Below are 72,089 nucleotides of genomic sequence, written 5' to 3' on the forward strand. Positions count from 1 at the left end.
TAATAACCACAAATTGAACTGTAAATAACAAAGAAATGTCAAAGATAATTATCTTTCCTATAAATATGTTTGAACGTTTTGTGTGCTCGAAGAAAATCCATACAAACTATTAAATTTATAAAAAATATTTTATTTCATTTTAATTTATTAATCTTGGTTCGATAATAATAAGAAATAGATCCCTAACCAGGATTAAGAGTAAAATTTGAATTGTTGTATAATTATCAAATTACCTTATAATTGGTTTAAGAGGGAAATAATTTTAAAAGTAAGGACTTCCTATTTTAAAGGAGACTGGCGTTATCGAACCCGTTATGGACCTTTGTGGAAATTTTTAGAGGTGTTGCTGCTTCAAGCAGTTCAGAAGCTTTCGGCGGCGCAGATCAACGGTCTCCGGAACTATGACATTGCGCTGATTAATTCATAAAACGCCCGCTTCACGGATAAGTGGCGCCACAGTCCAGGCGTTGCCTTCGCGCTCTCCTCAAATCCTCAAACAGCCGCGGCTGAAATATCTGGCGCCGTACACGGATGACGAAACTTCTAACGTTCAAGTACATTTAAACAACAAACAACAATATAACAAGTTAAGAAGATCATTAAAAGGTTCGGAATGCTTGAGAGCAAGTTTGTGTTTTTAAAGAACATCAAATGATCATTCGGTGTTAATGAGATATAGTTTATTTATTCAGCAATGTCTTAGTAATAAAATAATGATCAACAAGAGACGCCCAACCAATACAGACATATCGGATTATTTTACCACGTTGTTTTCGATCAAGCTTAAAGAAGTCGAAATTAGAACAGTGGTAGTGCATGTTTCTCTCCCCGTTTTATTCAGAGTTCAACCCAAAAGTATTCAATTTCCGTTGTTGGCGTAGAATAATGAAACAAGCTCATTCAAAGTATTCCCTACAGACGAATAGAAACGTTTAATTTTTTTTAATTTATAAATAATTAATATTTGTTTCGTGTTCATAAAAGTTTGAACTTGACCCTGACCTTAAGAGTATCCTTGAGCAAACTCTCCAGATCAAATGACTCTTATAGCTTTTCCTGACTTTTTATTTTTTTTAATAAATTTAACAAAATAAATTGTTATAAACGGCAATAAATTTAACCTAACACGCAAATAAGCCACCATGGCTATACTTTTAAAATGAAATTTTTATTTTTTTATTTAATTATTATAATAAAATGAGATCTTTATCCCAACAGACGGAGAGGCTTGATTTTTTTTTAAGCAGTTCAGATTGAGATGGCAATTTTTCCTCTCCAAGAGAAATAGGCAAACATCAGTGTGCGGTTGAGTAGCTCACACAAACATTATTGAAAATTTTTCAATTTAATATGGGTTTTGATAAAACAATAAAAAAATAGTGGAGCACACATTTTGGAGAATAAAAGTTTTATTAATGCTCAAAAAATATTCCTAATTGTTTTAAGCTCTGACCCGTTTGGTTTGCCTTTAGATATACTGTTTTTAATGTTATTTTTTCATTAAGTGTTTTAGACTTATTTGCTATTTTTAAATTGGAAACAATTTTTAATCTTAGAGCCTTTTGATTTACAGATACACCAAATTAATAGAAAACTAATTTTCTATGTAAAAAAGACTCAGTGTTTAATAATATTATAATGCTGAAATACAATTGGTAAACGGATAAAATTAATACTTTAGAAAAGGCATTGAATATAAAGCAACTTTGAAAATTGACAATTTCCTCCCTTAAATACATTGAATTTACATTTGCGGGAAGGCCTTTGATCGAGAGCGCACTGCGTAGAAGCAGGATGAAACATGTGTGTAGTTACTTTAACATAGGTCGTAGGAGGAGTTAAATAAAATAAAACCCCACCTTTTCCACATATTAAATGAAAGGCGGCGCTTCAAGCGAAAACCGTTATTGGGTGTGGCCTTTGCCTGATAGAATGCAGTTTTTGAGAATTTGTTAAAAATTAGAAAACTGACATAATTTTACGCGGAATTTTATCAAACGAGTATCAAATAAATAATATAAATTAAACTTATGAAAATCAGCAAATACGTATGATTTTTTAAAGAAATCCAGAGTTAATTCGCGATCCTAAGCCGTTCACTTTTCCCTCGGTCCTTGGAAGTATAGAATTTACAATACAATAAAAGATCAATCGAATAACATTGAAAATCTGGCCACCAAAAAAGTTCCCGAGTTCGGTCATTTTAATTTAAAGAGAAGAATCAATAGGAACAGCATAAACCATATGTCTCGATACTCTAAAATATGTGGGTGGATAAGTTAAATGAAATAAAACCCTACGTATTCTGCATAAATTAAATGAAAACAGGGTTTGAAAGACCTCACCCCTTTTTGCAAGAACTTTGCCTGCGTTAGAACATAACAGCCTCAGCTGTATCACATGTGGGCTTACGCAGTTTTTCGCATCTCTTTCAGTACGATTTATATTTAGCTTTTAAAGTGTTTTTATTTTATATATTGTAAAATGTTGAAAAATTTACATCCAGTCATGAAGTATCGTGTCTTATTATTTTAAATAAACGAAATTTTAAATATATTTAACAACAACGACTAAAAGTTTAAAAATTAATATTATTTTTTATTGTTATCATGTGCTGTTATAAACGGCTAGTTTGTAAGATTATATCGATTAGTTACTTAAAGTTTGAAATTTCTGATTTCGTAAAAAAGAAGCACGGTTGTTGAAGCAATTTAGATTGATTAATGAAATTCATTGAATTAAATTTAGCACTAATTTGGGGCTAAATTCAGTATCAATTTCGGGGTAACTAAAATGCCCTAACACGCGAAAACAAATCTTCAGACTGATTACAAAACAATTTGATAAAATTCAATTTGATAAATATAACAACTCTTTGGGGTTTTATTAATGTTTTTATAAATATTTGTTAAAACGTTTTAGAGAAAGTAATTTTATTTGGAAAGATTTATCTCATTTTTATGTAAATGATAATAATATTGGAAATATTTATCGACGTGGCACTCTCAGATTTTTGTGGGGGCCTGATGGGGAGTACCCGGGTAATTATCAGATGGGTAAAAGGGGGAGGTGAGTACCACGGTATTTATAACATGGGAAAAAAGGGGAAGAACGGTTATTATCACACGGGGAAAAGGGGGTATGTGGGTACCACGGTAATAATAACATGGGAAAGAAGGGAACAACGGTAATTACAACATGGAGAAAATGGGGAAGTGGGAACCACGGTAATTACAACATGGGGAAAAGGAGGGAACGGTTATTATCACATGGGGAAAAGGGGCTCTTCTAGCCTCATTTTAAATTTTTACCCATTACAGATTCGATTGATTTTATATAAATTTAATAATTTATATTTTGACCAAATTTCTTTTATATTTTCAGATAATGTCCGGTTTTTCTAAACCAAAATTTACGATATCTTCAACATTAACATTTTTAATTGTTATGATAAGTATTGAAGCAAAGAAGTTATTTACAGGTACGTTATACTTAGCTAAAAATTAATGTTGTTTTATTTTTTTTAATTTTTATACTTATTATTTCATGATTTTTTATTCTTATTATATTTAAAAAACATTTTATTCTTATTTGTTTAAATTCTTATACTTATTATTTCATAATCTGTATTCTTATTATTTTTTAAATTTTCTTAATGTGATTATTTTTAATACTAAAAACGGTTAATATGCTATAGTGCATATCGTTTAAAATATTTTTTGGTAAAAAAGTTTTCGTTGTGATTTGTCTTTACTAATGCAATTTAATCTATTTAATTTTCCACTAATTTGGGGCTTAATCATTATTCTTTTTAGATTTTTTTTAAAACTTCAATTTATGAGTAGATTTGTAATAAAAACATATTCCAAAAAAACCAAACGCGGAATAATGATTGTGAAAATTCATTAACTTGATACAAATTATATGTCCAGAGTAAATGTAAGATGAAAACGTTCGCGTTGAAATAAGTTACTGACCGTTTTTCAAGATAATTATAAACCTGGACTAATAACTTTCGTTTTCTTTAATTTTGTTTACCATGTTTGAAAAGACAGTAAATAAACGAAAAATACACATGTTATTTTGAAGCCGTGGTTTGTAGAAACGTATAACAGCTTAGGTTGGAGCATCAATGCATTTTAAATTGTTGTGGTTAACTGATTATAGGTGGCGTCAAAACTGTAAAGTATTTAGTTTTAAGTTTAACCAGGCTTAACCGAAAGTAAATCAACCGAAGCTATCAGACTGCTACACTCACCATGGGCCAAATAATGATAAATCATCATTATTTGGCCCATGCACTCACCATGCTTGAGGCATTTTTAGGGCTCGGAATTCCTCCAACTTTTATCCAATCGATAAGGCCTACTACATCCAAAATGACGATAATTTATTTGAAGAAAAAATAATTCGTTTACTAGTGAATAAATGCATTTCTTTAAAATTTATATTTTTAAACAATTATTTATCTGAATAATATTTCGCTGTTCATAAAGAAAATGTTGTTTATATGTTTTAGGTTTTGTGTTTTTTAAGGAAAAGTTATTCACGGAATAAAGGTCTAAAGCAATTTTTTCTTTTAACGAACTCAATCCTCCAAAAAAGCATATTATGCATAAATATATCCAAATCTTATATAAACAATAGGCGAATTCATTTACGAAAAAATTCACGACTGGATAAATTTAAAACAATTCGAAATTGTTTATTTTATTGATCCCAAGATTCCGTTTTGTTATCGAAAATGTTTAAATGCCCGATCATAGCCCTCTAAGATTTGATGAAACATGCGCGGCGTGGTTCAAGTTGTGATGTAGCGTTTCGCGCGTTTTTACCGCGAATAAGCAGTTAATTACGTCACTGAATATGCGGGTATTTTCTTTTGAATTCCGTATCGTTGTTAGATGTAATCGGATGAATTGGTACGATACCGCGATCCTTGTCCGTCGTTAGTTTGTCTCTCCTGGCGGCGCGTTAAGCCTTGTCGTCAACGTGTGTGGTTCAATCGCTGAATCTCTTCTAAAATTACAGATGTCTTCTGCCGTTTCCTTTAGTGTTGAGATCCCATCTCCGTCGACATTTGTTATATTTGTAAATAACCAAAAGTACTTCGTGAACTGATATTTAATGGGTACTTATTTACATAATACAATTGATATAAATTGGGAAAGATCTAACACGCGAGCGCTCAGTCTCGAGTCCGGAACAAGGATGCCAGCTTGGATTAACAATAGTAGTGCCTACCTGGATATATCACTCTAGCGTTTCGCGTGCATTTTCTAAGTGTTTGTTACGGGGTCTGCCATACAGGAGGCTACGTGTTACGGGAGTTTTGGAAGTTCTCCGCTAATTTCGCCAAAGCGGCGCTGCTGTCGCAAAAGTCATTTGCTGGTCAGGTTTTTTTTTCAAGTGATATATCCAGGTAGGCACTACTATTGTTAATCTAAGATGCCAGCCTCAGATTTCCCGCGCGCGCTTGACCCCCTATCTACCTGAGCGCCACCTAATGGTTTTGCTAGGAAGTGCTCTAGACTATTTAGTGTGAATCATAACAACAACGAAGGAGCAATCTCCTGATGAAATTGATGTACGACTAACCTTTCTATTGTCAAAAGCATGAGGGATAGAGAATGTCCACCTTATGGGCTCCAATGGCCCAACTTGTGAAAGCGACTACGAAGTGTTCAAGCGGAGAATATCTCCTATCATTTGATCTACCACTTTTATATTTATATTTTGGGTGCGATAGCAGCCAATGCCCAATTTATAGACGAGGAAGATTGGTATTGTACGTTCTATTTTGATAGATCCAAACATGCGGATCTACTTCGCAGTGGCGTAGCTAAGGTAAGTGTCACCCAATGCGGAAATTTAGAGTGTCACTCTTGCACATTGAGCGAGTTATGATTTTATTCTGTCGTCAGATGCTTCAAGGGCCAAGAGTGTCACCCCTCTTGGCGCTCTTTGAGGTTAACACCCAGGGCGGTCCGCACCCCCGCACCCCGTAGCGACGCCACTGCTTCCTCGAAGGTCTCGAGCCCCAAATCGCCCTGCAAATGGATTTTCACTCGTAGCGAGTAATGGACAAGCGCTTCTAAAATACCATTAAAAGTTCGCTATGTAGTTAAAATCTGTTACGTACAAAGCTAAGAAACTTTAACTACCTGATTCTCTTTGAGCTAGTGCTCCGCAGATCCGGCTCCTAAGCCGATATCACTTGAGATTTTTCAAAATGCGTATTTTTAGTGTAAATACGTTAATCTGCTTGATTGCGTTGGATTTATTTTAAAAAACATAATTTGCTTAATTATTTATATTTAAGACTAGTATTTTAGACAGAACGTAGTCTAGAATCAGTGAGAAAATCGAACAATAAAATACTTAAATTTTAATTATTAAGGAACTACTAAAATTCGTAAAAGAATATTCATTCTAATTCAGTCCCCGGGGACTCATGTGTGGTCTCAAGAGTGAATACTGGAACTAACATGGCCATGTTAATTTCAGTAAAATCATCTCCTCCTTCAACCTCGCTCTGATTTAGCCACTTTAAACCGTTGTCGCTTGCACACAGAAGCTCAGTAACTCGTCGTATTCCAATCCGTGAAGGTCACACTTAGCGCGCTGGTGTAAGTGGTGATCTGTGGACCGCACGCCGGTGCTCTGCAGCCCTTGTAATGGATGAAAAGTAGATACCGCATGTACTACAGCATCTCTATTTCAGATCACCACGTACACTTGGGCAATAGAGGTCATAGGGCATGCTGATGAAGGTGTGAAAGGGTTGAATGACTTAATTTAACCCAGTTTTATATAAATGTTTCACTGTTTCTTGTAGAAAAAATAACGTGATATTTGCCGAAACCCCTCGTCTCCTCCACGTGAGATTGGGTGAGTTTCAGCTTGATCCCCTCCCTCCCCGAAACGCCTCACGTAATTATTGGACGCTCCCAAAGCTTAGACAGTGTGTCAGAATTTAAAGCCCGGTGTACCTGGTAACAGAGACCACACCACCGGAGGTCTATCATTATAGTGCCCTACGTCAGCGTTCCCCTAGCCCGGACAGGTGACAAATCCAGCAAAGGTAGTAGAACCCTACTACTGATGGTCGCTGCTTAGACGTAAGCCACTCAACCCAGCAGAACGTGCAGCACTGGGTGGACCAATCCCCACTTCGCACACAACAGTGGGAGTAAGAGTGGAATTACCATAAAAGTATTGGAGCCTGCTGCTTTAATTCGGAGCCGGCTCCGGCCTTCACCGGAACTGGAGCCGATAGGGTTTAAGTCGGCCTATAGTATTAAAGATAAGCAGTAAATATAGCCCTAATGAAAATAATCCCATATTTTAAGGTTAAGAAAAATGTAGAATTTTTCAAAATTTCAACTCTCAACATTGAATTAAAAAGCATTATTTCTAATTTTTTTCCTAAAATCACTTAATGCAAACATTGTGAACTAATGTAGAGACATCAATTTGGGAAGGGAATTATATTTTCTCCCAGAATTAAAATTTTTCACATTAAATACACTGGTATTTTGCTCACCCGCTGTATCGCGTACCAAGAATCATGTAATCAGAGCTAAATATTTGATTTTTTTTTGTCACAACTGTCTATTGCTAAACTTTTTAATTAATAATATGAATTTGTGATGGCCTATATTTTTCAAGATTAGCAGTAAATATAGCCCTGGTAATAATAATTCATTTTTAAGATTTAGAAAAATGTAGTTTTTCTCAATTTCATTTCTAAATTTTAAACTTATTGGAAACAAATTGAACCTTAGTTAATTTATTGCACACAATGTGAACCAATTTATAGCTTGAATAAATTCATAAAATCATAGTTTTTAAACCAAGTTTGTTAATGCAAATGAGACTTTGGAAAGTGATACAAAGGCTTAACTGCTGGGTCACGATAATCCAATATTAAATACCAAGCGATCATGTCAAATGATATTTAGTAAATATCTTTTAATGTTTTATAAGCTTATCATTAACTTGATAATATATTTAATACTTATAATTACCATATTCATTAAAATTACAGCACTATCTATTGATTGTTTAAAACCGACCGTGCTAATGCCTATTGCCTAATGGCGCGATACTTTTACCATTACCTATAGTACACATTCGTAGGTACTGCTTTTACTTTCACTTTAGATAATCTCTACCTGTGCAGAGCCACAGCCGACTTCGATTGGTCGCATGTATAGGGAGTTGTTAGTCCACGTGTGCGTGGCATGAAGCCTTAGGGCTTGCCACCACACTCCTAAGCGCATTACAATTGTAACATATAGAATCCCGTTTCGGGGTACAAAAAGTGTTCAATCACTTTCCATATCGACAATAAAATTAATTAATATAACACATCACTTGAGCTATGCTTGAGCTAGGGGAAGAAATGAATTTTTTTATCTATAGATGGATAAATTACGAATAGGCAACTTAATTCGGGTGAAAATATGGTAAATGACAAATTGTAAGACCAAAAATAAGTTTTAGAGGTTTTGCTGTAGTATTTTTAACAACGATATACCCTCTAACAATTTATTTTTAACTGTAATGGGCAAGCATTCTTATTTTAGTGTTTAATAAAACATGATTGTGATTAAGCCTTGGCTCTGTCTGACAACAGTTTGACAAACACTTTTTTGGAACGCGATAATGAGCTTGACACCAACATTTTAATAATTTCGAAGAATCTGACAAAGTGGAAACTGGTCGGCTCATTGCTGCACCTTTTTTCGGGATGAGTGGCTGGCGTCGAGGGTGAGACCATCAATAGTAGCGTACTACTACTCATGCTGGGTTTGTCACCTGACCGGGCTTGTGGACGCTGGCGTAGGGCATTCTGATGAGACCACCGGTAAATAAATTAGTTACTACATGTCTATCGCATTATACTATTTATCTTTTTAAAGTACTTCTCATTTTATTTCCCGCTCCCTTTGTGCACCTCATAATGGAAAACAATCCGCCATTTTTTGCGAACTTTTCGGCGGCTAGCGAGTGCCTTTAACCACTATCAAAATAAACAAAACGCTTTTCTGTAATTTTTGCAATCGAGATGTTTCTGCACACCGATTTGGTGTAATCGCCATTTTGCTATTCTGAAAAACGACTCTGCACCGGGCTTTAAGCTGAAAATTACGTTATTATAAAAAGTAAAAAAATAGGTTTTGGCAATTCGGCTGACATTATGTTAATTATTTATCAATTTTTTGACTATTTACTTCTACCTTTTCTATGTTGATCTGTAAAAATAAGGGTGTAATAATAAAATTGAATAGGCCTTACCTCCATTTCCTCGTGAAAAAGTACAGACCATTAATTACCACCAAAAATTCAAACACTAAGCTTCGGATCCATAAAAGCCGTTTTATCAAAACAACCAAGGATGGGTACATTAAAAAGTTGGGTGGATATTTTAGATCTTATCAAATTTAAAAACTTTCGTCGATACTATAAATTTGGCAATAAAGATTTGGAAATCGGTGGACCAAGAAAATTATGGATTTGTTTGATTTTAACCATAAGGGTAAATAAAACAAGGAATATCTTTTTACCTCTCCGAGGGGACAAAGTCCCCTAGGATGGGTTATACAATCACCGTGTCTGTCTGCCCTGCGAACGCGTTCGCATTTTCCGTGCAAAGGTTAATCAATGTACGCAATGTCTCGAAATCTCTGCGTTCGCAGTTTTTCGTAGTGTTGGCAAAACCACCGTGTGACGGTGAGCGTTAACGGATCATTTTGCGGACGGGTCTGGTTTGGATGGTGTTTTTTCGTTAGCGTTCACCGTCGTGACGGTATTAACTCAGTTTGATTGGGTATTTAGTTATTGTAATGTTTATGCGTAGGTTGTGAATGTTGAGTTCGTGTTATGACGGTTGTGAGTGTTGAGTTTGTTGTGTTTGTGTTATGATGGTTGTGAATGTTGAGTTCGTGTTATGACGGCTGTGGGTGTTGAGCTTGTGGTGTTTGTGTTATGATGGTTGTAGATGTTGAGTCTGTTGTGTTTGTACGGGCGTTTTATCTCCATTTTCTTCTTAATGACTTTGGGACGGACCGAGTGCTGAGTGTTATCCAACCTCTCAACGTCCAATGGCAGAGTTTCCACCAATTGTACACGGTATTCGTCTTAGTATCAATTTACGATTTATTGGCGCTGGCCAGGAATTGAACCCGGGTCTGCCTCGTGCCAGAGATTTACTCTAACCACTCAGCCACCAACGCTTGTTAAGTTACGGTGTTTTTCTAAAAAACAGCTTTGGCGAATGTCATTTACAAAGTTATAACGTTAGGTACTATAATTTATTCTACATCATTTTAAATATTTATAAATTATATTAATATTATATTTAATGAAATATTTATAAATTATATTAATCTTATATTAATTTTATATTCAATTAAATATTTATAAATTATATTTATATTATATTTCATTAAATATCGGATAATTTTAATTTATTTGATCGTGTTTAGGAATCGTTACAATACAGATAGTTTACCGCCGAGCCATTGACTTCCTTTTCGAAACTAAAAGTAAAGAAACCATTATGATAAGGCGGGTTTTTTACCTTTTAATAACGCTTAGAAAAAGGATAATTATTCAAAACTCCCGCTGAAACTATATCAAAGTAATAATATAGCGCTACCGTGTGGAGAACTATCAATCAAACCGGGTAAAAAATATAATATCTTCAATTATTCGAACTTTAGTCAAATCTCGAGGGGTCAAAAAAAACACGAAATAAAGGTATAATGTATAAGGCCGTTGCCGTCAATTTAGAAGATTTAGTCTTTCTTAGTTCTTGGCTTCAGACGAACTACTACAGGACGGGGTCCTGGTGTCGGTCAAAAGTTATGAGGTAACTTTGCGGTTTTAATTAGTATGTTCGGTCTTCGGTCAAGAAAAGAGTTAAATTGTGTTTCGCGTTTGGAACGTGAGTGAATGGACTTCAGTGTATGAACAGTGCGTGTTTAAGTCTGAAAGTGTTAAAGTAATTGTGAACTAACTAAAGTCAGCTGTAAGATAAAATTGATTATTATTATTTTTTGAATTGGAATAACCTAATTATACCCTTGAAATTATCAATTCAACCTGTTAGGGTAATTAAGTAGATTGGAAGTAATTAGTAGCGAACAGCTCTCAGCTGTTAATTAAGACAGAGTTTATAGTTAGGTAGTTTGAATTTAGTTAAAATTATTCAGTATAATTTATAATATTTACTTAAGTGTAAGTGTGTTTGGTTTATGTTTCAATCACGATGAACTAAGACAAATCTAGTCTTAGACACTTAAGTACCAGTTCTGTACAATTACGTAGAAGGGATATATATTAGTTGGGCTATTGATGAAAGTTAAATCAAGAACGTTCCATAGACTGTTCTGAATAAAAATAAATATTTATAATTTTGTATAATTCTGGTTGCCATTTTATTTTCTAATCACTCGCCCACAGCATTACAGTTCTGGCAATCCCGAATCAAATAAATTTTCGATATAACGGCGACGGGAAATTATTCTCGTAAATTTATCGCGTGGCCTTAGGGAATATTCTTTTAACAAAATTTCGATAAACTATCGTTTAATTAAAATCAGCCCCATTCCGTTAAAATTATAAACCAAAAAGCGAACGGTCGTTATAATACCCTCTGTAGATATTTCTTTCATTAAAATTTGCTTCGTATTATACATGTATTCAACTTATAAACGTGTACTGTAAAAAAGGGTTAAATTCAATTGTACAGTGTTCTAGTACGTCTAACTCACTGTTGTAACAACTAACTTATGATATTCTGAATAAATTAAAATTGGTCGTTTCGTCTCAATTATTTTAATTATAATTAAAATTTTATACCGGGCGGGATAGAACTGGGATAACATTTTTAACAAATAACTCTAAATTGCGGAGATATATCTTAAAGAGTTATCTCGAGAAATTAATACCACTGGGGACTATTCTTCCGAGGAGAGGTATATTTTGGCTGGCCAACTTGTTTATTTTTATGATCAAATCAATCTTTTCTAATACATAACGAAACAATTTGGATTAAAACAAAAATTACTTTAGATTCTTATACTATTGCCAAAAACGATCCTGAAAGAAGTACATTGAGCAAATTGAGAGACAATTGGGTGTAAACCACGTTATGGTTCGGCGAATTCTACATGATCATCAATTTCACCCATTTCACCTTTATCAGGTTCTAGCATTTTACGACCCTTGTTTATATGTTATTCCTAACTATTTTGAAACCAAAGAACATGCCCTTTAATTAATAATAATCAGCTAGGCTACTACCCAAGGCACCACCTTAGGCCCAAGTCATCTAGTGACTTTTAATGCCTTAAACAGTTGGCCGGGTTACAATGGGAAGGAGAGTGCGGTGGGAAGATATTGAGACTTGGTCCGAAAGTTAAACTTTTAAATTTGAAAATTAATTATTTTGGACTTACATTGACACTTTCAAAGGTTCGAATATCTCGCATCGTTTGAAACGGAAAATTTTTGAACTTTACTTAAAAAGTGGAAGCTCAAATTAAATTAAACAGGGGGTGGCAAGCCCTTCATGCTACGCGAGCCAACAAATCCCTACACACACTATAAACGTTAACCTCAACAAGTTTTTATTGAAGGGACATCCCTTAATTATTTTATTATCCGTTACACCCCAAGTAGTCAAGGCATTTCGATTTATGGCCGGATAAGGGTCGCACAGGTCGGGTAGGAAATCAAGTCAGACTAAAACGTGCGTCATGAGCGCTAACATTCTTTAAGAAGGGCATTCTTCCACTCAAACCAGGTTTTATAGGGCGCAGTGGTAGTGCTGCGAAGTTTAGCGGAATACCATGCTACGCTCGGGTGGAAAGAGAGGTGTTCCGCATCAGTTTTTCCCAGATGGCGTTGTTCCAGGATGGTGAGAAAATCGTTAATGTTTTGCATAGCTGGATCAAACTTTTACTGAAACATATTTCTGCTTTATAAAGGAACACATTACCCTTAGGTTGTAGGATGTAATGCCCGATGAAGACCACCAATTGAATAGAATCTGTGTTCATGATAGATTTTAAACAAGCTATGTGTTCTTAAGATACAGGAAGATTTTAATTTCTTAAAGGGTTAATTATTATACGACGATGGGAAAGATTAAAGTAAAACAACTCTGTTTTAAGGTTAAATAAAACACTTACAAGGAGACATCCGGAGGCGTTGATCTCTGATTTTGTTTTAAAACTATAGGGTTAAATATATTTTATTTACCTTGAAAGCTCTAATGGCAAATGTTTCAATGGTCGTTCTTTTAGCCATGCCCACCAAAAGTCTTTCACAACTTAAGTTACAAAATTTCCTACGTTCAATAGCGAGCTTAAATTACGGAGAGTAAACCCATACGATTGGACCGAAATATTATCGATTTTACACATTTTATCGATTTTACACAAAAGTTTAGCAAAAGTTTAAATTTTTTTTAAAATGTGAGATATAAGAATCACACATTCTTATGTTAACTATTTTAGATATAGTTAATTCTATTACCGGCAAAAAATACTGCTCTAGACTAGGTGTACATTTAAACGACTTAGCTCTTTCAACATTTATCACATGGCCAAATATCTTTAAACAGAAAAGGCGAAGTCACATAACCGTGGAGGTGCAGAAAAGTTATAAATATGCCAGATGGTACCAAAAAGCAGTGCTCCATGTGCATTTCCATTTGAAAAAAATTCCATTTTGAGCGATGAAAGATGGACATCGGGGAAATTCCAATAATGGTTTACTTAATTGGTGAAAATGTGTCACAAGGGTTATGCCTCCAAGCACCTGAGATTAAACATGAACCCGCTCTCAGATTGGGCTAATTATGTACGAGGAGTGGCGATGGTAACGGCTATAGACAATAGTGAAAAAATTGGTGACAACGGAAAAGTCGTTGAAATAGACGAATCCAAATTTGGTAAAGAAAAATATGGTAGAGGACATAAGGGGAGAGGCAACCGGGAAAAACCAAACACCTATCAATAATTGTGAAAATTTCTTTATTTCTAACAAATAACATGTCCAGAGTAAATGTAAGATGAAATCGTTCTACCTTGAAATAAGTTACTGACCGTTTTTGAGGATAATTATAAACCTGGACTAATAACTATCCTTTTCTTTATTTTGATTTCCATGTTTGAAAAGACAGTAAATAACCAAAAACTACGCAAAATATTTTGAAGCCGTGGTTTGTAGAAACGTATAACAGCTTACGTAAGTGCATCAATGAATTTTTAATTGTTTTGGTTAACTGATTATAGGTGGCGTCAAAAGTATTTGGTTTTAAGTTTGAGCAGGTATAACCAAAAGTAAATTAACCAAAGCTATCAGACTGCTACATTCACCATTCTGGAGTCATTTTCCACATGAAGTTACAAATTGACCGCGAATTTAAAATTTTGCGCGATCTTAATGCCCGGTGCAGCTCTGCACCGGGCATTATTTATACCTGGACTAGGCTATGTAAATGCCAGATAATTAGGTAGAACAACAACTTATATCAAAAAGCAGGACCATTGCTTTAAGTGTGATCAATATAGGATATTTCGCTAGAAATTGCTTTAGACAATTAGCCTACCAATTTTTGTACACTCTTGAAATTGCTGTTTTTTTATTAGTGATGCAAGTTATAATTAGATATATTTTAATTGCTTTCAGCTAAGTTTTTAAATAAATATTTTTCTAAAAACCAAATACGGCTTTTTTTCTAACAGAATTATTTTCGGAAAATGTTGGCTTATAATATTAATTAATTTTTTTATTCGTTATTTTATTGGTGTACCAACCATATTTTAAAAATATAGTTTAAAAATAACAAAACCATTAAACTGTGTAATAAATACAACCAATTTAATAAATAATAAGAGTAAGAAAACTATATAATCAGAAGAAACTAATTTTCATGCACTATTTTATGGCTTTAAAAAATATTTTGTATAACCTCTCATTCTTCAGAAACTGATTTGCTGCCTTTCGTGGCTATGTTATATAAATATATTTTAATATAATAACGGATTTAACTATAAAAATTATAAAACCTAATAATATAATTAGAGTAAGAAAATTATTAATTAGAAGAGCCAGGATTTCATCGTCAAAATGAAGACATACATAACCATGTGAAAGCTTTTTGCGTCTAAAATAGAGCTCTCCTATTGGTCCGTGACTTTGGTTTAAAAATTCGGAAAAAGAACAGCGTCGCCGATTAACCGGAATCGCTAAAACGTCTCTGCACCGCGATTTCGATTGCGAGGATTGCAAAATAAACAGCTCGCTAAATCTGAATCGCTAAATTCCGATCATGTTAAAATTTACAGGAATCGAAAAAGGTCTCTGCACCAGGCCCTTAGGCCGAAAAAAGAAGTTTTTGTTTTTATGAAACCATTTTTTATACCTAGAAAAAGCTATAAGCATATTTCCTTAGCCCAATTTATTGCGTCCAAAGATGGGGATGGAAATTAGCTTTTATTGGCCGTATTTTCTCATCATTTTCATAAGCTCAAGTTCGATTACTCCGGTTCATTTTCTTCTGGTATAACCCCAAAAGCCATTTTTATTATTGCATTCTGGATATTTTTTAACACTGGATAATATATCACGTGATCAACGAAATTGAAAATATTATTGGATAATATATTATGAGCATTGATTATAAAATCTAAACCTCGATTTTAGATTTTAGGTTTAGTTGGAAAAATATATTGAGGATCTGCGTTGCCGTATAAATGTCCGACCTTATTTAAAAATGTTATGGTTTTTTATTTAGAATGCGCAAACTTGGATGGATGTGTTAATGTCGTTTGTAGAATTAATTTCACTTAAATGTGTGCAGAGGCTCCGAGTTGTCCAACGCATAAGGATTCAAATTTCGGCAGACATAAATGCAATTTTAATCCATCAAAAGAAATTGAGCAATATTGTCTGGAGGATTACAAATTTTCCAAAAGTATTGAGTATTTTTCAACTCACAACTTGGAGTGATCCAAAAAAGAGATGATATAAGATAAGTTAAGAAATAAATAACTAAAAACCGATTAATAACCTTAGCAATGAATTTATCTTGACTTATTTTCCCCTTTATTTAATAAATTTCTTAGCTTGGTGAAGCGAGCTAAACCTCTCACTCTACTTTGACACTAAATATTTAAAGATCTTCAACGGGTGAGTCTCACTTCTGAAATTGAAAGATTTTGATACGAATGTCTTCAGTGATTTTTAATTCACCTTGTTAATGTCATTGATCTTAAACAATTTTAAACTGAAATTAAAATCAAATACCTAAATATTACAATCAAATTGTGTTGGGGGAATTATTGGAATTGGCGCCGGGAGTTATATATATATTCCGCCAGGGGTAAAAGACATTACCGAAGCGAACCGGGCAATTCCCCAGACCATGTTTTGGCGGCTCAACGGATAGAATATATTTTTGTAAATGCTTGGACCTAAATAGAAAATAAACAATAAACAAGTTAGTTTATTCCATCAAACGATCTCGTTAATATAAACCCAACAATGGCGACGGAGATGGGATCTTCATAAACGGAATTCTTGATCCGCATAATATGTTATATACATGTCTATGAAACCAAACGCAGCATGTTAAGCCAAGGCTTACCTGAACGGATTTCTTTTGTCTACAACGTAATTACGTAACACATACACCATCTCCAAAAACAAATACCACATTTTGTACATCCAGTTATCAAATTTCTTTCATCAAATAAGCAAGTTTTTATCATTCGAATAATCAAGTGCGTCAAGTTATCAAGTTTGTCTCATTTAAATAATCACATTTATCAAGTATCAAGTTTGTCTCTTTGGAATAATCAAGTTTATCAAGTTATCAAGCTAAGAATGGCTGCATTGTTTGGACATTTTCCACCCTTTGATTCCACCACTGAACCTTGGTCCTTATATTCTGAACGTTTGGCACAATTTTTTCGGGCACATGACATTATAGAGCCGGCACCTATCATTGATCCTAACACCAACATTGTTGCCAATGCCGCAGCTATCAATACTATCACCAATAAGAAAAGAGCTATGATGCTCATGTATGTGGGGGCTCAGGCATACGCCTTGCTTAGGTGCTTAACATCGCCAGACAAACCGGAAGACAAGTCATACGACGAATTAAATGTTTTGTTGAAGGAGCATTTTGAACCAGTGCCACACGAGGTTGCAGCTAGGTATCAGTTTTATTCACGAAACCGCACCAATGATGAATCCGTTGCAGTTTTTGTAGCTGACCTACGGCGAAAGGCAGAATTTTGTAATTTTGGGACGACATTAGACTCCATGCTACGAGACCGCATGGTGCTGGGCATCAACCATGACACCATCCAGAAGAAGTTATTATCTGAGTGCACTTTAGATTTAGCCAAATGTATCCAAATCTCACAGTCCATTGAAATTGTTGACAAAGAAGCCCAGACGATTCGACAACAAACCAATAATCCACATCCACCCACTCAAACCAATTCTTCAGTGAACAAATTATCAAATGTTTCGTATCAAACACCAACGCGTATGGATTCTAGACAAGTTACCCGAGCAAACACTGGAAGTACCCAACGACAACAAAAGGCCTGTTTGCGATGTAACGACATGCAACATCCTGAATGGGAATGTCCATACATAAATGACATTTGTCATTATTGCAGTATAAAGGGCCATTTGGCCCGTGCCTGCAAGAAGAAAGCCGCAAATTTTCAGAGGGGGAGATCCGTACAACGTTCGGGCAATTTTCATAGGGGCCAATCTAGGGGCCAATTTCAAACTGCACCGCGGAACTATGAACGGGGAGGACGTTTTAATTCTACCTGGAACCAAGACGCCTCAGCATCAAACAACCATAGTACAGATTTCTCGAATCGACGTACCAATTACATTGATGAATCTTTAACACAGCCGGAATTTGACATTAACGACCAATACGCTAATTCCGCACCTCTTGAATATGAATTGTTCCACCTCAGGGGACTTTCCGATGCACCACCGCCTATAAACATCAATTGCACGGTCAACAACACACCTTTAACCTTTGAAATGGACACTGGTTCTGCACAAACCTTAATTTCTGATTCACACCAGAACCAACTACAACTACAAGGACTATTGCAGCTGTCACCTTTGATTTTACGTTCCTTCTCAGGCCATTCAGTACCCATTAAAGGTACAGCAATGGTAACTGTTACATATCGAGGAATTACATTGGAATTGCCGGTATGTTTTTACGAGGGTCCAGGCCCCAATTTATTGGGTCGCACTTGGATTTTTTCCTCATTTAATATATTGCCTCAACTATCTGACCGAGTTTTACATATGGACATGGCGCATGCTCGTTTGCAAGACATTCTGAAACGCTATCCGCAACCATTTGACAGTGGCTTGGGCCACATCAAAGATATTAAAGTGAAATTCCTGATACGGACACACACCACTCCTCCTAAATTTCACAAGGCCAGGACCTTACCATATCATTTGAAGGAGAAAGTTGAAACGGAGTTACTCCGCCTGCAGAGGGAAGGAATAATTACACCAATTCCATGTGCCGATTTTGCCACGCCAATAGTTCCCATACTTAAAGGGGATGGTTCGGTGCGGATCTGTGGCGATTTCAAGATCACTACCAACAAAATTGTAGACACCGAAAAGTTTCCTTTACCAACGACTGAAGCCATATTTGCTAAATTAGCCGGATGTAAATTGTTTGCGCGTCTGGACATTAAAAACGCATACAACCAGCTGGAGCTCGATGAATCTTCTCGAAAACTCGTAGTCATAAGTACCTCCAAGGGCCTTTTCGAGTACACGAGAATGCCTTTCCGAATTTCGTCTGCCTCTGCCATTTTTCAGAGATACATGGAAACCTTGCTACAGGATCACCCCAACTGCATTCCTTTTCAGGACGACATATTACTGGGCGGCTCATCGGAAGATGATTTATTGGACAAACTAGAACGTTTACTTTTCAAATTTACTGACGTGAACCTCAAATTGAACAAATCTAAATGCCAGTTTCTACAGACAGAAATTGACTTCCTGGGTTATCGGTTGGACAAACATGGTTTACACCCTCAGCAAAGCAAGTTAAAGGCCATTCAAGAGGCCCCTATTCCGGGTTCTATCGACGAATTGAGATCATTTTTAGGTCTGTTCAATTACTATTCCAAATTTATTCTGGAGTCATCGACGCTACTATCTCCTTTATATGACTTATTGCATAAAGGCAACAATTGGCAATGGACATCGCTGCACACCGAAACCTTCGCTAAAGCCAAACAGGCCCTTATCTCCTCGAACATGTTGGTCCACTTTGACACTGCCAGAGAGGTCATTTTGGCGTGTGACGCGTCACCTGTGGGCCTGGGGGCCGTAATATCGCACAATATCAACGGAATTGAACATCCCATATCATTTGCTTCCCGTACACTAGCGCCTGCAGAGAAAAACTCTAGCCAAATAGAACGAGAAGCTTTGGCCATTATATTCGGGGTCACGCGTTTCCGTAATTATTTAATTGGCAAGAAGTTTATACTCATCACAGACCACAAGCCTTTGGTCACTATTTTCTCGGAAGAGAAGCCGGTTCCAGTCACAGCGGCCGCTCGTTTGCAGCGTTGGGCTCTAACACTATCAGGATATGAGTACACCATACAATACAAAAAGGGTTCTTTACATTGCAACGCGGACGCTTTGAGCAGGCTGCCCTTACCAGGACCAGTCAACGACCCGCCACTACCCACCGAAATGGTGTTGTTACTCAGACAGGAAGATAACTGTGCTATTGATATCTCAAAAATGGCTGAACACACCGCCAACGATCCTATCTTATCAAAGGTTCTACGTTATACCATTGAGGGTTGGCCACGCAGTGCCACGAACCTGCCCTCTATAAAACAATTCTACAATCGCCTTCCGGACATATCTACTCTCAAGGGAATCATTTTGATATCTAACAAGGTTATTGTACCACAGACTTTACAATGTTCCATCCTCGAAGAACTACATAGCACTCACCAGGGGGCACGTTCGATGAAAGAATTAGCCCGCTCCAAGATATGGTGGCCTTCAATTAACGCAGACATTGATCGCATGTCACAGACTTGTCACACCTGCAACAGCAACGCACCATCTCCTCCTAGTCAATATCACGCTTGGATACCGGAAAGCGCACCGTGGCGACGGGTGCATATGGATTTCGCCGGACCGATTACTGGCCGTTATCTATTAATTACCATCGACTCTTATTCCAAATGGATCGAAGTCGATATCACGCCCTCAACTACCTCTCACGCAGTCACATCCGCATTACGTAGCCACATGTCCCGTTTTGGAATCATACCCGTACTAGTGACGGATAATGCTACATGCTTTTCTAGTCAAGAATTTGCTGAATTCACTAAGCGCCACGGTATTCACCACATTACCACCCCACCTTACCACCCTGCTTCAAACAGGCAGGCCGAACGCTCAGTGCGCACGGTTAAAACTACATTACGCAAACTAAATGGAACCACGACTCCCACTATAGATCTTGTTGGTGAAGGACTAGAGCGCTTCCGCATGGGCACCTTGGAAGAACGTGTCGCACGTTTCCTTATAAATTACCGTCGCACCCCACTACACTCGGGCCCCTCACCAGCTGAGTTAATTCTCAACCGGTCCATTTTAACGCGTTTGGATACATTCCATCCTTCTCGCATTACCGGCACCCAGGGTTATAGCAGCACAGATCTTCCCCGACCACTATTGGACTCCTCAGATGACGGAGTCTACATCCGTGACTACACACGTGGCGGTCCCGCATGGATCCCTGGCAGGATAACACGAACCATTGGTAATATGATGTATGCAATTCAGTGCGCAACGGGCACCCACACACGTCATCGGAATCAGCTTCGTTTCAACAGAATTTCTCCTAACGAGACAGTTACTACACCTATAGCGTCGCACGCACCATCATTGCCACATACCGATCATCATCAAATGACCACACTAACACAGACACGATTGGCACCACCTCTTACCGCTATTCCTCGACACACAGCATCTGGCTCAATTACCATAACTCATGCCAAACCACCGCAGCGTTCCTCACCCCCATTGTGCGCGGCACAACCTTCAACGCTTTCACGTCATCCACTACCCCCTGCGGCAGCTACTAGTGCCATTCCGCAGCGTTTGGATTTCCAGTATTTTCCCACTACGAACACCCAATCACCTATTGATCCACAGTTAAATGACCCGACTATCCGCCGCTCATCGCGAGCTCGGAAACCGAAGATTATATTGGACATGTAAATATGCAATATTGTTCAAAACAAAAAAGGGGGAAATATTGTTGGGGGAATTATTGGAATTGGCGCCGGGAGTTATATATATATTCCGCCAGGGGTAAAAGACATTACCGAAGCGAACCGGGCAATTCCCCAGACCATGTTTTGGCGGCTCAACGGATAGAATATATTTTTGTAAATGCTTGGACCTAAATAGAAAATAAACAATAAACAAGTTAGTTTATTCCATCAAACGATCTCGTTAATATAAACCCAACAAATTGCAATTGAAACCAGAATTTATCTATTTCTAAATTGAAAAATGATTTTACACGTTGCTATCGATTTTCCCCTCAGGCGCTAGAACTAAGCGCTTTTCCACTTAGAAAATCAGTCTTTAAAACTGGAATAAAAAGTCTTTTTAAAGCGTCTACAGTGTCTTAAATTTATCTGATATTGCTTTTACCCAACATTTAAATAGACATAAAATACGATATTTCAGGAAACTCAGAAAGTTATAAATATCTCTTAACGATTAACAAAAATTTACATGGAATATTAATGTATTTTCATTGACAAAATTAGACATTTTCATAATATGTTTATTATTAAAACTAAAATTTTGAAATTCAAGGTAGAGCTTTTTGAGAAAAAGTATGCATAATTGTATGAAATGTTATTTGTATGTTATTACCTTACTGTAACACAAATCTTTATTTAAATAAAATCATTATCTGGATATTAATTAAATCACGTGAATTTAAATTGCTACTTTCTAAAGACATTTGAAGTTGGAAGTGAAAATATCGATAGCAAAGCGACGGCCCTAGCTTATTTCTTTGCTAATGCAAGAAACCCTTTTGGAACAAAAGTCCGTGGATAACATACATGTACCATACGATCACTTAAAATTCAATAAATAAGACGGCGTCTTTTATTTCGCAAAAAAATAAATAATTCTACCAAATGTCAACAATGTTGAATAACAAATATATCTAACCAGCGTAAAATAAGAGAACCAAATCTACTTTTATACTTAACGAAAATCATGAGTCAATATTTAAAAAAATGCCTAGACCATTCAATTTCCCAAAAATTTAAAAGAGTGAATCGAATCTTAGTTGTGTAATGTAGAACAAAAACTACGCACCGTTTGTGTAAGTATAATTAACAATATTTAAAAAAACAACGACAACAAAGCTCTATTGGAACTTCAAAAGAGCAAAGATTTATTTATAACCAGTGCTGATAAAGGAGGTCGCATTGTTCTATTAGGCAGAATAGAGAATGAAAAGGGTATCAAATAACTTTTTAGTGACAATATTCCCTATATTGAAAAAAATCCAGCGTACACTTTCCAAGAAAAAAGTCACAATAGTAGCATCTTCCTCCTAGCACTCTTGATTTTACCTCTTTGATTAAAACCCGCGGCTCAGCACTGGCTTAGGTAGATAGAGAGAACTAATTTCATTCGAATGACGCCTGAATTAAATTTATATCGAGCGCCGTTGAAGAGAACTCGTCAATTCCCGGGGACCTATACGGAGCTATAACTTCCAATGTACTATTTATCTTCACCATCACCACCAACGCATACATCAGGAGCGAAAGAAACAGCCGCTTCCTTCTATACTAGAAGAAGAGGCTAAAAACCTGTTAAAAATTGCAAAACCTTAATTGTCAAAATAAAAAAATTATTCCTTAATATTTTACTATACCTCGAATGTATGAGTTACCAAAAATCCATAGACCCATAACCCATCTCTGGAATTCTACCAAATAGTCGATAGTATGAACTCATCTTCTCATAAACAACAAAATATTTGACAAAGACATTTTGTTATTTTGCTTCAAAACATTAACATACTCTTTATAATTTTATAATTCTATTAAATGAATAAGAAAAATTAGTAATTGAACCTGATGACGTTTTTGTTTCCTTTGCTATTGTTTCAATGTTCCCAAATGTCTCGGTTGAAGGCGCCATTAACGTTCTTATATGAAAAATAGATTTTTGTGGACGAGGCGTACTTTTTAGTGATCCCGATCGTTTAGTGTTTTTCCAGATTCGGCTGCCGTACGGGCCCTAATATTGTGTGGTTCCGGTTCCTACTTCCGTTTGGTGTGCTTTCTGCCCTGTTCTTGTCGATATTCTCTGTTCTACGACCGTTTGTCCTCGTCGTGATATTAACGGAAAACGTAGATTTTCGGCTTTCTAGGCTTTTTGTCTTTTGAAAGTTTCATAATTTCACTCGCCACTTCGTCAACTACGCACGCCACTTCGTCAACTACGCTCGCCACTTCGTCAACTACGCTCGCCACTTCGTCAACTACGCTCGCCACTTCGTCAACTACGCTCGCCACTTCGTCAACTACGCTCGCCACTTCGTCAACTACCCATGAAGCACAGATCAGTCGGCCCGACTGCTAGGAATTTGGTGGCCCTCAAGGGGTCGGGGTGTGCAATAACTGGTGGCTTTACCGGGGAGTCGGGGTGCGGCTCTTGTAACCAATCAGGGCGGTGGCGCACTGGGAGATATTAGCTCAGTCCAAAGGGTCCTATCTCCAACCTCCGACTTCGGTCAGGTGTGGGCTGGATACTGGGCTTCAGCCCAGGCTAATGGAGAGGGGCCGGGCAAACTGAACGCCTCGTTGGATTGAGTAGCCGGTTGTGGGGCTGCGGGCCTCCGTATGAGGGCACGGCGGACCTATCTCCCGGTCTTTTGGAGCTCCACCGGGATCTCCGGTGCCAGCTGTGCCGGGTTATGCGGGTTACTGTGTGCCCGCCGTTCCCCTTTAGGAGCTCTTTCCAAAGGGCTTGGCTCCCTGCCTTTATAGGTAGGGTGTCGGCCGGAGTTGCTAGGGCATCCGTTCTTTATCCCACTGCTGTGTGCGAAGTGGTGGGCTGTTCGTCCCATTGTTGCACCTTCTGCTGGGTTGAGCGGCTTGCGTCAAGGGTGCGACCATCAGTAGTGAGGTTCTGCTGCACATGCTGGTTTTGTCACCTGTCTGGGCTTGTGGACGCTGACGTAGGGCATTCCGATGATAGGCCTCAGGTGATGTGGTTCTTTTCTTACCGGTACACCGGGCTATAAATTCTGACAACATGCTAGGAATTTGGTCGGGAAGACTGGGTCGGCTGTGGTGTGCAATCAATAGCAAATAAACCGTCGGGATGTCCTACGCAGTCTTTAGTTGGGAAGACTATTTTAAGTCATACAGCCGGCCGACGGCTATATGGTCTCTTCCTCGACCAACAATTTGTACGTTGGCCCTACAGTCGGAAGGAAGCTTTGCATTCAATTTAAATAAAAAGGCTCATTCCGACTGTAGGGCAGACTTACTAATGGTTAGTCTCAAAAGAAGCCATATAGCTGTCGGCCAGCTGTACGACTTAAAGGGGAACGGTCAAGCTTTAACCAGTCAGATAGGCCTATAGTTAGTGAAAAACTGAATTTTATGGCTAAAACCGCATCAAAAAATATTAAGCGGTTAATTTATAATAAAATAAAGAAATTTCGGGAATTTGAAAAGCGCGCGTCCGCTGCGGCACCTGGTGAGAGGCCTGCCATACAACCCCGCGTGTGCGCCGCCATCTGGTCAGGGCCGCTGCAACTACATTTTTTAATAAAGTGAAACGGAACTAAAGGGCAAAGGCAAGGAAACGTTAACGCCGGGAGTAGTGGCTCACTCCTGTAATCCCAGGCGTCCGGGAGGCAGAGTTTGTGGATGGTCGTGTGAGGACGACTACCAATTCCCCAACGGGTGGTCGGAATACTTCCGCCACGGCTGTCCCCACCCCTGTCCCCACGTATCCCCCCGTTGGCGTGGCCGTTACACATATCTCGCACTGATTAATCAGATGGTGTTTCGCCGGTCTCGCGGTCTTCTCAGACTCAAATCAGCCCTTTCTTCCTTGAATAAAAAAAAGGAAACGTTAACGTTTACTTTAATAATTTAACCGACTTAAACCGTCGAAAAATTCTAATATCTCAGCGAGGCGGATTCTGGGGTGCAATTCTCGGTTCATTAATTCCCGTGGTTCTTAACCGTATTATTAATCGATGAAAAAATTCGTTTTAGTCCCCGCTGATAGTTATTTTAGCGATACGGCCAAATTAATAGACATTATTCAAAATCAAATGAAAAGTATCATAAATAAACCGATTAAAGTAGGGAGTGAGGAGGATACGTTACGAGAGTATTTAACTATGCTTCAAAGGTACTTTAAAATTAAAGAATTTCAAGGAGTCCCCGCCGTTCGTTTAGAGCCCCCACCGATGCCTCCTCCATCGAATACGTTAGCTCCTCTTCTCGCACCGGCGCAGATTATACGGCCCGTAGCTACACCAACAAATTCTCAGAGAAATGTCTCTCGCGGTTCCCCCGTTTCACCCAGTACTACATTGATTTCTCCCGATCCGATTCCCGTTTATCTACACGCGGAACCGAGACCCCCTCTTCGACCGACTCCCCAGTCCCGGCGTTTCTACCGGATCATTTGATAGCGGAGCCAACACCGAATATTCCCGAAGCCGTCCACGAAGCACTCCGCCGCGAGTTTGATCCTCTTTCAAGTAGTACACCACGCCGTTCCGAAAGTACCAGTAACATTAGGAACCTCTTCAATACGCCTGAAGGCGCGACGGGTACTACACGAGACCGCGACGCAACGTACAGGCCATCGGCTGAAAGCGTGGAGAATTTATCGGAGGCTGTGTCTCTACCATTTTCGGATAAAGATTTACAAACGAATGAAAAGCACGTGAAGAGGAGACTAAATGTTCGCAAACCTTACCCGACACCTAAAAACAGACGCCGCGCATTAAGCCCTCTTAAAAAATGGAAAGATTGATACAATAAAAAATTTATTGATTACAATATTTATTTTCGTGATTCATTAAATGCAGACACATATTCCATAACGAGATTATGTCATTGATATATAGAGTATCATTATACATATCTAATATTTCTCTATAAGTATACCCCGAACATTTACATACGATATAAAATAAACAATGCGCACCGCATGTTTCCGAGTCAATCGGTTGGATAATATTTTTATTATATACCCACTTTATAGCTAAATGACCCAAGTTAAAATTGTACGTAACAGGCGAATTTCCAAACGAACAGAAAAATTCTCCCTTTCCCGATTCAATAAATACAGCGACCCGATGAGAACCTGGTTCCGTCGAATCGTCCGTATTTATAATAAAACAATACGTTTTCTGTTTCGGCGGTTTTTTGGGAATCGCGTCTTTGGAAAATGTACCAATATAAAATGGGCGAGTTCTATAATCACATTTCAAAAATTCATCAAGCTGATTAGTATTCATGATAGAATCTTTTGTAGTTCTTCGGGATAGAATGAACCCAAGATGACTTGTTTATTTTTATCTTGTATGACGTAAACAGGACGAGGTCTATTAATCACTCTTAATAGTAAACACTTCCTTCGACCAGTATCCCTTGTAGCCTTTAGTAAACGCTTTCGGGGCTTTTGTTAATCGAACACGTTCACCGACTTTGAATTTGGCTTTTTCCCTTATTGATTTTTTACCGTAAAGATTTTTCCAAACTAAATGCTCATTATCAACCGTTACTTCACACGGTTTGAACCCGGTCGACCTGTGTACACTGTTATTATACGATCTAACAATTTTCGGTAAATCCTTAATGAAACTTGGTTTCTTATTTTTAGTAATTAAACGATAAATTTTGTTCTCGAGAGTTCTATTGGCGCGTTCTACGATTCCGCATTTTATGTCCCCGTAACTTACAAAATGTTTTATATCGTTCTTTTTTAAATAATCCTGTACGGTCTTATTAAGAAATTCCTTCCCTTGATCCGTATTAATTTTCATGGGTTTATTAACTTTGTGAATTTTTTTTAGCGCCTGTAGAACGTCTTTCCCGCTCTTTGTTTTCAAAGGTAACGCGGATAAAAAGCGCGATAAAACGTCAATGTTAACTAATATATAATTATAATCCGGTTTCAACTCGTCCAAAACTATTAAATCCATTTGATGAATTTCATTCAGTGACGTCACATATGTCGGTGTACGAGCAAATTTAAGTTTTCGGTCTCTATGCAACGTATAGGGGTCTTGCGTTAACAACCATTTTTTAATTTTGGTCTTTGGAATTAAGGGCAAACTTTTTCTAATCGCTTGACACCGCCTAATCCCCCTGGATTTTGAGTATCGTAATAGACTTTCTCTATAGTTTTATTCATGGCCGCGCGCTTTTACCTTTTAACTTGTAATAAAAATTAAACAAACCATATTCTTAAATTTATACCATTTTATTAAAAAAAATTCTGTAATAATTTCATTTACATCGTGAACCATTGCATGTAATAAATTATGTATGTTTAAAGAACAATGTGGGTAGTTTTCGTTAAAATTATTTAGAGTCTTTTGATAATTGACCAGAGGAAGGTCCCTTTTCACATTAGCCTCAAGCCTTTCAGACCAATGCGAAGCTACGGGAAGGCACGTAATGTCATGAGCCAATTGAAAGTGACAAGCTGTATTTTCACAGGATCCCGTTAACGACATTAGAATCTCGGTTAATTCGTCTATAATACATTTCTTCATACACTGGTAACAGTTTTTTCTCTCCTGAATTTCCGTATTAAGACTTAAACGAATAATTTTTAACCGCTCCCAGCTTGTTTTACACATTGCAAAACCGTTTGAAGTCGAGTATAAGACATTATACTTGTCATTAGCTCCGCGGACGTGCGAACGCAAATCAATAAATTTACCTCTTTGACATATAAATCCTTCGAGTTTTACGTAATCGGTTAGCCAACTATGAAATCGGGTTGGGGGTTTTGTCAAATCAAAGAATGTGTCAATTTCATCGGAAAATGTCTATATGTTTTCCCAAACGTTAAGATTAAATGAAACTTATTTTCTATGCCCTTGGCGTTTAATTTTAAGATCGGTACCCGGAATGTCTTTTGAAAGAAAAATTTCCAGTTTATCGGAGAGATAATGAGCGCGTGACATGGTTGAACGATTCCGAGCGAGGAACTGTTAAACGGCTTAAGGTAAAGTGCTTTAAATGGGTTTTATTCGGCGTTATAAATTACTTTGCGATCGCGTGTTATCAAAATCTCATTATCGAATTCAAAATACATTATACATGTCACATTATGGGTTAATGCGTTTTTAAATTGCACATCGAGTCGTAAACTACCGTCCTTTCTAAGAGACAAATAATCCCCACTAGCGTTGTTGTCGCTTGTTAGATCGAACAGAAACATGCTATACCCGTATCTAAAATTTTTAAAACTTATGAAATTACCACGGTCAGCCCCATCGATTCCCATCGATCCCCATCGCTGAAAATAGACTCTGATAAGGTAAACAATAATTCCCTTCGTCGTAGTCCATTTGGAACCCATCGGGAGGATAACGATCAGGACCCACCGAGAGGGACAAATCGGTCACGTTTAAATGGTCAAATTGTAAACTATTAGTATTCAATGACCCGATAAACGCATCTTCCTTGACAAAAACCACAATAGCTCGTTTCGGTAATCTACCTAAGATAATGTTATCGCGGTTTATACTCGTTAGGACTCTCGCTACGCTAAAATTTTTAACAATCGTTGGCGTTATGGGATAGATGGCCGGGATATCTGATTCTAGCATTTTTGCATGCGCCAATACGATTGAAGGATTAACTTTAACTTTTGTCACGTACAAGTACGCTTGGTCTATAACTAGTTTATAATCCTTGCCAGCTTCCATAGACATGACGGTAGTTAGGCGCGGGCTTCTAACTAAACGAAATCGTACCGGAACTTGGTTTAACATAAACTTGTTAATTTTACACACATCAAAAGACAAAGGCCCCATTATTTCAAAGGATTGCGTTTCTTTTGATCTTGAGCCTCGCTTCAGGGCCCCGTTGGACTCTGACTTGAACGCATCTAACCACATCTCCGATGGCTTGGTCGTAGACTCCGTATAAAACATTCCGTTTTGGAGTTGCGAATTTTTTGCATCTTCTCCATAGTTGACTAATTTTTCAATGTACGAACTGTAAGCGTAGCAGTTGTTCGCGGACTGGGTAGAAGTATCTCCGAGATAAAAATCGCATTGACTAAAAAGCGACCCTATTAGATTATTCGTTGGTGCCACTTTTGTTTCAACGGCTGGGACATTCGATCCATCATTATGTAAAAGTCTCAGTTTCAATTTTAACATAGTTTTTGATAAATCCATATATAAATCTTCCGACGCGGGAATAAAAAATTCCAGACGGCCATTGTCCGATAAATTGTTTGTTGGTAAATATCTTATTTCCGTTGTGGTAATTACATTAGTATTGACCAATGGGCGTTGAAAAATATCCAGCTGACTTAGCATTCCCTCGTAAACCGCCATTATTATCCTAAAAAGTCAAGTTTGGTTCTTTTTGTAACTCTCCGCTTGGACACTTTTTTTCGGTTCCTAATGGGACCCGTTTGTCGTTTACGGCAGCCGCTGCCAGACTGATTTCTCGTTAATCGATCAGCCGCTTTATGTAATAAATTGCTACAGGCGATTCTTAAATTGTTCTTTAACGTTTCTTTAGGGTCATGTCCTTGTTTTAAATCTTGCCACCATCTCTTGCCTACTCCAAAAGCCTCATTGGTGACGGGTTTGATAATGGGTGTTATATATTTTATCAGCTTTTTAAAAATTCCGCCAACGCCTCTCCCCCGTTGATAAACAGGTCCGGCAAAAAATGGTCCGCCACCATATTGTTCGCGGTAATATTTGAAATAACTTTTACTGTCGGCCATTTCGTCTCAAATGAAGTCTAACGACACTTTTACTATTTATAAAGGCTATTGTTTCGCCAAAATCCGTTTTCATGTCAATGTCAACTATTTCTGTATTATTTGTTCTCAAAGGATAGTAATCAATTTTGTCAAAAATAATAGATTTTTCAAACGGTTTATCATTTCCAGCTAGCGGTATTATTTTCATCAAAGGAGCAAACGTATCACTTGGTGGCGCTGGAGAAACTTTTTGACGGGGCCTCGTACCCAGTTTAACCCCCCGACCTCCCATAAATCTTTCTATCATACTATAAATTTAAATTGAATAATACAATATATACGGCCCAAAAAAACAAAATACTTGTTCAAAATTATAGTTTTTTACCTTGTAAAATGGCATTGATGAGTCCGTTACTGTTCGTTGAGCTTTACTAATCGCCGTTAGTAATGGCGTACATCCTAGAACGTTAAAATATTTAAAAAAAAAATGTTCATTTATAAGCCTAAAAGTTTACCTGGAAAATATCCGGCCAATATAATTCCTAGAAATCTAAAAAAATGTTAAAAGTTACGCGGTTAGATACTTAGCACAATTTAGTTCCCATTAGCAATAACTAGAGTGCCCGAAATCCTATTTAAAACGTTCAAAACTTTAAACATTATCTTAACAATACTCCTGGCTTAACTTTCTTTTGGAGAATGACGATTTCGACCGCGTTGCTTAAGATGCTGGGTGACGAAAGTGGCGCCATCTAACTTAAATATTATATATAAAAAATTTAGTAATTTAGAAAGTGTTATTAATATTGGTATATAATAAACAAATTAGACTGATATTTATGCTATATATTTTAAACAGTTTTTGTTCGAGAATATATTTTTATGGTAGTCTTGCAACGTAGTACATAGATGGCGCTAGTGCGCTTGGAAAGGAGAGATTTTGGTAATTTTTCGGGACGCGAGTTGCTTAAAATTATCGGTTAGGTTAAATGTTATATTATATTAATTATACAGTGTTATTAATATTGGTATATATTAAACAAATTAGACTGATATTTAGTTTATATATTTTTAACAGCCCGAAAATATATTTTTATGGTAGTGATTTAGTACAATAGATGACGCTAGTGCGCTTGGAAAGAAGGGATTTTCGTGGAGGCGCGGTAAATTCGAAATGTCAATATAAAAATGTTAAGTTATTTATCGTAAACTTTATTGTTATGCTTTGTATAATAGGAATTATGGCCATCTGGTATAATGAATTCAATACGAGTTCTATGGGAGTCAAAAGAGTTTCAGCAACTAAATATTTGGACACTGCTGATCCTGGACTCTGGACATCTGAAGAAGTCTTATATTTCGAATTAGAGGATGGAAGTCAAAAAGAGTTTCAGCAACTAAATATTTGGACACTGCTGATCCTAGACTCTGGACATCTGAAGGAGTGTTATATTTAGAGATATATGGTTCGATGTTGGTCAAACCGAAAATGTTCAATAATTGTACATTAACGTTTAACCACTTGTTAATCGACGCTTACAATTTCCCGCGCTTTTCTAACCGTCTTCAGAACACAGGTTAAATTACCGCCAAAAACGATTTGTTAACCATATAGCTACCAGGTCAATTACCCCTAACGGTTAATTATAAAGGTACAAACTTTAGCCATATATTAATATTCATGTCAAACATAAGTGTACAATAATAAACCTAAAGAGTTTAACCACTTGTTGATTTATGCACGTGACGCTTACACTTTCCCGCCAAAAATTAATATTCAAACATATAATAAACAAGTGTAACTTCTTGTTGATCCTAAACACATGTTACTATACTATCCATATAACAGGTCAATGACCCCTAACGGTAATCCACCTAGTTAAACAATACCACGCTCATTAATATTCACCCTTTTTAAATGACCTTGAACAGGTTGATTGACAGGTCGACTAACTAGGCCCGAGGGGGGGCGGAATCGCGATTCCCCGCTTCATTTTCCCCCGTCACGCAGCTGCGGACGCGTGGGGGAAAGCATGGTGCGCCCCCCACGCGTACCCAGGAATACGGGGGTAAACTACTAGCGACGACACGGTAGATGGAGCTGCGAAAAAAAATTTTTTCATGATTTATATTACTGGCGTCGCCGCGCCTCTAACACAGAATGATAACTGGTGGCCCCGTAAACTTGAAAACCGACGACTTACCAATCGAATCACGCCTTTCTCTTGGAATTGTCGCTTGAACTTAAACTATTGAACAATGTTTCCGGAATAGCCTTCTTTAAACGAAATTTTTTTTACAAAATGCTAGTTCCCGGGCGTAAAGATTTTCTTTATTGTGTTATCTGTTTACTCAAAGACAAAACAAGAATTGTTATATGATAAAAACAAAGAATATAAAGCCCCAGAAATGGAAGGATTGATGTTATTGGCCGCGCGTTTTGGCTGAGCTAGAAACTTCCGGCAAAGCAAATCAGAGTAACCGGAAACGGTTACTGCAACCCGGTCTCTCTTTAAAAACGAGAGGCGCAAAAGTTTCACTAGACGCAGCTACACCTTCAATTAATCCTGGGGCTTAATATTCTTTGATAAAAACTTGCACTGGCTAAAGCTACGGGTGATAGATCCATGTTCAACTTTCACCTAAGAAGGATCTATCATGGATTAATCAAACGGAAATAGATTATTCTTAGGTGAAAGTTGAATTTAGTTCTAGCACGTCGCATCGCGATGGTGGCGCCGCCTGGATTGTGGCAATTTTTCTTATCGAAATCGTGTGTGGTCAGAAGTAATAAATATGAGTGGCACTTTCTTATCGAAACCATGTATGTTCAGAATTAAAAAATAATTGTGGCACTTTCTTATCGTAACCGTGTATGGTCAGAATAAATATATAAGTGCGGCACTTAATAAGTGTGGCACTTTCTTATCGAAACCGTGTGTGGTCAGAAGTAATAAATAGGTGTGGCACTTTCTTATCAAAACCGTGTGTGGTCAGAAGTACAAAGGAAGTGTGGCACTTTCTTATCGAAACCATGTATGGTCAGAAGTAATAAATAAGGTTGGCACTTTCTTATCGAAACCGTGTGTGTTCAGAAGTAATAGGTGTGGCACTTTCTTATTGAAGTCATTTATGTGTGGCACAAAATAAAATTATCGGCTTCTTGGTCCAAAGATTTGGTCTCATTTGATAGAACTCTGTGACGCGCATGCATTGCCGTTTATTTCCGCTCCCTCCAAACTACCCCCTTTAAGGGAGAGTGACCGAAAAAAACAAGGTGGTCTCATTCGATAGAACTCTTTGACGCGCACGCAGGGCCATTAATTTACGCCCCCTCCGACCAACCCCCTTAAAGGGAGAGCCACCGAATGGTACGATATCGTACGCGACGAAAATTTTAATACGCCCTAAAAATTGCGATGAAATCATCGCACTGACGCGTCTTCTACTGATTTCCCATTTTCCGCAAAATTACATTCATGGCTATTTTTTAAGCATTTGCGAATTTACATGACTTTTGGTGCCTTAATTACCCTAATGTGTGAAATAAATATCCTACAATAGACACATTTTAATCCCAGTTTAAGAATTTCTTTAAATCATATTTCCACTAATTTCCAAAATTTAAAAGAATTATGTTCGTCGTGTTTTGCTTACTAATTTCACCTTTGATACTTTCCGTCTATATAACGATAGGAAATCACATCTTTTGTATTGCTTTGAGCCCCCGCGTACCCTGAGGATGGGGGGCGCCCAAGTTTTAATCCTTCAACTTAGGATGGTATTTTATATATCTAACGATAGGTAATCACGTAACCTCAACAGCGTTATTATTGGTTTGCCCACCCGCGTATCCTTAGGGTGGGCGGTGGCCACTGTTTAACATAGGATGGTAAATTATATATCAAACGTTAGGAAATCACATGGCCTCAACAGCTTTTGTATTAGTTGGCCTACCTGTGTCTTCTAAGGAGCCCTAAATGGGTTAGAGTGTGCAATGACTGGTGGCTTTACCGGGGAGTCAGGGTCCGGCTCTTGTAACCCATAAGGGCGGTGGCGCACTGGGAGATGTTAGCTCTGATCAAATGGTCCTATCTCCACCCCCGACTTCAGTCATGTTTGGGCTTTATACTGAGCTTCGGTTCAGGCTAACGGAGAGGGTCCAGGCACACTGGCCGCCTCGGCGGATTGGACAGCCTACTGTGGGGCGGCGAGCCTCCATATGCGGGCACGGTGGTCCTGTTTCCCGGCTTTTTGGGGCCCACCGGGATCTCCGGTGCCAGCTGTGCCGGGTTACTTGGGCTGCTGTGTGCTCGTCGATGCCCTTTAGGAGCTCTCCCCAAAGGGTTTGACTCCTTACCTACGTAGGTAGGGTGTCGGCTGGACATGTTATAGCATCCACTCTTAATCCCACTGCTGTTTGCGAAGTGGGGATTGGTCCACCCAATGCTGCACCTTCTGCTGGGTTGAGTGGCTTGCGTCAAAGGTGCGACCATCAGTAGTAGGGTTCTGCTACCCATTCTGGATTTGTCACCTGTCCGGCTTGAGGACGCTGGCGTAGGGCACTATGATGATAGGCCTCCGGTGGTATGGTCTCTGTTACTAGGTACACCGGGCTATAAATTCTGACACAGTGTGTCTTCTAAGGGTGTATGGGTTTGCCCACTCGAGTACTCTTATGTGGAACTATGGTTTATTTTTAAAGACCCACACGTTCATTGATCTTGACAAATTTCAGTAACATTTAAATATTTGAGTAAAGCTAGGGCAAGAAGTGATGTAGCTCAAAGATTTTAATTTATAGGACAAGTAGGTATATTTAAAACCACAAATTGCTTAATTAAGTAGAAATCAACTGCCCTTAGTCACGTTAGTAAATAGCTAAATTCGAAATTAAATCTCCAACTCTATCTACAATTTGTTTTACGGTCGCATGTTGATAAACGAAAAATATTAAAGAAGCAAGTCGCAATTAAGATTTTTTTAGATTCTAAGCTAAAAAACCAATCCGGTCGATTTTAATTTCCCCTTCGCACTCTTGCAGACATTCAACTAATAATGATAAACCTTCCTTTGTTATATTAATTTATATTTTTTTAATTATATTCTGAAATAGACCAGTATGTGATTTCATTACCTCGTACTTTCATAAACGCATGCTAACTTAATTACCCTTTCACTTTATATACGCAACAACGGTCTTTAAAAACGAAAGATTTAAGAAATTTAAATAAGGAAATAAGACCTCTTGAAAGTGTGAGTGTAAGTCCAATAAAAAACCGGAATTCATTTTCAAATACCAAAAGTGTTACATTCGAACATAATCCCAAGAACTAACTTGGCCCATTTTTGATTTAGTTAAACCAATTATAAAAATTATTGAGAAAATCTCCGCAAAAACGTTTTGAACAAACCTTAAATAAAACGTTTTTCGAAACTTAAATGCATATCGTTAGATAAATTATTATTCGAGATATATTAAAAATAAGTGAATCTTGAACATCATTAAACATTTGGTAGGATTTTTACAATTTGAACCCTTTGATCGTCAAGGTTTTTTAATTAATTCTTAAAACGTTTACTAAGAAATATTTATATTTATTTATTTTAACATAATCTCTTAAGACTATTTCTGTCGGTAATCATTTAATAATTAAAAAATTATTTTGCTAAATGTTCTGAGAAAAATATGTCAATTTTAACGTGGTTCATATTAATTATCTTGTTTTTCGTATCGTTGCAATAGATAGAGCTATATTTCGTGCTGAAAAAAATTGCTGTTTGGATAGTAGGCCACGTGGGAGTTACTCTAACTACGAAGGGAGATATGATCCCCGTCGCAGATATTTTGTGAAATTCCGATTGATCGTCAGCTTTGATAAATGGGAAATAATTTTCAAATTTAACTTCAACTGGTTTTCCATTGAACACTTTTTTAAGAGACATTCAAAATACTTGATTGCTCTAGAAATCTAAATGAAGCTGGTCATATTCAATGAAAGTTTGTAACTCATATACGGAGGCAATAACTTGAATTATTTTAATCAGAGCGCTTAAGAAACTTGAAAACAAAAATAAAAATACTTCAACAATAAGCCGACAATTTTCAATTAAAAATAGGTATTTTTCTCAAATGGTGCCCTTATCACAGGGGCTCCGTGATGAGGAAGATTTCTGTTTATTTCTAAAGAATAAAAAGTAATACGGTAAAAGTAAACGGTGTCATACATTTTAAATGTTATTATAGACTTATAATCATTCTTTTTTACATTCGTATTCCATATAAATTTTTTTAAATAAACCACTTAAATTAATATCAACTGTTATTTAAACGGTTTCACGGTCACGGTTATTGCGTCATCATTGCCGTTGAAAGATAGAGTTGCTTTGGGTCACCATTAAATTATGACAACTTTTTTGTTGCTTGAAATGCCAATTACTGATATTTACCGATGGTTTGATAAAAATACCATTACTATTTGTTCTAGATTCTTAATTGTTGTGTTTTTTTCATTGCCAAGGAGTTTTTTAAAATATGACCTACTATTTGAAAACGGTTTATGAAATGCAGCTCTAAAACCGTTCCTTAAAGTGGGCTGATGGTAAAAGTGAATTAATTTGGTTCTCAAATTTTGATTTAGTCTCTCGATGTAACTGGACATCTAAACACTTAAATTATTTCGGAACAAGAGTCCTTTAGTGATTTTTTGTTAATATTATACCCGAGGAACCACCGAGGGCTTAGTCCACTAGAGTTTTTTAAAAGCAAATAACCAGTGTTCGGATTCTTAGATTTTTCAAAATTAATTCATTTTATGCTATAATTGAAAATTTCAAAACACATTTTAGAAGCAAAGTCTCAAATCAAGTATCTATAGCACATTTTGAGTGGCGTTTTCATTTTACTGATGATCGAAGAGAATAGATAAAGTACCAAAAGCTTTTTCGCGCAACATCTGGAGGTTTTTCATGTCGTTATACATAAATCGGCAAAACATCCGTTGACGTCAAAACTGGGATTGAAAATATGAAAAAGAGCAAAAGCTGTTTTATTTCCATCAAAGCGATAAACCAAATAATTATATGGAACATATGTTTAGATTCTTACGAAACTGGCAGTTAAATTTGCTTCCAAAAGTAAATCCAAAATAAGACAGCCTAAATTTAATAAATAAAATAACACCATTTCAAAAGTCACCCTAATTCCAATATGAACAAAATTATTTTCATCCACACAGAATTTGATTAAAATGGGATATTTTTTGACAACAGTTGTTTACCAATTTGGATATTCCATCAAATCATTATCGATCTAAAATTAATAAATAAGAAGTAAATAATAAAACCTTCAAACTTTTTAGACACAAGATAATTAAAGTCTATTAAGGGCCTAGCTTTCTAAATCCTTTAACTGCTAAATTTATGACTGTAAATTACAATTTATTTTTGGAAAGCTTTTAAATCTTAAAAATTATAAATATTTTATTATCAATATAATTTTTTACAATTTGCTTAACACGTACACACAGGTTATTAGCCCTCATTATTCACAAACACTTGTTGACCTAATTAATTATTCAAACTTTTGCAGGTACTCGTCGCGCTCGGATAATCACATGGAACGTGCGCGGAGGGGAGAAATCACTATTCCCCGCTTCGTACCCCCCTCGCGAGGCCACGCTCACAGCTGTAGGATTAGCGGGGTTAATCTGTATGAACATATTTTTATTAACCGTTTATTAATTAGTTATCTTATAAAATTCTTAAGTCTACCTTTCCGTCTACAAACATTTTTCGGTTACATTTATATCATTCGTTTACATAGTCTATAAAATTATATTTTACATTTTATATTACCTGATGGGACATTTTAATATTAGACTTTTGGTCTGGACTAAAAAAACAGCAATCGTTCATTTTTCAAATGTTTTATCACGAAGGATGTGACCAAGTCATGTATGGGAGAATGACCTGATAAGAAAATAAAATCTGACTCTACGTCTTTAAGACAGTTTCTACACTAGAATTTTACCTCTTCTTTAATTAACTCTTAGGAGTTTTAGTTTTTCCCGTTCAATACCTTAAGGTTATATTTATGGTACTAGCCTTTTTAAGCGTTCATCCTTTTGCTTGGAACGAATCAGTCTGGAAATGGCTGATGCTTGAATTTTTTTAACTATTTGTTTTACAAAACGTTTTTATAATAACTCATAAAATTTCTTTCCAATGTTTTAAGATCTTTAAACATAAAAACATCTGGCTTAAAAATCGTATGTAAAGAAAAAAATTAGATTGAAAAATTATCTATTTTTTTTTCTGTTTCTATTACGACAGAGCAAAGCATAGAAGCGGTGAAAAACACATGTGCCGATATTTGGGAGGAGGAGTTTGATAAAATGAGATCCCGCCTTTTCCGCATAAATTCAACGAAAGGAGGTAACATACACATAGCCGCTTTAGTGGTTTCGTAGGCGTGTTATTAAATTTTCTTTATCTTTACACTTAAGTAGAAAAATTGTACAAGTGTAATTTATCTAAAATTTTATTTGTCCGAATTTGGTTTCAAATGCTTGAATATAATAAAGAAAACATATCCGGAGTTGATGACTTTTTTAGAATTTCCTCATTTTTGGCCAATACACCATTTTTCAGAGCTCGTGTGATTGATAACTTCAAACAAGTGTGAGGAAAAAATACTCGACATCCTGTAACTTATTGCATTATTTATTACATAAGAGGCAAAATATGTTAATTAATAAATTTATTTTAATTTGTCGAACAAAAATTTGCGAACTTAAAATAAGGGTTCAAAACTATTTGCGTAAACTCAAAACGTTGTTTTAAAAGGAATCGCGGATCTAAAGTTTATCCGATCTAAATATTTTACAATTTAAAATATCTACAAGTCATAAAGTATCGCCTCTTTTATTTATTTAAATTATTAATATTTTAACTTGACTTTTAAATCGTTTAGTCTTAACGTTTATTTTTTAAATAAGCTTAAACGGTAAGCTTTAAGTTTTAAACTTTATCTACCGTGTTAAAAACCAGCGAGTGATCTTAGATCAATGATAGTTATAATCACTTTATTATCTGTAAGTGTTATATTGGAACAACAACTTCTTTCTGTTTCTATATATTCACTAATCAGACTATGGGGAAACGCAATTGATTAAAAGATGTCAATTTATAAAAAATACCAAAACTTGTTAGCTTAATGAATTTTGTACTTTGTTCTATCGATGACGTTATGTTAAATTTAAAATTTACAAAAATTAATCAGCGTCTTGTCACATCAGGAAACACCTTATAATAGGAAATTAACAAAAACAACCATAACTGTGAATCTTTTGTGAGTGATAGTAATATATTTGTGGCCTGCCGCTGTAACTTGTTTGGATGGACGTTTTTTCATCGGACTCATCCAAAGGCTTAAGTTCTCACTCCGCAGTCCCAAAACAATCTTTTTATTTTTCACTTTGTGTAATGTTTTCTACAATTGAGAGTAACAGTGGTTCTCATATTTATTTAACTTTTGCATATAGTCATAAACGCCGCGCCGTCCCATATTTAGAACGTGTCGGGATAAAACAAGTCATTGCGTTGTTAAGTTCCTATTAACGCCGCTTCACGAAGAGTAGCGCTGCACACCAGGCGATTATTGCAGCTTTTGGTTACTTTTGGTTGAAAAACATTTGTTATATGGTTAACGACTACGTTATTACTAAGAAATACCCCTCGAGTGTTTTAATTAATAATTCAGGGCGGTTCTGCTAGTATTGATATCCGTTTGAAATTGGCTATTGATACAATTTATATTTATTCACATATAAATGAAGTTATAATATAAAAAATAACACTATTTCTTAAACTATGGTTATAAAGAAAGACTTCGTTAAATTTGCACATATTTAAAACTTTATTAAGGCTTAAGCCTTAGTCTGACTAGTTTCGGCTAGCTTAGCTGGCCATCTTCAGACTAAGGCTTAAGCTTTAATAAAGTTTTAAATATATGCAAATTTAACGAAGTCTTTCTTTATAACCATAGTTCATCAACGCATATAGTACGGCGAAACTTAATATTAATATACTATTTCTTAAATTAAAACATTTTTAGAAATTTTTAAATAGGATAAAAAGTTTTTAATAAACATAGTTTTAAGCAAAATAATTTCAGCACTTCCGCGACCCGCTCTTATTCCTTTGAAACAAAATTGTGTTATTAAAGCGAAAGCGTCGCCATCTGGAATGAAGCGCACTAACTTTTAAACAATAAAATTTGCTTTGAAGGAGCATTAGCACTACGGAAATTAGTTTTGATATTAAAATTCGCTAGATGACCTTGAATATTTGCCTAGCTGATAATTGTTTTTAATTATTACTATATTTAATATAAATTGGATCACTTTCGCTTTAGGAATCAAACAACACTTTTGAATACGGATCTTTTAGATACGAGTATCTGTTAATGATAGCTTTAAAGTTTTTTCTGTTTCTTGTTGTTTTAAGCTTTTGTTTTCAGTTAACTGTGCATTAATTTAATTTGTTTAGGATTTAGCTATATTATCCCTTTTAATTATGGACTAATCTACTTTTTCGCGTATTTTATCATCCTTCTCACAGTCCATAGGTGGTTTCTTCTAAATTAATTTAATTTAAACTTACTTATCTCTTCAAGGATATTATGCATATTATTATTTATAACATATTTCACTGCTAAAAACCTTCAAGATTTTGTATTTCATTGAACATTTTTAGAAAATTAAGCTCGTATTTAATCTATAACTTTTAAGTTTTCTTCAGCTAAAAATTAAATTATACTGTGTTTTTGTATTCAGTACATAGGTTAGAATAAAGGTTCCAGTATATAAATAGTATTGTTAAGTCAAACACTTTCAGATATTACACCCTAAAAGCAATTTATATTCGATATATATGAATAATTGAATATTGAACATAACTTCATTAAACATTACTTCGGCTTTTTACAATTTGATCCCTTTTGCTTGTAAAGTTTTTTTTAATTTTAAATCGTTTACTTAGAAATATTTTTATTTATTTATTTATTTATTTAATTAAACATACGCTCCTAAGATTATTTCTGTTGTTTATCAATTAATTTATAATTAACAAATATTTCGCTTAATGTTTCTGAGAAAATATTAATTAATTTTCACATGATTCACTTTAATTATCTTGTTTTTCGCATCGTTGGGAATGAAGCAGCTACCTTTCGTGCAAGAGTAATTGCTGTTGCGAAAGTAGGCCATGTGGGAGTGGCACTAATAACAAATGAAGAGAAGATCCACGTCACAGTTGTTTTGTGAGTTGCCGATTTATCATCAGCTTTGCTAAATACAATATAATTTTCAGAAATATTGAAACCGGGCGTATCAATGAAATAATTTTTTAGAAACCTCCCAACTATCTTGTTTGTAATATGCATTGTACAAAAGCTCTTGGATAACATACAATACTTACGACACTTTGAACCAAAAAGAAAAATACTAACACAATACGCCTACAATTATGAATTGCAAATATGATATTTTTCAAACGGTGCCGTTTTCACAAAGAGGTGCTGTTAAGGGCCTTGTTATAAAGTTGAGGAAGATAACGGTTTCATGCTTTTTATATGAAAACTGAAAAAAATTGAACACTTTCTGTAAATATTCATTTAAATATAGAAAAAATCAAATTACCCTTTGGAATATAAACAAGATATTGGAGATTCGGTAAAGTAAAAATAATTAAAAAATTCAAATGAAACTAATGTTAACTTTATGATTTAGTTTATCGTTATTTACCTAAAAGAGATTGCAATTTTAATCTGTTGTTGAAATAAAATTCATTATCGGTAAATGGCTTTGATATTATGGAATCAGTTTTTGTGTCATCTTTATCTATTTTCATTGAAATTGGAAGAAAGCCCTGCATTTGTTGTTTCGTAGTTATGGCAACATTCTTCAATTGCGTTTAATGCAAATTACGGATATTTACATTGGCTTTGATAAAAATATCTCAACGAATTGGTCCAGATTTATTATATTATAAAGAGCAGCTACTATTCGAAAACATTTATTTAAATGAAGCTGTAAATTGTTCTGAGGGGTTGAATAAGTTTGGTTCTCAAATTATGATTTCGGCTCTTGATTTTACCGGACCTCTTAACACTGAAAATACTTCTGATTAAGAGTCTTTTGGTGAAACTAAGTTAAAATAATCAGCTAAGGTTATACCCGAGAAACCACCCACACCCAAGTTAATTCTCAAAACAAGTATCTATAGCCCATTTTTCGGTTTTTATTTTACTTATGAAGAAAGATAATAGATAAACCAACAATAGACTTTCCTGCAACATCTGAATGTTTTTCTTTTCGTTGGGGTCGGAGCTGGGATTGACAAAATAACAAATAGAGCAAAATCTGTTTTATTTCCAACAAAGCGAAAAATAAAATAATTTTAAGGAAAATATGTTTAGAGTCTTACGAAACTGGGAAAAACATCTGCTTCCAAAAGCTAATAAAAATAGTTAACCCAAATTGAAATTTATTCAGTAATACAATAAATATTATGTTTATATTTATTTCAGCAAACTTGTTTTATCAACACATAATTTGATTAAAGTGTGATATTTCTTGATCAAAATTTATTATTTATTTGAATCAATTCATTCTAAAACAAATTGATAAACAAGATTATATTGAACATTTCTCGTGAGAAAATGAAAAAAAATCAAATTCCGATGATAATTTGTCTATTTAGGAACTACCTATTTTTGGTGATAGCTTTTTATAAGGCATATAAAGCAAGATTTCCCAAAAGGTTAATCTTGACATCCAATTTAGTTTTTATATATTATATTCTAAAAAAAACAAGTTTTATTAAAATGCCTTTTTCAAACATTAAAATAATTTTGCTATGCTAAAGAATCACTTGACATTTTTAATATTTTGAAGCGCAATGCCTGTTTCTTTAGTCTACATAAAGTTTTCTAGCGTCTGTTAAAGCAGTGTTATTTAAAAACCTTTATTAATAAAGCTTTATTTTAAATGTAAGAGAAGCATGCGCTAAATAGTCCTGATTTTTATTCTTCCACTTTTTATTTCATTGAAACATTAATTTACAGTGTGACACTATAAACTACCTTTCTCAAAACATTTTTATATTTTACCGTACAGAATAAACATTAAAAAAAGAGCTTCTGAAAAATTCAAGGGTTGATTGCTTTTTGTGGGTCATTTAAAAAATAACAGAAATTAGACTGTAAATTAGGAATGTGGAGGTAAATTTAAACTTTTTTCCATTTATTTGGTACTTTTCTAAAAAAATATTAAACTTCCTTAAAGAACTTAAAGCTCTTCTCTCAACTTATAATTTAAAAGTTACTTTACGGTCAATTTAAACCGTTCATAATTTGGCTGATGCTTGAACTATTTGTTTAAATTATTTATTCTTATTTCATAATATTATTAGTTTCTTGGAAGTATATCCATCAACAGAAATTAGAGTAGAATTCGAAATATTTTAAATTAATGAAATTTCCCTTAGAATTTTTTGATAGTGAAATAAGAATTAAAGTGAGGAATTCTTCTTTTAAGCAGTAATATTTAAATATATATATATATTTTTTCCGTTGGTGTTGCTGAAACGTGTCGTTCAGCAGGTTTCGACGGCGCGGTTCAACGGTCTCTAGAACTCAGCCAATGCATGGATTAATTCGTAAAATGCCCACTTCGAGGAAAAGTGGCACCACCATCGGGATATCCTCTTCAAGCTTCGGCTGAAACGTTTGTCGCCATACACGGATGGCACCTCTCCTAACGTCAAAATAAATTTATGAAACAGGCCTTGGGTATTAGCCTAGCTGATTAGCTAGGAAAAGAAGATCGATAAAAAGTTTGAAATGCTTGACAGAAAGCTTGTGCTCTTAAGAACATCAAATGATCATTCGTTGTTAAAGAGAAAAAAAAAGAATTTTTTTTAGTTCAATAAATGGTTTATTGATTCAGCAATGGCATAGTAATAAAAGATGGATTAACAAGAGACGCCCAACCAATTCAAACATATCGGATTATTTTACCGCGTAGATTTCGTTCAAGCAAATCAGAAGAATGGCATTACATTATTCTCTCCCCTTTTTATTCCGAGCACAACCCAAAAGTATTCAATTATAGTAAAATAAGTAGAATTATGAAACAAGCCCATTCTAAGTATTGAATCTCTACGAATAGAAAAGTAAGAAAATGTTTTAATTGGTAAATCAACAATATTTGTTTCGTGTTCATAAAAGTCGGAATTTGACCCTGACCCCATGAGTATCCTTGAGCAAACTCTCCAGATCAAATGACCCTTATAGCTTTTTCTGACTTTTATTTTTTTTTAAAAGTTAATAAAATAAATTATTATAGACGGCAATAAATATAACCGAGGCCTACGCAAATAAATAAATAAGAAATTCATCCAAACACGCAAAAGAGCCGTGGCTCCTCTTAAAATGTGAAATTTTTAATTTTTTTATTTAATTATGATAATCGATCACGTAAAATCATATGAGATCTTTACCCCAACAGACAGAGAGGCTTATTTTTTTTCAAAGCAGTTCAGTTTGATATGGCAATTTTTCCTCTCCAAGAGAGCTAGGCTAACATCAGTGAGCGGTTGAGCAGCTCACACAAAAAGTATTGAAAATTTTTCAATTTAATAAGAGTAAAATAGTGGAGCTCACATTTTGGAGAATAAAAGTTTTATGAATGCTCAAAAAAGTTATTCCTAATTGTTTTAAGCTCTGAACCGTTTGGTTTGCATTTAGATATACTGATTTTATTGTTAACCTTTTCATAAAGTGTTTAAGACTTATTATCTACTTCAAAATTGTTAAAGAATTTTAATCGTAGAGTATTTTGAAACAGATACATCAAATAAATATAAAAATAATTTTATATGTAAAATAGACTCCGTGTTTTATAATATTCTAATGCTGTAATACAATTGGTAAACGGATAAAACTGATTCCTTTGAAAAGGCATTGAATATAAAGCCACTTAGAACATTGACCAGTTCATCCCTAAAATATTTAATTTACATTTGCGGGCAGGCCTTTGAACGAGAGCGCACTGCGTAGAAGCAGGATGAAACATGTGTGTCGTTTCTTTAACATTTGTTGGAGGAGGAGTTTAATACAATATAACCCCACCTTTTCCACATATTAAAGGAAAGGCGGCGCTTAAAGCGAACACAGTTATTGGGTGTGGCTTTTGCCTGATAGAATGCAGTTTTTGAGAATTGGTAAGAAATTAGAAAACTTACATAATTTTACGCGCAATTTTATCAAACGGGTATCAAAGAAATAATATAAATTAACCTTTTTAAAAATCAGTTAATAAATATGATTTTATTAAGAAAACCAGAGTTAATTTGCGATAATAAGCGGTTCACTTTTTCGTCGGTCCTTGGAAGTATAGAATTTACAATCCAATAAAAGATCGATCGAATAACATTGAAAATCTGGCCACCAAAAAATTTCTCAATTTCGTTCATTCGCATTTAAAGGGCGCTCTTTCAACGACAGAGAAATTAATAGAATCAGCATGAACCATATGTTTCGATGCTATAAATTTATGTGGGAGGAGGAGTTAAAAGAAATAAAACCCCACCGTTTCAGCATAAATTAAATGAAAGGAGGGTTTCAAAGACCACAACCTCTTTTATTTTGCCAGAAATAGAACATAGCAGAGTCGGCTGTATCACATGTGGGCTCACATAGTTTTTCCCATCTCTATTTCAATACGAATTATATTCAGCGCAAATCCTCTTTATCCACCCGTTCTGTTTTGTAATATTAGACTCCCAGTCATTCCGCAAGTCGTAAAAGGTGGTCGTCATAGTTCTATTTTAGACCCAGTTTCAAACGATTATTTAAAGCAGGAATATTCTTTTACAGACTAACGGTAGAGGTCATTTTTTTGAATTGAACAGCAATCACGTGGTTATAATCTGTTCGCGTCTCTTACGGCAGTGACTCTAAAGGCCTTGCTCTCCTTTTTAAAAATTTTCCTACTCTATTTTTTATAGATGTACCATGTTTATAGTTTAATCGTTATTTTTAATTTTATAAATTTTATAATAAAGTCCCGTAAAGTAGAACATAAAATAATTCATTAAAGTTAGGTTCTTCACTATTTTAAACCAACATTTAGTTAGTCTTGATTAGAAAATGTACAATATCGTTGTGTTTTTGAAGGAAAGAATTTTTTGAACATTTTGCTGATAGCAAATTGTTACATAAATCATAGAATCAAATTAATCAATACACAAGTTTGGAAAGAGCAATTTCTCTAGTGCACAAAAATTACGGAATTGTCTAAAAGTAGTCAATAGCTTATTATCAAATCTTGATAACGAAAAGCGATGGTCCTGTGATTACATCATAGCAATTTGATATAAGTTGATCATCTTGCGAATCTAAGTCTGCGTTTATACTGTTAACGCCTCCTGGTTTAAAAAAATAGACTGGTAACATTACTTTGAGCCCCACAAAGAGTTAAGAACTAAAAATATCTAGTCGTTTACATTAACTACAATATTTCGTGGAAAAGTCTCTTGTAAGATACTCTCAAACAAACGCGGCATCGACTTTGTTTACTATATGCAGTTTACAAATGTTAATACGTTAAAATTAAATATATCCTATATAATTATTTTATTCAACCTATACTTGATTACAATTCTACTACCAAGATAAGCCTTGATAAATTTGTAATTAACCGAAATATAGGTGCACAATATACATGTATATGTATATATTAAGAAGAGACAAAAGATATTCAGCCACTGACGTCAGATATGAATTAGGAGGGCAAACACTAAAACATAAATATATAATTTAAGTATTTTTATGCTCAAATACATCAAAACTTTGTCTGATTATGTTTTTAATATGATTGAAAATATACTTCACGTTCAAATCCAAGTAATTTGTTTTAAAAAACGAAAATCTGTATTATGAATAAAAGTGTGTAAGTCTGCGGCATTCGCTTATGGAACTCCTTAATTACCTGTCACATTCAAACTTTGACTAAGGAACTAATTATACAATACAACGGAATTTTGGACTTCTAATTCTAAATATTTTATTTAACACTGGACTCCATTTTAACAGCCTAGTTGACGTAGAAATTTTAAAATATGATTTAAGGGTGAACAATTGAAAACCATTTGAGGGTAATCCAACAAATTGACCCGTTAAACACTCGATACAAAACAAAATGCTCCAATACATGTTTCATCTCCATTCCTAGTCTACCTGAGGATTGGTTTCTTCTGCTATTATACCCGAAATAGTAATGTAAAAGATAGCCCCTAACAATTTATTTTTATCTGTTATGGTGCAGCATTATTATTTTAATGATTAATAAATCATGTTTGTGATTAAGCCTTGGCTCTGACAACAGTTTTACAAAATTCTTTTTTAAGGAAGCGATAATTAACTAGAAACCCACATTTTAATAATTTAAATGAATCTGACAAAGTGGAATCTGGTCGGCTGATTGCTATGGCTTGCGTCGAGGGTGAGATACTCAATAGTAGCGTACTTCAACTCATGCTGGATTTGTCACCTGACCGGGCTTGTGGATGCTGGCGTAGGGCACTGATGAGACCACCGGTGTATTAGGCTTTTGATTCGCTTGGAGCACCGGGAAATAAATGAATTACCACATGTCTATCGCATTATATTATTAATCTTTTTAAAGTAGTCAAAAAGCGTTTACTTCCCAATTTATTTTCCGCGCCCTTTGCGTACCACATAAGATTATGTACCGTGTAGCCGACGTAGCTGCCGCTGATACCGCCGCCGAATATTTAAAGATTTGCATTTGCCCATTTGAGTGATTTTGGGCGAATAAGCATTTCCATAAAATACGCAACGCTTTCTGAACTTGAAAGTTTAGTTTATTTTATAATTAAAAACAGGGTGTCTCGTGAAATTTACCCTTATGTCCAGGGCTTTTCGTAGAAAAACATCATCGATACGTCACTAGTAGCGGCGCAGCAACATCAAAACTAGTAGGCCCATGTTACTTTAATGAAAAGTCTATTTATATCTACAAACATTTTTTAATTAAAAACGCTTAAGTTGAAAATAATATTTTAAATAAGTTGGGATCATTTTGGAACTACGTTTACGGTTGGATTAAGACATTTTAAAATTAAGTGGGATCTCTGGCCAATTCGCAGGAGCTATCATCCACGTCCGCCATTTTGGGATATCTGAAATTAGTACCATTTCTAGCTTCAGAATACAATCACCATCTCTCTACAAATATTTGATCTTCGAACTTGGAAAAGAAACTCATTATTAATTTCATTTAATTTAACAATCAAATTATTTATATATTTTCAATTATTGTCCGGCTTTTTTAAACATGAAATTGGCAATCTAAAAAATAAATACATTAAAAATATTAATGTTCAGTATTGAAGCATAAAACTAGAAGAGGTTAATTTGATTATCCGTTATTAATATTTCAGGTTATTATTATTATTACTATTATTATATTTAAAGTACGATTCGAAAGCTTGTCCGCTTTTTATTTTATACATTGAAAAAAAAATATATCCCGTCATAAAGTATCGTGTCTTATTATTTTAAATAAAATAAATTTTAAATATATTAAACAACCATGACTAAAAGTTTAAAAATTAATATTATTGTTATCATGTGCTGTAATAAACGGTTAATTTGTGAGATTAAATCGATTCATTACTTAAAATTTGAAATTTCTGATTTCGTAAAAAAGAAGCACGGTTGTTGAAGCAATTAAGATTTATTAATGAAATACATTCAATTTAATTAAGCACTAATTTGGGGCTTAATTCAGTATCATTTTTCTGGTAACGAAAAAAGCCCTAACAAGCGAAAACAAATCTTCAGACTACTGACAAAAACAATTTCATAAAATTCAATTTGATAAATATAACAACTCTTTGGGGTTTTATTGTTTTTATAAATATTTGTAAACACGTTTTAGAGGAAGTAATTTTATTTGGAAAGATTAATCTGATTTTTATATAAATGGATATTAAAGACGCCATTGGAAATATTTATCGACATAAACTTTAGCCCTAAGAAATGTATAAGAGTATTTTATTTGTATATAAAAGAGCTTTTAGTAAAACACATTTAGCGAATCTATTAAGCACATTGAAAAGCTTCGATGGTACTTCAACTCTATCACTTTAATATTTTATTCCCTGGAGAAATCCGTCAACGGCACAATCTACTTAAAATTTCACCGTTATTCACACATCCTGAAAAGGCTTTTTAAACTGCTAGCTGGATATTAAATCTAGGATATTATTGTAAAGTCAAATAAATTCATCAGTCATCATAAATTATATTACTATAACCTTACTAGCCCTCTTCGCCAGATTTAATATTTTTATCCATTATAGAGTCGATTCCATAGATTTGATATAAATTTATTAATTTGTATTTTGTCCAAATTTTTTTTATATTTGCTGATAATATCCCGTTTCTTTAAACAAAAATTTACGATTTCTTCAACATTAACATTTTTAATTTTGATGATAAGTATTGAAGCAAAGAAGTTATTTACAGGTACGTATGCAGCTGAGCCCTCAAATCTTAGCTAAAAATTTATGTTAATTTTATTCTTATTTTTTTTTTAATTTTTCTTAATGTGGTTAATTTGCCAGTGTCTATCGTTTAAAATATATTATTTTGTAAAAAAAAGCACAGTTTTTGTAGTGATTTGTATATCTATTTAATTTGTGTTATTTGAAGAAAAACATTATTACAAATGTTAATGGTAATATTGTTATTATGTAGGTTGAACTTGGTCGAGTTTGGGTTACTCAGCCATTCCGAAAACCAGTTCGTAAAGCATACACTTAACGAAAAATTGCGCTTATACCGTCCAGTCGTTGCCTTCGCGCTCTTTGGCTCCTCAATCAGGCGCTTCAGATATTCGCTGAAGACGGATTAAGAAACTTCAATCGCCATCTGAAATATGAAAATCTTCTTTTTAGAAGATAATTAAGAAATTTTTGTTTTCCAATTATATTTATGTATTTTTCTTGCGTAGGAAAATAATAATGAAAAGCTAAGCAAAAAAGATTCCGAATAAACATTTAGTGTACAATAAATAAAAATGACTTGATTTAAAACTCACACGCGATCTTTAACCTTGAACTTGACCTTAAATGTGTCCAAAGCGAAGAGCCCAATTTCAGCAAAAATAAAATAATGGATAGAGTCGAGAAACATTTTAACATGTTGGGAAAATATATAAGGCCATAAGTTTTAAGCTACGCATTCGGTAACCATTAGTTTCCTATAAATATGTTTGAATGTTTTGTGTGCTCGAAGAAAATCCATACAAACTATTAAATTTATAAAAAATATTTTCTTTCATTTTAAAATATTAATCTTGGTTCGATATTAATAAGAAATATATCCCTCACCGGGAATAAGAGCAAAATTTGATTTGTTGTATAGTTATCCAAAGACCCATATAATTGGTTTAAAAGGGAAATAATTTTAAAAGTAATTAATTCCCATTTTAAAGGAGACTGGCGGTATCGAACACGTTAAGGACCTTTATGGAAAATATATCGTAATATTTTCTTCGAGGTGTTGCTGCTTCAGGCTGTTCAGAAGCTTTCGGCGGCGCAGATCAACGTTCTCCGGAACTCTGACAAATTAATTCATAAAACGCCCGCTTCACGGAAAAACGGCGCCACAGTACAGGCGTTGCCTTCGCGCTCTCCTCTAACAGCCGCGGCTGAAACATCTGTCGCCGTACACGGAAAGCGAAACTCCTAACGTCCAAATAAATGTAAACGACAAAGAGCGATATAACAGGTTAAGAAGATCATTAAAAGGTTCCGAATTCTTGACAGCAAGATTGTGTTTTTAAAGAACAATAAATGATCGTTTGGTAATTATTTATTCGGGAATTTATTAAAGAACGATTAACAAGAGGCTCCCAAACAATACACAGTTTACGGAACACTTTACCGCGTTGATTTTATTTCCAGCAAATAATGTCGAAAACAGAAAACCGGCATTGCCGGTTTCTTCCTTCGTTTAATGCCGAGCACAACCCAAAAGTATTCAATTTCTGTTAGTGGATTAGAATAATGAAATAAGCCCATTCTTAGAACTTAATCCTTACGTACGCCAAGGAAAGTTTAAAAAATGTGTTTATATAGAAAACGCAAATAAAATATTTAGTTTTTATTAAGTTTCAACCTTAATCTTGTCCTTAAGAGTGTCCTTGACTTATATAATAAATAATTATAATAATAATAATGATTAGCTTGGCCATATAGTAGGGGTGGTAACCAAAAAATGGCTGCACTTGATGATACAAAAACGAGACTTTGCACAAATGTTCTACAACTTATTTCTAGTTAATTTAGAAGTAGACCCCAATGAAATTTCCCTTTCTGTGCAAGAAATTATGTTTAAACGCACACCACCCCCTCCCTTTATATGAGTACGATTTATACACTCAAAACATATTTTATTTTAAAAGAGTAGCTTCAATCTTAGAATTAGTTTACATATAGGAAGGGGATATAATTCGGAAAAATATTGAAGAATGGTTTAACTTTTGGAATTTATCAGTTGTTTCTTGGTAATTTGGTGAGATAAACATAGTGATCTGCAAAATACTTTCTACCAAGAAATAAAACATTTTAAGTGGCCAATAATCTGTTACTAGATTTTTAAATTAATCACTTAAAGTAGGTTAATTAACTTTATTGGTAGCACTTAATAACGCTTGCCTCATCATTCTTCATCTTGGACGTCTGAGTCCCTTATATCCGGTGTTTCAACCCTGGAGTTGTCTGACTTGGCAATTAATGCAGCGCATTGAGCATCGTACTCCTACACTTCTACAAGAACAACGTCATGATTTACAACCTCGCTTACAAGAGCATTTTATTAATTCTCGACAGGCTTCCCAGATGTTTGGTAATGTTGTCCATTTCGGTCGACAATCCAGCCCCATTCTGAAATTAATATTATGTTTGGATTAACTTGCAGAGTCTGGCCTCATATTTGACCACTTTGATACGCCGAGCGTTTAATATGTTCAAAAAGGGAGGAAGGTTTGGGGGGAATGTTATCTATTTGTCTGTTTTTTGAAGAAAAGAGTACTTTTCTGGTTTCACTAAGAGTCAACCCTACGGACTCTGCATCGTACATGACGACTACAAACAACTCAATTTTTTTAATAATAGAATCAGAAAAGTAAATCAGAGGCCTAGACAGCGCCGCGAAAGCGTCTGTCACATCGTCAAATTTTAGCCCGACTTTCCAAGCTCGTTTCTTTCCTATGTGCGCGAACGAAAAAGTTGTATCACAGCCCGTAGCAGCCTCATTATCTCTGGTCCGGCAAAACAACATCAGGGTCGTGCAACAAACCAATAGCACCTCCATCGCCTTTTATATCTGCGTTGCACTGCTCATGAGCCTGGTCGATAGCTAAACTAATGTTAAGTCTTTAAAATTTGATAACAGATATTAGATATAGGGGATATTGATTAAGGTGTCAAACTATGATAACCCAAATATCAGCACCCAAGAATTCTTGCGATGTGTATATCAAAAACAAAGTATTATATTATATTTAACGTAATCAACCCCCTTCGACTTGAGGGACGCTCATTCGGCTAATTCCCCCGAACGAAAACCAGCCTTATCTGGCAATGATAATGTTTAATATATTAAGTCCTATTGAATAATAACAAAAATTATTTAAATAGGGGCCTATAAAGGACTGAAAATAAAGTTATAAAGGATTAACCTCTTACTGTTTACGAAGTAAAATGGATTAAAGAGTGTAAAATAAGTACTTAAACACTCCACAAAAGGACTGAATTTGGGGAGCAGAAGGTTTAAATATGTTTTATGATAAAACCCTGAGTGGTCTTAAATATTGGAAAAAGTTTTAACCACTTTAGACGTCTAAAATAAAACCTTTATTTTTAACAGTATATTTTGCAATGTCGATTGATCCGCATATGACGCCGTTCCAGAAACTGATTGAAGACAATCATGAGCTCGTTGAAAATTTTTGACGTTAAAGCGCAGGGCACAATATTTATGCCAACAAGCACCGTGATGGACGGTTGTTTCTTCAACTCCTTTACCTTCATCAAGACCAGTAATATCAATATCCGGCGGCAAAGCCCCAAGCTCGGCAAACTGCAATAGATTTGTTGCCAGAGTCTTGTACCCAGCATTTCGAGTGCTAAAATTCAAATTACTTGCGGGACACTCCATACGACCGCCATCTTTCTGGCACAGACAGCACTTATTTACCCGCTTTTATACCCTAACATGAATGCGTATTTTCACGCGCAAAATGAATTTTAAAATCCACCAATAGACGCGATCCAGATTTCCCGCATGGTAATGATGAGTCCTAATTAGGACAACACCGGTCTATCGTTTGAATTTCTGTCTTTTTAATTTATTTTTAGAATTTTCACTCGATCTATTTGGTCCGATTTTCGCGTCTTTAAGTATACTCAGAGACCTATTGGTACGAGTTATTTGCAAGTTTTTCAATATTAAAAGAAATTAGGTTGCGGCCACAAACTAAAATTATTCTAAATATAATAGAGTTGGTGATAAAACAATTATAAAGAATAATGGTTTTGACTTATTAGCAAAATGGAATAGTATTTTAAAATTTAAATATTTTTTGAGTGTAAGACGGTCATCGATCACTATCAGTCGTACTCATAGAAAGGGAGGGGGCGTTTAAACATAATTTCTTGTGTAATTATGGTATATTAATGAGTAATACCTTAAAATAAAGCTATTACGGTAAGTAATTAGGAATAGTAAGTAAAAAAATTTAAGTGCTATAGCTTTGCGTTAGAGAAACAAAGTATGGGATCATAAGATGGTTGAAAAACACATTTTGGCCTTTAAAAGCAAAGCTGCACAATTTCTTGGCAAATGTAATAAATACGAATTATAATACGTGCAAAGACCTTTCATATGAGGTATGACATGGCGCGGTATCTTATGTAGTGGCTGAGATACTTTCAATTAAAATTATCATAAGCCGCCATTTTGAAATGGCGGCCATTTTTAATCCTAAGGGAAATTTCATTGGGGTCTACTTCTAAATTAACTCGAAATAACTTGTAGAACATTTGTGATAAGTCTCGTTTTTGTATCATCAAGTGCCGTGTTTCATCATTTGAGGTAGCTTACCAACCGTACTAATACCCAAGTCATCTAGCGACTTATAATGCCTTTAAACAGGTGGCCGGGTTACAATGCGTAGGAGGGTGGTCGCAAGCCCTTCAAGCCAACAGCTCTTTACACTAACTATTACCGTTAACCTCTATTACTGCGTTGTAATTTTTTAACGCCACTCCGCGCATTGTGGCGCTGTAGTCCAGGCGTGGTGTTCGCTTTTCCTCCGCTCACTCTCTCTCTTCGAAGCAACACGACTTAACAGGCTATACGGGTGTACGCCTTGCGTCACTATTATTTATAATTAAAATTAAATAAATAAATTAAGTAGCACTATAAGGGAAGAATTGAACTTCTATATACCTCAAAAACAATTTTAAGCTAAACTTAATATCAAATACCTAAATATTTCAATCGAATTGCAATTGAAACCAGAATGAATCTATATCTAGCTTTGGAAAATGATTTTACGCGTTGCTATCGATCTTCCCCTCGGGCGCTAGAATTAAGCTCTTTTCCTCTTAGAAAGTCAGTTCAGCCCGCTTTCTAAATAGTTTCTTTAAGCCAACGTATTCCGACAGATTAAAGCAGCCGCTAGAGACTTTATCCCCAACTCTCGTTTTCCGAGGATATCGAGAAGGTCACTTTATAAGTTTCTTTTAATCCGAATTAACTCAGATATTTCAATAATAAATTTGCGTTTTAAACTAAACGATTGTTTTATTTACTTCTCAGCGATTTTTGTTTAACATCGACACATATTTGGAGGGGGTTTTGCTTTACCAGAAGTGAAGGTAGTTGTCAGGGTGATGAAAAATATTGTCGAGTTTAAAATAATCAAAATCTGATTTTCCTCGAATTTAACTATCTTCGAAAGACTTTGGTGAAAAATATATCAAGCGCATTCATACACTTCTACAATTAATATCTTTGAACATCACCACCATGTTTTTGCCAATCATTGATCTAAGCTGGAAAAATGTTGCAGTCGAAAGGTTTAGCACTGATAGTGGAAATCTTGAAGATGTGTCCTTTACTTCCTTTCTCAAAAGAGTACCTTAGCGCGTTACGCTTCGTTAACAATTTAAAAAAAAGTTTATTCTTATTAAATTTTGAAGCTCTTATAAGGAATTTATTGAACTAATTAATATTTCATTACACCTTAACCTCCTGTTAAAAAAACCAATAGGAAAAGTGGAGGGATGCTTTCTAGTTTTTGTCTTGTTTATTAAATTTATCTGATATTGCTTTTACCCAAAATTGAAATAAACATACAATACGATATTTCAGGGAATTCAGAAAAATATAAATATCTCTTAACGATTAAAAAAAATTACATTGAATATTAAAGTAATTTCAATGACAAAATTAGATATTTAAAACATATGTTTATTGGGTTAGAAAAAAAACCCTAAAATTTTATATTCCAGGTAGTTGTGATTTGTATGTTATTCTGTAACACAAATTGTTATTAAAAAAATCATTATCTAGATATTAATTAAATGACGTGAGTTTAAATTGCTACTTTCTTAAGACTTCTGAAGTTGGAAGTTAAAATATCGATAACTTATTTCTTTGATAATGCAAGAAACCCTTTTTGAGACATCCCACTATATTATTGCATTAGACATCTATTGAAGTTTGCCAAATTTAATGTACAAAAGTTCGGGGATAACATACGAACGAATCACTTAAAATTGAATAAAATAGAGGGCTTCTTTTATTTCGCAAAAAAAGAAATAATTCAAACAAAAGTCAACAATGTTGAATTAAATATTTCTGACCAACGTAAAATAAAAGACCCAAATCTACTTTTATAGTTAACGAACATCATGAGTCAATAATAAAACGTGCCTAGATTCTTCAACTTCCCAAGAATCAAAAAGAGAGTGAATCGAATCTTAGTCGTGTAAAAGATAAAAATATAGAACAAAAACTACGCACCGACTGTATAAATATAATGAACAACGTCAACTAAGCTCTATTGGAACTTCAAAAGAGCAAAGACTTAATTATAAAGGAGGTCGCATTGTTCTATTAGGAAGAATAGACAATGAAAAGGGTATCAACGACTTTCTTAGTGACAATACTCCCTATATTGAAATTTAAAAAATTCCAGCGTACAGTTTCCAAGAAAAAGTAAAAACAAGTTGGCACAGCTACAATAGTAGCCTCTTCCTCCTAGCAGACTTGATTTTAGCTCTTTGATTAAAACCCGTGACTCAGCACTGGCTTAGGTAGATTGAGAGAACTAATATCATTCGAAGGACGCCTGAATTAAATGTATATCGAGCTCCGTTGAAGAGAATGCGTCGATTCCCGGGGAACTACTTGTATACTGAGCTATATACTATACGGACCTATAACTCCCAATGTATTATTCATCACCACCACCGCATCAGGAACGAAAGTAACAGCCTCTTTCCTCTATACTAGAGGAAGAGTCTAAAAACCTGTTAAAAATTGCATCACCTTAAATGACAAGATAAAATAAAATTAATAACTAAACATTTGCTGCCATCTACATCGTTTTTAGGAACTATTTCTTGATATTTATGCTTGCCTTTCGTCCACTACGTTGTAAATTATATGTAAAAAATCAGCTTGGTAAAAAAACTTATGGAAGAGATAAAACAAAATTAACTTTAAACTAAATTTATTTTTCCACAAAATTCTTCCTGGTACTACTAAATTATCTAAATACGTTATTTTTTACCTAGAATATATGATCGGGTTCTACGGGCTAATTTTCCCTACGAAGCAAAGGCTTAACAGGTGAAATGTTAATTACTATTAAACTGCTTTTAAATTAATTACGATAATGATAATTTTTAGTTAAAAATACTTAATTACGTATAAATAATGAGATTTAAATAAATTCACATAAGAAATTTTTTATTATTTCTGGAGTAAATTGCGAAAAACAACGTTAACTCGAAGACGGACAAAATTTGATTTTTGCATTTTTCCGGAAAACTGGATACGAGCTGATCAGTTGGCCTTCCATGTCAAAAATGGTACACTAACTCATTACATTACGAAGTTTCGTATCTACACTCGACTAACTTTCGTTAAATGAAATGATTCTAATACTTTTCTTGCTGAAGTTGACAGTAGCAACAAATCCGTATGGATATCTCTGTACTGTACACCAACGCTGATACATTAAAATTAATTGTAGTACTGCCAGACCGGACATTCTCAATTTTCGGTTCTACGACCGATTGTCCTTGTCGTGATATTTGCGAAAAACGTAGATTGTCGGCTTTCTACGCTTATTTGCATTTGAAAGTTTTATAAATTCGCTCGCGCGCGGAATTACAATTTGTAAAACTCGCGTAGATTGCTTCGAAGCCTAACTTTTACAATCTTGACCCGTCTCCTTACATCACGGCTCTTTTCCGAAACCGTTTTGACCAATATTTGACCCGACGGTCTCCAACCAAAACAACTCCAAACCCATTCAAGACATTTCGACTCAAACTAACAAGATATCTTCCAATATTTTTCCGACGGATATAAAATAATGGAGAAAAATCTTGTTGTTTCTCGGGTGGATACTGTAGCTGTTAATTGGTCTTATCCTCCAATTCTTCGTTCTCAAAAGAGTGTGGCTCAAAATGGTACATCCTTAATATCACTAAAGACTGCTGAGAAATTGAAAATCTCGTCTTCGGGCAACATCACAATTGAAGCAAAGGACATGGATTCGATTTTATGCATTCCCTGTGGCCATCTAGTTCATACCAAGGATGGAGTTCTTCATTGTGAGGATTGTGGTCCGTTATTTCATATATCATGTCTTGATGTGACAGGAGGTTTTCAAATTTCTGCGTGGAGCTGATTGTTTTCACTGGTTCTGTTCACTATGTCATCCTTACGTGGAAACTAAGGTTCAGGACGTTGTTCTGCTGCATTCCTTGACTAGTAGGATCGAGTCGATTGATGAGGCTCTTGAAAAATCACAAGCGAATTTCATGGATATTGTACAATCTAATAAAAAGGATATTGATGACATCAATTCGCGATTGAATGCAATGCAACAAGATTATTTAGACAATAGACAAAATCTTTCCACTCTTCAGTTAAAGTGTTCCCAGCTTGAGCAAAATATTGACTATCTCAAGCCCAGGACACTTTCTTTAAATAGTTTTCTGAAAATTATGCTATGACTCGCCAATCAATTGATCTGTTGACACTGCGACTAAGTGACATTCCTACGCAACTGGCCGAAAATGTTGCTTCAACCGCACTCGTCACACCTACAACCACACTCGTCACTCCGTCAACTGCTTTCGTTACTCCGTCAACTGCTTTCGTTACTCCGTCAACCGCTCTCGTCAATCCGTCAACCGCTATCCGTCAACCGCTCTCCGTCAACCGCGCTCCGTCAACCGCGCTCCGTCAACCGCGCTCCGTCAACCGCGCTCCGTCAACCGCGCTCCGTCAACCGCGCTCCGTCAACCGCGCTCCGTCAACCGCGCTCCGTCAACCGCGCTCCGTCAACCGCGCTCCGTCAACCGCGCTCCGTCAACCGCGCTCCGTCAACCGCGCTCCGTCAACCGCGCTCCGTCAACCGCGCTCCGTCAACCGCGCTCCGTCAACCGCGCTCCGTCAACCGCGCTCCGTCAACCGCGCTCCGTCAACCGCGCTCCGTCAACCGCGCTCCGTCAACCGCGCTCCGTCAACCGCGCTCCGTCAACCGCGCTCCGTCAACCGCGCTCCGTCAACCGCGCTCCGTCAACCGCGCTCCGTCAACCGCGCTCCGTCAACCGCGCTCCGTCAACCGCGCTCCGTCAACCGCGCTCCGTCAACCGCGCTCCCTCAACCGCGCTCCCTCAACCGCGCTCCGTCAACCGCGCTCCCTCAACCGCGCTCCGTCAACCGCGCTCCCTCAACCGCGCTCCGTCAACCGCGCTCCCTCAACCGCGCTCCGTCAACCGCGCTCCCTCAACCGCGCTCCGTCAACCGCGCTCCCTCAACCGCGCTCCGTCAACCGCGCTCCGTCAACCGCGCTCCGTCAACCGCGCTCCGTCAACCGCGCTCCGTCAACCGCGCTCCGTCAACCGCGCTCCGTCAACCGCGCTCCGTCAACCGCGCTCCGTCAACCGCGCTCGTCACTCCGTCCACCGCACTCGTCACTCCGTCCACCGCACTCGTCACTCCGTCAACTACGCTCGCCCCTTCGCTAACTTTACCACCACGGTCAACATCGGCTTCTCAGTCTATCCCTGATAACTCAACTGCTAATAATTACCCAAGCCACAAGTCCAACACTATTTTTTCAAATAAGTTCCGTAAACCCCGAATAAGAAGAGGCCGTTCTAGTCGAAAGCGAAAAGTATTTTTTTTGTGTATTGAATTTTTGAATATGCAAATTGGAGTGATTCGAAATGGACAAAAGCTGGAATGGAGTTCCGTAACAGCCACTATGACCTTTCCTTCCTTAGCGAGACACACCTGCGTGATGGTCAGCTTCCCCCTTTGAACAATGGTTTAAATTGGATTGGTGTAAATAGAACACGTGTAGAAAAAAGGGCGAGGAATAGGAGTCATCACTTAAGGTGGTTCTAGTGCTAGTAACCTGCCTCGAGCATATTTGGATTCAAGACAGCCTTTGCCATAGTGTATTGTGCAACTGGAGAGGGTTGCGTGCAGTGGTGGCTTAAGAAGGCTGGGTCCCCGGGGCGGCGGCAGTGTTTTGTGACACCCCTTCAGGACCTTTCAGAAGTTTTCACGGGTCCATCTTCTTCAAGTTCGGATTTGCACCCCCCCCTCGAGTTTCTCCGATGGCACCTCTGGCACCAGAGGCGGACCACCCGCTCGTGTACCCCGTAAGCCGCCACTGGTTGCGTGCCCTGGACCAAAAGATTTGCGACGGATTAGATCGTGAAATTGTTAAATTGCGTAACGAGGGTTTTCTAATTTCCGAGATATTATTGATCATCTGGCGGAGCTCGACCCCTATGATTGTACCAATGACAGTTTGCTAAGAGATTTTACAGAAAGACATGGTAACCTTATAGATTGCTGTGTGGGCGAGACCACTCGCCAATTCCGAAATACCTCTACTTCTATTGACTTTGCCTTATTTTGCGAGGACATAGCCCCTTTAGTGGTCAACATAGTTTAGGAAGTGATCATTACCAAATATCTTTTCGCCTAAATATTTCGTCTGAATCTACAACCTGGCAACCTAATATTATTACAAATGGACATAAACATGAATTTATGGACTTTGATGACCATGCCAGTCTTACAGCTTACTCTGAAGAGATGGAACGCTGGGTGTCTTCTTTAGATATCCTTCCAACCTATGATCAGTTTGAGTCTGCAATCCATACGGCTATGGAGAAAACCTTCAACAAGAAAGCCATTCGGTCAGGTTTTAAATAAAAGCATAGCTCCGAAAAAGTGGTGGGACAAAGAAGCTGACACGTGTATTAAATCCAGGAAAGCGGCTTGTAAGGAGTATTGATCAGAGAAACCGGGATAGGAACTGGTCGATTCGGTTCTTCATAAATGGCGAGAGTACCTCAGGAAGAAAACCACAAAAACACTTAATGCCCTAAAAATTAAACTAGTCAACGGAACAATTAAGAAAGAGATCATAGAGGCTAGGAAATCTCAAGGCTGGAAATTTTGGAAGTATCTGTCCAGATTGCGTAAGACTTCTAGTAAAAGTGACCCCGCCCATTTTCACGGCTTTAACTCGAAACAAAGTCACCTTGTGACTTCCAACGCAAAGTTGACTACTAGATTGACTGAATATATCACAGAACTGGAAGAAGAAATCTTAAGTAATCCCTGGCATAATAGTGTTGTGTCGCCTATTCTGAATGTAGTCGACCATCTCTTGACCGTTTGCTTGGGCCTTTTAAAAAAATTAGTATATGCTGGCTCTGGGGAAATTGAAACAGGGTTAAGCCGCAGGATCTTATGGTTTATATTCCGAGGTCATTTCTAAGCGGGGGCCGCTTGCTGGCGAATGTCTATACTGACGGTGTTTAATGCCGTCATGCAACATGATACTGTACCTCGAAGTTGGATGGAATCTCGGGTTACAATGGTTTTCAAGGGAAAGGGAAGTAAGACGGAAGAGCTTGACGCTTATAGACCTATCGCTGTAGCTTCGACGTTTTATGAATTATATGCTAGTTTGTGGAAAGAGCAAATTAGCGAGTACCTAGAGTCAAATTGTCTGCTTCACGAAGCCCAGTATGGATTTCGCAGGGGACGTAGGATCTCAGAAAATATTTTCATTATAACTCAGATTATTGAATTATACAAAATGCGAGATATCCCACTCTACACAGCTTTCTTGGATCTACATAAGACCTATGACACCGTTTGCCATGATAAACTATGGGAGACTCTCAAGACTTTTGGATTCCCTTCGAATGTAGTCAACCCAATTCAGAAACTCTATGTCCACTAACTTCCCATATTGGTCTGCGGCAAGAATGCCCACACTCCCCAGTTTTAATTATTCTATATTTCAATGGACTCGTTGTAACCATGTCAGAGACAGGAAAAGGGGCTTACATTTACAAAGCAAGAAACATCCGAACTGCAGTTGCTGAAACACTATATCCCGTGCCTTTTATTGGCTGATGACGTCATATTCCTAGCAATTTCCCCAGTTGAGCTCCAGCTTCTTTTGGACATTTGCTCAGTATTTGGGTCCACTAAAGGGCTGAGATTAAGCCCTTCAAAATCTAAAGTCATGAAATTTGGAACTACAGAGGCTACTCCCCCATTATTTAATTTAGAAGACAAAGTCATCATCATTTTTCACGATTATAGATATCTTGGAGTCCTATTGTCAGCAAAAGAAAAATAAACTTAGGGACACAAACAAGATATAGTGACAGAGACAACGCTACTCCGTTGGACATGGCTCGCACGTCTTATTAATAAGTAAAGTGTCTCGAGAACTCTGTGGAAGACTGTAGCTGACACATATGCTAATGATGTCCTCGTATTATCCCGGGCTTCGCTATCAACTTTTGAATATACGCAGAGAGAAGTGGGTCGTATTGCACTCTCTGCGGGTCCTTTTGCAGTGAATGCTGCCATCAAGGGCGAAATGGGATGGAGCGATATGGAGGAAAGGGAAGCTTGTAGCAAATTAAAATTTCTCGGTCGTCTCATTCTCATGCCATCAACCATGCTCCCTGGTATTCTCTTCCGTTCTCTTCGTTTAGAAGAGGAACTACAAACTCGCCTATTTAAACGCATTGCGCAACTAGATCTTGTATATTGTAGGGGAACAACTCGCCGAAATGCCACTACTCAACATCAATGGGACAGTCTATTTACTCGGGAAATTCAAGAGGCAGCTGAATTACACTGGCGTACTGACGTTCTATAGAAGACAAGTTTACTTCGCTATAGCGCAAAAGAAAAACCCCTTTTCGGAACCATTTTAGGATGGATCTACGAGCTGTGGTCTCTTATTCGATGCACGCACTGGGCCTCTACTGACGGGAGAGAGGCAACACCGCCTCAAAGGTTTGTCGCCGAATTGTAAACTCTGTAGTTGTCGTTTTGAAAACCTTGAGCATATCCTGTTTCTTTGTCCGAAAATGACCCTATTATATAATAACTCGACTATTACTATGGAAGAGGCGCTAGGTTTTACTGACCCTATTGGAACTGACTTGGGAATGTTTAAACATATCCTCGTTACGTGGAAAAAACTCAAAGAAGAATGGCGGCGGGCTAATCTGTAATTCGTCAGGTACCCTCTTTAATCCGGGAAGCCTCTGCTGTAGTAAAACACTGCCTATTCTTTCCTTTTATACCATTCAAACTAAACGCTTTTTAGCTATTGCCCGATTATCCCCTCATTTTTGTATACTTTTTTTGTACCTTTAACCGCACTCCGTTATATGGTGATTCCGACCCGTTACCAAGAGGCTGTATTTATGTACAGGTTTTATAATAAATCTTAATAATATCACCAATAGGATGGAAATTTTAGATCTTATATCAGTTGTAGATATAGGTTACCCTTTCTTTACAATCATTTAATAATTTATATCCAAAAATCAGGTCAAGGAACGACAGGTACCCTTCTCTCGTCTTTAATGTGATATAAATTAGTAAATTGGAAACTATTCTTTACTTACCCTTTGGAATCGATTTTTGGTAACGAAACGTTGCTGACGTATTAGCGGTATGCAGACCCACCATTTTTTTTAACTTAGTTAAATAAATTCTACCGAAATATACAGTTTACCTAAAATAGAAAAAAAAATACGATTCCGTTTTAAGAAATTGTAATCTCTTAATCTAATAATACAATTACAATAAGTGTTTATAGAAAACCTTTTTCCGTATCTATGCTCCGTACACTCTTATCACGCCCTCTCCCAAAAATTAACCGCATTCTACTCATACATAGATCGAGCAGCGCAAAGTCGGAAAGGTCCCCCCCCATTTCTGCACCTTCTGCTGGGTTGAGTGGCTTGCGTCTAAGGTGCGACCACCAGTAGTAGGGTTCTGCTACCCATGCTGGATTTGTCACCTGTCTGGGCTGAGGGGACGCTGGCGTAGGGTACTATGATGATAGACCACCGGTGGTCTGGTCTCTGTTACTAGGTACACCGGGCTCTAAATTCTGACACACTGTCAGGATACAACATTTGAAATAATCGACTACCTTCACGTGCATTTCGTTGACCATCTCCGTAGTATAATTCGACCATCATGGACCGCTGTTCACAGGTATAACGAGGCATCTTTTTATTTTACTGGAGAACGTTCAGAGAATGATTTTAAAACGAAGCTGTGTCTCTTTAAATACTAAAATGGAGCCACACTTTAAGCGATAGAGTAATGCAAATTAAAAAACACCTGGGAAATTCAGTTGGCATAAATAAGACGGTTTCGTGGACTTTTTGCCTAGCTGATTATTATTATTATTTTATTTTATTTTCTTCCCCAACTAAGACGCGTGGATTCTGGAATTCTACTATGGAAATTGTATTTTCTCTAAAACATTATGTAAAATGATTTGGATTAAAAAACAGTCCCTTTTTATCTTTACAAACATACGATCATTTTAAATAAGATAGGTAAACCTTTTTGGGTAGTACCAACTTTTTTTATGACGAAGTATTTTAATGAAAAATTGACCGTTTTGTTACCGAAGCAATTTCATTAAAGGTATTCGAGTACGATCTACAACTTGTTGGTTGAACATTTTCGTGTACCACCTATCGTTCAAAAAATAAAAATTGTAAAATCCCTACACTTGTCAAGCGTTAAACCATTTATTTAAAATTTTAAAATTATCAATTTATTATATCGCCGCTTCCAAGGTTTGACAGGTTCGTGCTAGATGGTAATTTGTTTTGACGGTTAGCATAATTATAATGCTACGTCAAACTTCTGACGTGTACGTGCTAGAAAACAATTAGTTTACGTTAAACGACTAGCATTATTAAATGTCTACGTCGATATAAGACGAGCTCATCGTAGAAGCCAATACGTTAACTCGTTAACTATTTACGATATAAGGACTATACCAGTAAAATTCAGTAAGTTTTATATTTTTTTTTCAAACAGCTTCGGTTTTACAGTAGATTGCTGAAAACACATTCGAAGCGGAAATATATTTAATTTTTTTATTCCGCTATCGCATAATTTATTTTATAGTTTTAAGAGCATTTAAAAAAAAATCCGCGCCGATAAGATAGAATTTCCTATCTTCTGCTCTATTAGCAAGAAATCACCTCCGACCTTTATAACAAGTCATCTGTATACCAAAACTAATATTAACTGAATATTTTCTCCAATTTAGCTTATATTCTAATGTTTAAAATAAACCCTATCATATAAAAAATTATCTTTTTAATCTTTACATCTTCAGTAACTCATCTTTAACTTAGCATAAGCATCCCTCGATTTGAAATAATATAACTAAGCTTTATCAGAAAACTCAAAATAAATAATTCCACCTTATCTTCTAATAAAGGGTTAAACTTAAAATTTTATTTTAAATAAATAAAGATTTAAAATGGTTTATGCAGTAGAGGACAAGTTCCTCTAAAAGATTAAAACACTGTCAATTTATTAAATTTTACACTTACTCCTGGAAACTCTCGATATTACAATAAAAGGGTAACTAATCATAGTCCCGATGCTTAACAAAATTTTTAAACTAATAAACAATTTAAACGTCCAAAACAATTTTAAATAAACTTAACGCAAAACCGCAGCGGTTGGCACGCAATTACCTAAGTTATATACTTAAGTTTGAGTAGAAGATATTTAAATTAAAAATTGATTTTTTCTACAATTTGTGTTAAATCCTAAGCAATCATATATGATTAAAGCTTTATAAAAACTATTAATATAAAATTTTACAAGACATTTCTTCTTCCCTCCTTATTATAAAATTTATCCCAAAAGAAATACACTTGTCTTACTCATAAACCTCTTCATTAGCATTACTTCTTAAAATTAAAGCTTTACTTTAGAAAGCGGTTGATTTTATTGTTACCTTTTTGATTCTCACACTAGAAGAGATTGAGCCTCTTTTTTAGTTATATTAATTAATAAGAGCTCTTATTTGTCATCATCGTTTCAGAAATATTTGTTTCAATCAATGCTTTTTCTCTCATTCAACTTGGCTCCTAATTCTTACGAAACATATAATGAAATGGGAACAATAAACATAATATTTGAAGTTTAAGCCATGCTAGAATTATTTTATTCCGATGTAAATTAGATCAATCAGGTTCATTAATAAATATACTTCCATTGTATATCGTTATTATAACTCTCCGTGCAATTTTCTAATCTTTACACCTTTAACTATAATAATATTTAGCTTTTGTAAATTCATAAATTCCATTTATATAAGAGGCACTTGGTATTGAAACCGCCCGACTGAATTATGAAAGACTCAGACTATTACATCCCTCCTTCAACCTTCTTAAAAGTTTCACAAAAGAAGAATGATCAGGTGTTTCAGGATGAACAGTTTGACTCCTAACAATTAATACAGTCTATAGAGGCCCTTCCGTTGATTTAAAAGATTTTCCTTTACTAATTCTCTTCAATGCAGGGAGCCGTAATATTGCTCACAGCCGTTTTTAATTTTCTTACAATCGAAATGATATTTCAACGATAACCTTCGTGTTTTACAACATTAAATATTACAGCTATTATTTAATCATCCGTTCTTTACCAGTCTAGCACGGCGTATAACGACACTTCTAACAGACCAAAACACTTTGTTCTTGAAAACAGCATTGGAAGGAAGCCTATGCAGTACCATCATCTCTTTCGATTTTTTGGTCATCCAGAAGATACCGTTTTAAAAAAATCTAGTTTTTGGCCTAGTTTCGCATATTATTAGCCACAAAAACTCAACCCTCAAAAGTATTTTTTTTAAATTTAAGTCTAGTTTGATGGCAATAACTTAAAATTAAGTTTTTAACATCAAATTTTAATATAAATTCATAACACTTGAGTAGAAGTTTTAATTTTGGAAAAAGTTTAATTTTTTTATGCATAATAACGAAAGATACAAAATTCAAAACAACTTCTTATATACTCAAAACTGTTAAGGATACTCAATATTGACTTTATCTTAACATCTAACGTTATCTACCAAACCAATTTCATATGGGTTGTTTGGTTTTTTTTATATAACCTCGGTTTTTTAAACCCGTTTTTATTATCTTTATAAACAGCGGTTGGTTTTACTAAATTATCAACCGTTACCCGTTATTTGTATTTACTATGTAATTCATAAAATTATTTTATGCTTACTGAAAGTTGTCGTTATAATTCTCATAGTTAAAAATCAGCACAGCTAAATAAAATCTGTGCTATTTAATTAAATATATAGCTAATGTTTTTAAGGGTTAAAGCACGATTATTTGGGAAATTTTTATAAAACGTTTAAAGCAAGTTTCAAAGAAATCTAAAAGGGTTGACAAATGAAACTATTGTAGGCGATTTTCAGATTAAACTTTTCAGTAACTTTTTTATTAAGGTCGCTGTTGAGTGTCCTGTAGAATAATAGCTTTGATTGTTTAAAGGTATTCCAAATTCTAACTTATTTATTTTTGGTCAATGTGTTTTTTATACGAAGAAGAGGCGCAAATTTGGACTCTGAAATTTGTCAGAATTCTGCGTGTTTAGAAAATGATCATTTATAAGTTGGACGTATTTCTTTATTGGTTATGAGTTATAAAAGAAAGCTTTGCGCGTCATAATTATTCTTACACTTGAAACTAATTGTTATATTGTCTTTCAGCTTACAAAATACGGTCAGAAAAATGAAACTTTATGTTTTCTGCAGTACAGTCCTCTTGGTAATGGTTGGAATGATCGAAATCAATGCGAAAGAAAGGGTTTTACTTGGATTAGGCGGTAATGACAAAGCATTTTTACTTAGAATTCGAAATCAATGATGAAAAAAAGTGTTTTTGGACTCGATAGTCATGCATCGGCTATTTAGAATAAATATAATGGCTACATAAATATATTGCTGTAGATACTACATTTAATTAATTAAGCAGCCAGCACTTTCTTTCTTTATATTTAGATATTGTTTTAGAATTCCATCTGATTCCTATATATATTTGGTAAGGACCTTGAAATTGCGATTTACTAAAGCGGGTTTGATTCTGATTATTATAAGTAAATAATAACGTGTATTCAGGCAATTGGAATTGGCTCAGGAAAGAGTTGCTTCTGGATTGTAGAAAGTCATTAAAATTCAGGTTGGAATCAAATTCGCTGAGGTGGAAGTTTCCTCTTGTGATTTTCGAGTAACTCTCGTTCAGTTGGAAAATACAATTAGAATCCGCTGTTTAGTTGGAAATTATTTCTATTCAATGAAGAAGAGCCGTCTTAATGTCAAACGAGCAAAAACTATTTATATAATTATTAACCTTAGATATGTTAGTCTTATCTGAGTCATATTTTTTTTATTTAAACCAAAGGTTTACCGCTGAAGTTTTTTTTTCATTTTATGAGATGCTAGCTATTTTAAATTGAGAAAATCCAACTGCATAAATAAGGGTTAAAATTTGACCTACGAAGACGCTTTCAAGATGAGCAATTAAAAAAGGCAATTTTAGTACAACTATTTTGGTATTTCACTTTAAATAGCACTCACATTTTTATTTCCTGTTAAATCAATAAATTTTAATTTTAAAAATTAATATTTATCTTAAGGTTGTCAAAGAGATGAGAAGTATGATTGTATTCAGATTGCTTCGCAATTACGAGTTTCATCATACAAACAAGAATACATTTCCAAAGAGTCCGTTTATTGCCTAGCGATCAAAAACTATACAATGGATGACAAAAAAGCTAATAGTTACGAAAAAACTTTCGTAAATTACACAGCTTTGCTGAAACCCGAGACAATAGAATTATTAATGAAACAGAAAAAACGACATCAGTGCTATTTTAAAGGTAAGTGATCATTGATAGGTAGATAGATAGAGATTGATAGTGAGACAAAGATAGAGATAGATAGAGATAGAAATAGATAATACATGATAGATAATTGAGATATAGATATATAGATATAGATATAAGCGATCGATTTTTAAAAAGTTATTATTTTAATTGCATTTAAAATAACGTTAATTAAAATTAATTGAAATTTAGTTTTTTTGCAATAATGATCTTTTCCGTTTAGTTCTCACTATCATATGAAGGCCAAATTAAATTGATTTTTTTTAGCCGTTTTCAATGAAAACCCAAACTGCCGAGATTTCTGCCATAAAACTAAAACTGATCGGTTCCCAAATGGATTGCCAATTCGATATGAACAGGACAGGACAAGATCTCGCTATCATGATTTTATATGCCAATGTTACTTTAAAGGTTATGGACCGCAAGAAAATGATGTGGCAACAATTCCAAAGAGTCCTTGACAATTGAACAAGAATTTAGTAACTGTAATAACGTAAAAATAAAAATTGATTCCCCGAAATATTTCAATCGAATATTTGTTATTATTGTTGTCAAAATTGTATTAAGAGTAGAGATACTTGATGTATTTTTTTGGGCAATTTAATCTTCAAGTAGGTTCCAGGTGAGATTTTTGTCAAACTAGGCGGCAAGGATTTCGGTAATTATCTATTCCTCCATTTATTCCAATCATACTACTGTCCGTTCATCCCCCATCCTACCGTCGATACGTCAATTAATCCTACCATCCATACATCTATCCTTCTGTCAATCGATACGTTCACCCTTTAATCGATCCATCAATCCATTCTACCACCCATCCTTTTAACAGTCCATTTTCCTACCGTCCATCCATCCCTAATAATAAGAATACTAATAATAATAATTTTCTTTGGCATTTCAAATAAGTTTCACATCATTTGGGTGCAGGGCTTAGTCTTTGTTTAGACTGTTAAGCTCAGTTAATACAGAAATGAGAATATTGTCAAAATTTGGTTAACCATCAAACAAACAAGAAAGAAAAAAATAAAAACAAAAGCAAAATTTAATTAAAATTAAATTAAATAACAAGAATGGTAAAAAAATAAATTGGGATCCAAAAAGAACAGATCGAAATATTACCATGGTAACATTATTTAAATAATATTAAGAACAAAATCTCAAGCAATTTTCTTAAAACTTGCTTGAGTTTTATGTGTTGTACTTGTAATGAATTAAACACGTTTATACGTTAACGAAAAACGGAATGCATTCTATTGCTTAGTATTGATTGAGTTACTAAAAGGTTATTTTTTCCAAGATCATAAAGGTATTGATGTTGAAATTAAATTCGTTATGAGTTTCATTGTTTTTTAGATTTATAGATAACAATTCGGCCCAGACCGTAATATTAATTCCACATCAGTATATTCAAGTGGGCAAACCCATACACCCTTAGTAGACACAGGTAGGCATTCTAATACAAAAGCTGTTGAAGCTATGTGATTTCTTATCGTTTGATATATAAATTGCCATCCTAAGTTAAAGAGTGGATGCCGCCCACCATCAGGATACGCGGGTGGGCAAACTAATACAAAAGCTGTTGAGGTCATGTGATTTCCTATCGTTTGATATATAAAATTCCATCCTAAGTTGAAGGATTAAACCTTGGGCACCACCCATCCTCAGGTTACGTGGGTGGGCAAAGCAATACAAAAGCTGTTGAGGCCATGTGATTTCCTATCGATTGATATATAATTTAACATCCTATGTTAAAGAGTGGCTACCGCCCACTATCAGGATACCCGGGTGGGCAAACCAAATTTACCAATACAAAAGCTGTTGAGGCCATGTGATTTCCATCGCAATTTTTAGGGCGTATTACAATTTTCATGGCGTACGATATCGTACCATTCGGTGGCTCTCCCTTTAAGGAGGTTGTTCGGAGGGGGCAGAAATTAACGCGCGTCAAAGAGTTCTATCAAAGGAGACCAAATCTCTGGACCAACTATACAAACTATACAAGTTCGCCAAGAAGGCGTTAATTTTATTTCATGCAACACATAAACGACTTCTGACCACACACGTTTTCAATAAGAAAGTGCCATCCTTAATTTTTACTTATGACCATACATGGTTTCGATAAGAAAGTGCCAGACTTATTAATAATAAGAAAAAAATCGATAACAAGGTATTGTTTATAAATTATATCATTATTTCTTATACGTAGTCATTATAACAATATTCTACAGAAATATGCCACCGAAACCATCGAAGACCGTGTATTGTGCAGTTCCTTCCTGCAGTAATAATAACAACAAAAGTGGCTTATATTTCCATTACTTTCCATCGAATGAGGGTCTTAAATTGTGCGAAAGCGGGGAAACCCGGATCAAAAGAAAGCGATGGGAGTAAAATTTCCTCCTGTAATTCCCTAAAAATTCTATTTCCAGCTCGCTCTAGTAGCAAACAATAAACATCAACCTATCTATGACGTAGACAGTATGTGATAAAAAAAATTACGCTATCTTTCTATTTTAAAATTTGATATTAATCGTGGATATTTATATTTATACCAAATGTTTTAAAGCTATATTTTTCTTTACTATATTTTTAAATAATTCATGAAAAAACTTCATATACGTAGAAAATTCTGACACTATCTCTTTAAGGGGGGAGAAGAGTAAGAGGGATAATTGTTCCTGAGAAAACTTAACGAAAGAGCAATATATTCCAAAATTAATATTTGGGCATTACATAATTTCCGTAGCACCGTTTTCCCCATATTTGAACCACCGCAGTTAGGCACCCTCTACCTATTACCCATGCGATAATTTTCGTGATACCATTTACGCCATAGTCGAACCACCGCAGTAAGGCCCTTCCTTCCGCTTTTCCCCATGTTATAATTACCGTGATACCCACCTCCCCCCCTTTTCCCATATGATAATTACGGTGGTACTCTTTTCCCCACAATAGAACCACCCTAGTAAGGTACTTCCCCACCCCTCACTCTTTTTTTCATGAGATAATTACCGTGGAACTCCCTCTCCGCTTTTCTCATGTAAAAATTACCGTGGTACCCTCCCCTCTCTTTTCCATGCGAGAATTTCCGTGGTACCATTTTTCCCGCAAAAATAACTCAAACTCGCAGTCGTACCAAACCCCCCTGAAGTGGCGTAGCCAGAAAATCGTCAAGGGGGGTCCAAGTAGGTGAATGTTAAGAGGGGAGTCGAGAAGGGGGTGGACATTTAGTACAGTCAAAGGTAGGCCCAAGGGAGGGGGG

The 72,089-nt window shown here is 35.7% G+C and overlaps 1 protein-coding gene across 3 annotated transcripts; it reads right to left on the minus strand.

Moving 5' to 3' along the window:
* Positions 1–27,658: 27,658 nt before the first annotated feature.
* Positions 27,659–30,803, minus strand: LOC149931586 (uncharacterized protein F54H12.2-like). Of its 3 annotated transcripts, none has more exons than XM_090158769.1 (3): positions 30,639–30,803; positions 30,509–30,582; positions 27,659–29,750 (listed from the first exon to the last, which is right to left on the minus strand). In XM_090158769.1, the coding sequence occupies exon 3, from the start codon at positions 29,741–29,743 to the stop codon at positions 28,661–28,663; it is 1,083 nt and encodes a 360-aa protein (XP_090014895.1). In that variant the 5' UTR covers positions 29,744–29,750; positions 30,509–30,582; positions 30,639–30,803; the 3' UTR covers positions 27,659–28,660. The 3 variants fall into 3 exon arrangements, with proteins under 3 accessions (XP_090014895.1, XP_090014894.1, XP_090014893.1); XM_090158768.1 differs by having other exon boundaries at positions 27,659–30,431; XM_090158767.1 differs by having other exon boundaries at positions 27,659–30,582.
* Positions 30,804–72,089: the final 41,286 nt, after the last annotated feature.

This window comes from Leiobunum rupestre, chromosome 9 (genome assembly GCF_980474605.1).
Source record: "Leiobunum rupestre chromosome 9, qqLeiRupe1.1.hap1, whole genome shotgun sequence".
In the NCBI taxonomy this organism is placed as follows: domain Eukaryota; kingdom Metazoa; phylum Arthropoda; class Arachnida; order Opiliones; family Sclerosomatidae; genus Leiobunum; species Leiobunum rupestre.

What these genes read in the sequence shown, in the direction of transcription:
- LOC149931586 (XM_090158769.1), bottom strand. Translation starts at nt 29,743, where the DNA reads ATGGCGGTTTACGAGGGAATGCTAAGTCAGCTGGATATTTTTCAACGC.